This window comes from Primulina huaijiensis, chromosome 4 (genome assembly GCF_012295235.1).
Source record: "Primulina huaijiensis isolate GDHJ02 chromosome 4, ASM1229523v2, whole genome shotgun sequence".
Lineage (NCBI taxonomy): Eukaryota > Viridiplantae > Streptophyta > Magnoliopsida > Lamiales > Gesneriaceae > Primulina > Primulina huaijiensis.
This window is the reverse complement of record NC_133309.1, coordinates 1,048,540-1,119,873: the sequence shown is the minus strand read 5'-3', so window position 1 is coordinate 1,119,873 and position 71,334 is coordinate 1,048,540. Positions and strand designations below refer to the sequence as shown.

At 35.6% G+C, this 71,334-nt stretch overlaps 5 protein-coding genes and 1 long non-coding RNA gene across 16 annotated transcripts; 3 read left to right on the top strand and 3 right to left on the bottom strand.

Annotated features, from left to right (window-relative positions):
- Positions 1-6,762: 6,762 nt before the first annotated feature.
- Positions 6,763-12,512, top strand: LOC140975101 (uncharacterized). Of its 3 annotated transcripts, none has more exons than XR_012174907.1 (5): positions 6,763-9,046; positions 9,348-9,562; positions 10,094-10,317; positions 11,081-12,006; positions 12,269-12,512. XR_012174907.1 is itself a non-coding variant. In XM_073438633.1 (4 exons), exons 1-4 carry the CDS (start codon positions 7,369-7,371, stop codon positions 11,877-11,879), a joined length of 2,916 nt encoding a protein of 971 aa, XP_073294734.1. In that variant the 5' UTR covers positions 6,763-7,368; the 3' UTR covers positions 11,880-12,512. The 3 variants fall into 3 exon arrangements, 1 of the variants encoding a protein (XP_073294734.1); XR_012174906.1 differs by having other exon boundaries at positions 12,249-12,512; XM_073438633.1 differs by having other exon boundaries at positions 11,081-12,512.
- Positions 12,513-13,744: 1,232 nt separating this feature from the next.
- Positions 13,745-18,336, top strand: LOC140975102 (protein disulfide-isomerase). The gene is made up of 11 exons (XM_073438634.1): positions 13,745-14,049; positions 14,823-14,853; positions 14,956-15,243; positions 15,311-15,499; positions 15,618-15,743; positions 16,006-16,143; positions 16,223-16,342; positions 16,597-16,714; positions 17,090-17,202; positions 17,467-17,660; positions 17,965-18,336. Exons 1-10 carry the CDS (start codon positions 13,847-13,849, stop codon positions 17,653-17,655), a joined length of 1,515 nt encoding a protein of 504 aa, XP_073294735.1. The 5' UTR covers positions 13,745-13,846; the 3' UTR covers positions 17,656-17,660; positions 17,965-18,336.
- A 20,866-nt stretch (positions 18,337-39,202) lies between these two features.
- LOC140975099 (protein PSK SIMULATOR 1-like) lies at positions 39,203-44,731 on the bottom strand. Of its 6 annotated transcripts, XM_073438629.1 has the most exons (13): positions 44,379-44,731; positions 43,912-44,203; positions 43,707-43,799; positions 43,531-43,618; positions 43,021-43,099; positions 42,225-42,322; positions 42,021-42,090; positions 41,114-41,208; positions 40,705-40,821; positions 40,498-40,574; positions 40,056-40,100; positions 39,802-39,984; positions 39,203-39,738 (listed from the first exon to the last, which is right to left on the bottom strand). In XM_073438629.1, exons 1-13 carry the CDS (start codon positions 44,698-44,700, stop codon positions 39,414-39,416), a joined length of 1,884 nt encoding a protein of 627 aa, XP_073294730.1. In that variant the 5' UTR covers positions 44,701-44,731; the 3' UTR covers positions 39,203-39,413. The 6 variants fall into 6 exon arrangements, with proteins under 6 accessions (XP_073294730.1, XP_073294728.1, XP_073294729.1 ...); XM_073438627.1 differs by having other exon boundaries at positions 39,203-39,984; XM_073438628.1 differs by having other exon boundaries at positions 39,203-39,984; positions 42,225-42,307.
- Positions 44,732-46,582: 1,851 nt separating this feature from the next.
- LOC140975098 (putative receptor-like protein kinase At5g39000) lies at positions 46,583-54,434 on the bottom strand. 4 transcript variants are annotated; one of them, XM_073438625.1, is made up of 13 exons: positions 51,759-54,434; positions 51,292-51,583; positions 51,087-51,179; positions 50,911-50,998; positions 50,401-50,479; positions 49,605-49,702; positions 49,401-49,470; positions 48,494-48,588; positions 48,085-48,201; positions 47,878-47,954; positions 47,436-47,480; positions 47,182-47,364; positions 46,583-47,118 (listed from the first exon to the last, which is right to left on the bottom strand). In XM_073438625.1, exons 1-13 carry the CDS (start codon positions 54,280-54,282, stop codon positions 46,794-46,796), a joined length of 4,086 nt encoding a protein of 1,361 aa, XP_073294726.1. In that variant the 5' UTR covers positions 54,283-54,434; the 3' UTR covers positions 46,583-46,793. The 4 variants fall into 4 exon arrangements, with proteins under 4 accessions (XP_073294726.1, XP_073294727.1, XP_073294724.1 ...); XM_073438626.1 differs by having other exon boundaries at positions 46,583-47,364; positions 51,292-51,506; positions 51,760-54,433; XM_073438623.1 differs by having other exon boundaries at positions 46,583-47,364; positions 51,759-54,432.
- A 7,185-nt stretch (positions 54,435-61,619) lies between these two features.
- On the top strand, positions 61,620-63,297 carry LOC140975097 (uncharacterized). The gene is made up of 3 exons (XR_012174905.1): positions 61,620-62,369; positions 62,576-62,672; positions 63,165-63,297. It is a non-coding gene; the product is annotated as an uncharacterized lncRNA (long non-coding RNA).
- Positions 63,040-66,364, bottom strand: LOC140975096 (IAA-amino acid hydrolase ILR1-like 6). The gene is made up of 5 exons (XM_073438621.1): positions 65,719-66,364; positions 65,268-65,393; positions 63,886-64,200; positions 63,650-63,778; positions 63,040-63,560 (listed from the first exon to the last, which is right to left on the bottom strand). The coding sequence occupies exons 1-5, from the start codon at positions 66,214-66,216 to the stop codon at positions 63,183-63,185; spliced, it is 1,446 nt and encodes a 481-aa protein (XP_073294722.1). The 5' UTR covers positions 66,217-66,364; the 3' UTR covers positions 63,040-63,182.
- Between the last annotated feature and the right edge of the window lie 4,970 nt (positions 66,365-71,334).

The window sequence follows — 71,334 nt, the reverse complement described above, 5'->3', positions numbered from 1 at the left end:
AGCGAGGACGAATACGAAGTAGTTGCTATACGGGCCCATTGTGCAGTCACGCAGGGGCGGGCCCGTGCTCGGGGCGTGACAGAATGGTATCAGATCCGGTCACCAGCAAAGAACACCGAGAAATAAGTGCTATGCGGGGCAAAGTGCTACGTGCATGGGAGCCACCTCTTGAACTTGCGGGGCAAAGTACTACATGATGGTAGCCATCTCTTGAACCTGTAGGAGCCACCTCTAAATTCTCGGCGCTGATGGATAGAGGGGTCAGGCCGCGACGAGGATGTCGCTTTCTGAAGGAGCGGTGATTGTGATACCCCTTGTCCTACATCTTAAAAACTAAATATTTAAAATGAGTTTATAATAGGCTTACAATAGACTTCTATAGCAACTTGGGTTAATCATTTTCGTAAAACGTGTACGAATACGAAGTAGTTGCTATAGGAGCCCATTGTGCAGTCACGCAGGCGTGGGCTCGGGCTCGAGGCATGACAGAATGGTATCAGAGCCGGTCACCAGCAAAGAACACCAATATCAGGGCCCGGGCTCGGGACATGACAGAATGGTATCAGAGCCGGTCACCAGCAAAGAACACCGAGATCATGGCCCGGGCTCGGGGCGTGACAAAGTACAAATTGATCCCCAATGATATGATATAATACTTAAGCGTGTGATAAGAAATCTTGAAAGCAGTTGGGTTCTTGAAAGCTTGAACACTTGAATTTATACAATGATTCCAGATAGTCTAATTGATTAATAAGTTCTCTATTTACATACTTGGATTCAAGGGTCAGTAAAATCAAATATTATATCCGTTCAAAATATGGTAGTCGTTAATCACGTCTTTTCCCACATCATTGTCTGTTATAAAAATCGTACACTGTAGATAGTACTCGCGGATTTCTGATAAATCAGAGACCATTGGTACAAAAGACTTTATCTAATAATTCAACTTTGTAACTATGAGTAGTCTGACTGATTCTTTATGCTTGTTTACTTAACTATCTTTTAATCTCATTGGTCTTCAGCTATCAGTTCGGTAAACTTCAATATAGATTAAACTCAATCAGATTTTGTCTTGTAATACTTTCAATTTATCTCATTTTCAATTCAGTCTAGTTTTTTTTTGTTAAATCACTAAAACTTAATTGATATAACAAAATCCAATGATTTGGAGTTCTATTCCAGTTTTCCGGTTTGGTTACTAGATATTGTATCTAAGCACTGATTAATGAATCGGTTGATTCTCAAAAAAAAAAAAAGTTGAATTAGTGAAAATGTTTATTTTTTCAAGCCGATTATCATAAATTAAGAATGTATTTTAAAATGATAATATATGACTCGTTTGAATGTCGATAGATGCTTAATGTGTTTTTCTTTCTTCTTCTTTTTTTGCACTTCTTGAAATAAAAATATTATATATATATACTTTGACTATGCAACTACGATTAAAAATATATGTTTTGATCCGACTAGCCGTCAGATACATACAAAGAAAAAATGAAGCTATAAAAAAAAAAAAGAAGAAGTGATGGGACAGAAATTCACACTTTTTCTTTGGTACGTGAATCTTCTTCTAATTTTCGTGGGATTCAAATATTTTGTTCGTGAGGATTTTAATTATAAAAATAAGATTAATATGCATATGTTTTAAACTCGTAAGTATATACTATATTAATTATAAAAAATATCATAAAAAAATTATTTTAAAAATACGAACTACACATTAAAGAATTGAAATATAAAAAGTATACCATACAAGAAATATAATCAAATATTTAATGAATTAAAATAAAAATGTCCAAACAATTCAGATCGTAGTAGCTGGAATTTCTTTTCCGGTGGGAATTCTTTGCGTGTGAGTCTGTGATTAGTTCCTAATTATATTTTTGTAATATAAATGAAATCTCTCGTGGTATGGTAAACATAAATTAGTCCAACCAAACATTAGAATAATTGGATCAAATCCCAACAAATTTTCTATTTTCAACTTTAGAATTTTTCAAACATCATCTAGAAAACGAATTTTCAAAAAGTTTAATATTAAAAACATTAAATCCAAACAATTATATTAATAAATAAAAGTCTCAAAAGAGATGTTCGAGTTTGTGGAGTAGATGAACGTTTGACCAATGGTCAGAAGTTTGATTTTTAATACCAACATCTTATTTTATGACTCTAGCGCACACGACTTGCTCAACGTGATTTAATTGACTAGTGTGGTTTGTAGACATGCTACTACTTTTTTAGTTTGAAAGTTTAGTTAGTGCGCATCGAAGGTAGCTGCCTTGGATTCCGACCTAATAAATAAAATAAAATAAAACATAAACATTAATTGTTAGGCATGAGAGAGAAATTCAGACTTCTTTGGAATGTGAATCTTCTTCAATTTTTTTTTTGTTGAATTCAAATATTTTGTTCGTGACTATTTGAATATAAAAATGAGTAAGTCTATTGTGAGACGATATCATGAATCTATATCTGTGAGACGCGTCAACCCTACCGATATTCACAATAAAAAATAATACTCTTAACATAAAAAATATTATTTTTTCATGGATGACCCAAATAAGAGATTCGACCCACGAAATTGATCTATGAGACCGTCTAACAAAAATTTTTGTGTCTAAATATAAGACTAATATGTATGTGTTTTAAATTCTTGGGCAGATACATTTATATTACATTGAATACGAATTACACACTAAAGAAATGAAATATAAAGATTATAACATACAAAAAATATCATCAAATAGTTAATAAATTAAACTAAAAATATCCAAACAATTCAGATCGTAGCAGCTGGATATTCTATTCCAGGGGGAATTCTTTGCGAGTGACTAGTTCCTAAAAATTGCACCTTATAATTTTGTAATCTTACTATCTTATTATAGTACAAAAACGTCACTTTCGTATTTTTTTTTATTTTACCATTTTTTTCTTCTTAACGAAAAACGAATTGTACAAACACACAATGTATATATCCGAAATACTAGTTGAACTGAAATATATGGTTGTATGGAAAAACATAAACTTGTCCAAACAAACACTATAATAATTGGATAAAATCCTAACAAATTTTCTATTTTAAACCTTAGAATTTGTCGAACATCATGTAGAAAACGGAATTTTTAAAATATGATATTAAAAACATTAAATCAAACAATTATACTAACTAGTGCACCCACACAGTGGTGCGTGTACAGTTTTTTCTAATTAATTTGATTTATATTAAAATAAAAGTCATATTATAATTGTAGAAACTAGTGAGCTGTCTTATTGCAAATTTGATAGGAGCAAGATCAAGATGTGCAAATATGCCAAAAAAATATGAGAGACACTGATTTAACTCTATAAAGACAATGATCAAACAAAAAATAACAAATTATCTGTCGCAATACAAAAATTTGATAACATCAAAATGAAGTCTGGTGAGTCTACGTCAAACTTTGATAAAAAGAAAAAAAAAAGTCAGTAACATTATGATTGAAGTAAGTGCATAAAAATTATACAACAATTAAAAAATTGTATTGAAAGTGATGAAATGACTTCCAAATGAATGAAATATCAAAACTTATATTTTTAATCATAGTTGAGTAGTCAAAGTAAAAAAAAATCATATAATAATTTTATTCTTGTCATACAGAGGATTTATCTCATACATTAACAATTCACAAAGAAAAACCATCAAACATCTATCGACATTCAAACAAGTCATAAATTGTCATTTTAATATACATTCTTAATTGATGATAATCGACTTGAAAAAATAAACATTTCACTAATTCTACTTTTTTTTTTTTAGAATCAACCAATTCATTAATCAGTTCTTAGCATTCCAAATCATTGGATTATGTTGAATCAATTAAGTTTTAGTAATTTAACAAAAAAACTAAACTGAAATGCAAAAAATTAAACTGAAAATACTACTAAACTGAAAGTATTACAAGACAAAATCTTATTGAGCTTAACTGATATTGAGGTCCACCCAACTGGACTAAAGATGGGTTTGACATTTCCGTATCAATAGTTTCTGATTTTTCAGAAATCCGCTAGAACTATCTACATTGTATTATTTTTAGAAATGAGAGTGACGTGGAAAAAAAACAGGATTTAAATTTAGGTGTTCGCTTAAATTTCTAGGACGTCATATATCTGCTATCTGATCCATTAAAAAATATTATTTTTTATGTCAAATGTCCAAAAAATAATTATTTTTCGATTCAGATATGGATCGGCTCGACTTGTCTCATGGATATAGATCTGTGATATCGTTTCACATGAGACCATGAATTTACTAAATGTAACAAAATCATAATTTATCAATTCATTAATTTTTTTTTTATTAATAGAGTTTAAATGATCCCAAATTTATTAAATTATAGAGGGTATACCACTTAATTTTTTGTTCTCTTTTTTTCTAAGAAAAAAATGAAAATGTCTAACCACTTAAATTTGGTTGCCTAAAATTGCTAAAAATTTCGACTTAAATTAGATTGCCTAAATTAACTAAATTGGTTACACCAAACACGACTCTCAACACATATTACCAAACGAATGTGGGCATAATAAAATGAGAGCAATAAGGATGCGAATGATAAAACATTAATTAATTATACATCTTTATTTCATTTAAGTTTGATTTAAATTGTATAAGTTATTAAAATTATAAATATTTATGTTATGTAAATATATGAATTTATTATTCAATCGTTTATAATCTCATCTCACAAGTCAAATAATACTTTAATGTACTAAATTATACTCTCACCTTACAACACAATTATTACTAAATTCCAAATTTCCGCGGCAAATATTCTAAAATGGTTATAATGGTACTCAAATTATAATTAGTAGATTTCTTGTGAGACGATTTCACAGACATACTTGAAGTGAAAACTATAACTTTTGACATAAAATTTTTTTTTTCATTAGTTTAGTCGAGTCGGATAGGAAATCCGTTTCATAAAATTGATTCGTGAGATAATCTTATAAGAATTTTTGTGAATTATAATTTCATACCTTATTTTTTAATGATTTTTGGGCATGGATTGGAAGTTTATGCTTTTTTAGTTCTGCTTTTGTTCTACTTTGTCACGAATACAACAAGGCGAACGAATGATTGGGCCAAGAAAAGACCTGGGCTTTACCACAACAAGTGGGCCTGAAGTTGGACCCAATAATCCAGCCTAGGAAACTTTATTAGTACTTAAGCCCAAAAAGTAAAAGGGGAAACAATTGGAGAAAATCATACAAAATTAAGAAAAACAATCATAGATAGCACAATCCGGAAACCTTACAAGCTTCATATAATTGTTTTTCGAAACTCTAAAGTTGTATTTGAATTGATAGATTTGATACGATGAATTTAAAAAATTATTGATCTCAAATTATGCAACTGACTCGAAAAGAAAAATTTTGAATTGAATTTGAAATCAACATCGTATCAAATTACAGTATTTACATCTTCCAAATGTTTTCGTCAGATCAAACGACATGAGAATATGAGACACCCTCACTTAATATGGATTTTGTTATTGTCCACCTCATATTTCAAGAATTTAATAGTCTATATTTTATGAGACTATTTTCACCTGATGTAACATAGCAAACATAAAAACTCTTGTGAGACGGTCTCACGGATCAAATTTTTTGAAACATATATTTTATATTGGTCATTCACGAAAGAATATTATTTTTTACGTCAAATATATTAATGTTTATTGTAATATAGACATGATTCATTCGTCTCAGGAATAAAAATCCGTGAGAACATTTTATGGAGGACCTACTACATAGAAAAACAATAAATTGGTCAATATAAAATGATAGCCACTTATGGATCACACAAGTTGTACGGAATATGTCCCCATCCCACTTAAAATGAACATATTAATAAGATTTGACCTAGTTGGTATTTTATTTAATATCAAATTGGTGATGAGATTCATATATATAGTTTTAAAAGGATGACATCTATTTATATAAAATAAATATATGTTTAAATAGTTTTTTTGAGTTATATTTATTTAAATTGTTTTTTTTATCTTTTACTTTTAAAGATTATGGTCATACGAATCTTCGACTTAATATTATATATATATATATGAGTCGAATCAATATGTCTCACAAATGATTTACTATTAATAAATATCTAAAATAAATGTTTCTATATTTAATTTAACTTGAGTATTTTTTTAATATAAGATGTTACGCCACAAAGTTTCAATTTCAACATGATTTTCTCACTTGAACGAATTTTTATGACAAATTATATATATAACATCCCATTAATCTTATTAAAAAAAATCAAGAAATATATACTTGGAGTCTTGGACTAGCAGGAGTATGTGTTAAAATCGAACTAATTTTTTTGAAAAATATATTAAAAATTCAAATATCAATTAAAAATTATAATATAAAAAGTTGAATTAATAAAAAATAAGTTTTTTTCGTGATTGATTCAAATAAAATATTTGTCACATGAAATTGACCCGCGATGAAACCGAATTTTCAAAAGAAATTGGGCAAAAACTTGTGTGAGACGGTCTCACTGGTCGTATTTTGTGAGAAAGATCTCTTATTTGAGTCATCTATGAAAAAGTATACTTTTTATAGTAAGAGTATTACTTTTTATTGTAAATATCGATAAAATTGATCCGTCTTACAGATAAAAATTCATGAGATGATCTCATAAAAAAACCTACCCAAGAAAATGATTATCTATTTCGGTCGACTGTGATTTTACAAAACACAAAATGTACATATGAAGTAAATGCAAAGCAAGAAAACGAACCCCACAAATCCCAAAAGAGCACAACAGAAATGGAGTTTTTGACAAAAGTACCTTGTCTTTCTGCTGCTTAGTTCGTACAAATCCAGCGCACTCGCACATATCTCGAAGCGCATTCCATCCTTTCTTTATTCATACCATTTTTCAAGCACAATTTTCAACGCCGTGAAACCCACGCTGGTCTGAAGAAGGGAGGATAATAATCAAAGCACCATTTCCAATGGCTGCAATTTCTATGGTGGGATTTGGATTTTTTTATCCGAATTTCGCAAACCCATATCGCTTTCATGGTTTCTTTACCAGATTTGTTCATTTATTTTTACTGTACTGGGTTTTGTTCTCACACCTGATCCGAAGTAAATGCATCGTGATTTGAAGTACTTACGACTTCCTTGTAGCTGGGTATTTTCCCTCCCATTGTGTGTGATCCTCCTGGGAAGTTTGCCAATTACCTTATTTTGGTTGCCTCGAAAGATTTGTTGAAGTGTTTCTTGATTTTTTCCCCACGTTCAGTAGTTTTCTTCTTCGATGGGATTTCACTGAAATCATTGTCAAAACTGTTTCTGTGGCTCTGTTTTGACATGGGTTGTAGTGGGTCCAAGACGGAGGACTTGCCGCTGGTGGTGCGCTGCCGTGAGAGGCGGGAGCTTATACGCGCCGCTGCTAACCACCGCTACACCCTCGCCGCGGCGCATGTTTCCTATTTCCGGTCGCTTAAAGACGTCGGCGATGCCCTCCGTAAGTTTGTGGATGAGGAGCTTATTACTTATACTCGTTCTTCTTCCTCCTCTACTCCTGTTTCCTCACCTTCTTTGATTCTGCCCCCGAATTCAAAGAAAAAGATTGACGATGATTCGGACGAATCCCATTTGCACGACGAGGATGATTCACATTTGCAAATTTCGAGTTCCTCTGATGATGAGGAGGATGGCGATAATGATTTCGAGCCTTCAGGCCGCAAGCAACGTAGAAGTCTGCACAAGGACAAGGAAAATTGTAATGGTGAATCAAGCCATTCAAACGAAGGGATAAATTCTGAATATCCTCGTTGGAACTTTGATGGGGATGGATTCGGGGGTGGGATGCAGTATCCATACCCGCAGTCGCCTCGTTCGTATGCAGAACCTTACCCGGATCAGTACAATTGGGGGGTCCATGGACAAAATCCGTGGGACTATTCTAGTTACTCAAATGTTAATTACATGAAAAAACAGGTCTCAGAGATGAGAACAGTGGTTCAGGAGCCAGCAGCCGAGCCGTCCAGTGGGTATTCGGATTCATTTTGGAACATCCCCGCGGCTTATGGTAGGAATTATGGGTATTTTCCTACGAGCTCACCTGTGAGAGTGAGCGATGAAAGTGCCAAAGCCAGTCGACCTGAAGAGACTCCGCCTCCACCACCACCACCACCACCACCACCAGTTGCCTCAGCATGGGATTTCTTCAACCCATTTGATGTGTTTGATAATGGGTACCCAAGTTATTACTCTAGTGGGACGTACGGGCATTTGTCGAATTCTAGCAGTCCGGATTCAAATGAAGTGAGGGAGAGGGAGGGTATACCTGATTTGGAGGAAGAAACAGAGAGTGAAGTGTATAAGGAGGTTCTTAGGGAAAAGAAAACAGATGCTGAAGCAAAAAAGAGATCAGGCCAGAGAAATTTTAGTTCAAAGGGAATAAATAATGCTGAATCAAGAAAAAAATCTGGAGAAAGCAGTCCTCCCTCTAGAACGATACCAAGTCGAAAAAATAGCGAGAGTAGCTCAAAGTCTGTGCCTTGGGATAAAAATGAGAATAGTTCAGCATCGGTACCATTGCACAAAAGCGAGAGTAGTTCTAATAGTGAGGAAACTGAAAAAACATCAATGCCATCACAGTATAGTGACCGAAGTGTAAAACCATCAATATCACCACCCCACAGTAAAGGTACATCGTGGGTTGATCGATCACCTAGTAGAGGAATGACCGGTTCGATAAATTTTACTGATGAGAAAAGCAGCACAAGTACTACTGTGTCGAAGAATGTGGATGAGGATTCAATGAGGAGGAGGAGAGGGGTGACGTTCGATGTGGAGGAGATATCAAAACAGACTGATTCTTCAAATAGCTTCACTACATTGTCACCTCATGCCACTCGAGATCTACGAGATGCTGTCGGGGAAATCAGGGATGAATTTGAGTATGCTTCTGGTTGTGGAAAAGAGGTGGCTTTGATACTCGAGGTTGGCAAAATGCCTTTTCAGCCTGGCCTTCTTAGAGGTCTGTTTTTTCCACACTCTTTTATACGTTTGGGATACTTAATAGTTTGTAGTGAAGATGGTTTGCATACTTTTGTTCTGAATCTGAAGTTGTTTGTTTGGCTCGCTGAGTTCTTTATTATCGGTCTGGAGTTTAAGTAATCCGTTTTTCTGTAGTAGGAACTATAATTAGTTTGATAAAAGAATGCACTGGATATCAAGTGATTTTCCCTTTGTGAATTTTAATTATCTTCTGGAACACCGTGATAAATATTTTTTAGATTTCCTTTTTTATTTGTTTGGACTAAAATGTGTTTTTACAGTAACAATCGCTAGGATACTGCACTTGATAGCTCCATCATTGTCATCTCCAGATCTTTTATCAAGGAAATCTGTGAAATTAGCTTCTAGAACAGTGAAGATGGCAAAATCGTACTTTGAAGATGTTGGGAATGATGTAAATGTGAAGGCTTGTAACCTTTCGTCCACCTTGGACAAGCTTTATGCCTGGGAAAAGAAGTTATACAAAGAAGTGAAGGTAACTGATTTTACTTAAACATAGCTATAGGTTTGATTCAATTCCCTTGTTCTTCTTTCTTTTGCTCCATCGCATGTTCAAACCTGACCTTGAACTTTGAAATTCAAGTTAAGAGATGCTCTTTGATTGATTCTGGCTATCCAATTATCAAGCTGAATTTTGTTGATGGTTGATACATCAGTGTATCTTTATAGGTAAATTGATGTTTGAAGCAGTAAATCTCTAACGTAGATTCAAAAGTATGAGGGAAGAAACCCACATAATTTATTTTGTAAACAAATTTGTGGGACAAATAACTTTTATTTAGGCCCATTGTGCCTGGGATCTATATCTTTAGGCTTCTGACTGTGCATGTGTTTGTAAGGTTCGAATGACACTATGAACTGATTCTTAGACTGCAAAATGATTTTTGTGCATGTGTTCGAGTCATGAATTTCTTTAATAATATTGCCATCCATACATTGAGATTCTTGGTCAGTACCATCTTGCATTCAATCTTGCTCAATTTTGGTAGGTGGTTACTTTTATTAGGAAGAAGAAAGACTTCGTTTAATGTATGAAAAGCAGCGTAAGAGGCTACAACTCTTAGATGATAATGGGGCAGAGTCTACCAAGATCTATGCTGCTCAAGATTATATCAGAAGGTTACTGACCAAACTCGATGTCAGTATTAAAGCAATTGATGCTATTTCAACGAGGATACAGAAGCTGAGGGATGAAGAATTGAAACCCCAAATTGCCATATTGATTCTCGGGTATGATCATACTGGATGCCACACCTTTTTCTTGCATGCCCTGTAATTGATCACATGGAGATGGTATTTGAATTTTGTTTGAAATCTCAGTTGATTCAGCTTTAGTTAAATCATACTGAATTTTTCTTGCATGCCACATTAAAGTATATTATTCTATTGATCGCATGCCACCCATGAGCTAAAGGTTTTGATAGAAGTGGCATAAGTCTTGGAATCAGAGGCACAATATTAGATTTTAAAAATCCCTGGTTCACAATTACGTTTAAATTTTATTAAATTTGTTTTCAGTATGATCAACATAAAAGTGCATCTCTGGGATATTAGTTCGGGCTTATATTGACATGCATTAAGGATTAAAGCTGTTGTTTTACCCACCTATTTTGAATTCAAACTTTTGGCATATGTGGTCTCTCAAGATGTCTACACCCTTCACAATCCAAATGTTCACAAGTTTCTGACATGTTTCCCTTGGCATCATTTTGTTTACATCGAGAGACATGGAGTTAGGTACTCATAATTTTGTACTTTTGGGTTTCTTCTCTGAACCAAATGCTCAATCTTATTTTTGATATTTATTTTTGCTATATTATTATTTAGCTCCGTTGTTGAATATGCTTGTATCTAAACATGTTTGATGTTTATTTGTGAAACAAAGTTTATTGTGCTCTCTTCCTTTCTTCTTGTCCTACCACTTCAAAAGTCTCTGAAATATGGAATAATCAGCTTTTGGTATTAAATTGATGGTCTTATGAACAATATTTAGGCTGATCAGAATGTGGAAAGCAATGCTCAAGTGCCACCGAAAGCAGTTTCATGCCATCATGGAGAGTAAAATGCGAAAACTAAAAGCCAACACTGGTTTCCAAACAGATTCGAGCTCGAGGGCCACAGCTGATCTTGAAAGGGAGCTTCATTCTTGGTGTAGGCATTTTAAAGATTGGATTTCCTTTCAAAAATCTTATGTCGAGTCCTTGAATGGGTGGCTTCTCCAGTGCCTTCGATATGAACCTGAAGAAACCCCTGATGGACCGACACCCTACTCCCCAGGAAGACTTCAAGCTCCACCAATTTTCATAATTTGTAATGACTGGCATCAAGCAATGGAGAACATCACCGAGGCGAAGGTGGCAAATGCTATGAATGCATTCGCCACAACCTTGCACCAGCTATGGGAAAAGCAAGATGAGGAGATGCGGCAAAGGATCATAGCTGAATCACTCATGAAGGAATATCGAGAAAACCTTAAAACAACACAGCTTATGGATAAAGGAAAATTGAACCGTAACTCAGATGTGATGTCCGATAAAACAGGTTTGCCTGTAGTTCCATCAGATAGTGGAGTGTTGCCGTTGGAAGTTCTAAAAGTGGACTTGGAATCCATGAGGCATAAATTGGCCGAAGAACGGATAAAGCACAAAGGCGCCATGAAATTGTTGCATGATGCTGCTTCAAGTAGTTTACAAGGAGGCTTGGTTCCAATTTTTAGGTCGTTGGACAGCTTCACTTCAGAAGCTCTGAAAGCACACGAACATGTTCGGTTACAACGTACTGATCTTAACTAATAGGTTATGTTAGCTGCACCATTCTTCTTGACTTATAGGTTTTGTTAGCTGCAACTGCAACATTCCTTGGATGTTGACCATTCAATCTGTCCGGAAAGGATCTCTGGGGAATCAAAGCAACCACAGGGTATGTAAATCAACTAATCATTTCATTGCATAAGATAGAAGAATTATACCGCCAAACAGAGCATCTTAGGTTAGCTTAGACCTTGACAATCGAAATGAAGTCGAGCCCACTTGAAGGTTCATATCTTCTGAGATTCTCCTCAAAAAGGGCCGTCAAAAATCGTGTAGCAACGAAAAAAAGAGTGGTAGATTTTGTATCTATTTTGTCACCATGATAATATGATACATATGAGATTTCTGTAGAATTTTCTGGTTTGCAATAGCGCAAGGGGATGCCTACCGGCATTTTGACGCCGCAGATTGATGCCTTTGCAAGATTTCCAACGAAAATAATAGGCAAGCACACATTGAAGCAAAGAGTTAGCATTTTGTAGACAGTTCCATTCATTTCTTGATATGTTGATGGATTAATGCATGATTTTATTTAAAGGTTTACTTGTATCCAATATGAACATTGGTTTGTTCAAAGAATGAAGAATCCCAGTCTGCCCATCTTTCTTTCTTGGACCTGTCTCATAAAACATATTATAAATCTTTTATATTTATAATTGTATCTTATCTGTACTTGTATTCACTTCCAATTTTTTTTAAAATTTAAGAAAGTATTCATTAATCATTATCTTTATTTAAAATTTTTATATGATTATATCACTCGTCGTAAAAAAAAAATGAAAAAAAAAATCATTAATTTGAAAAAAATAAAAATAAAATAAAAAATCCAACTATATAAACATGAACGCCAACAAAGGAAAAGTTTAAGGATTCAGATAATTGAGTTTAGAATTTTGATATCACGATTTGTTGTTTCTCTATAGATAAAATTTTATAAAGTATTTGATAATTTAGAAACTCAATTATGAATTTATGATAAGGAAAAATTAGACTAATAATGATTCTTTCAACCCCTTCATTTAATTTGTTTGCTAATTTAAGTCCTTCAAGTACGGTAAGTTGTCTCAATCACGTCTCACGTTAATTTTTCCGTCCATATTTAATGTAATGAACCTATTTATGAAAAATAGGTCTCTTGTTAGACGGTCTTACGAATTTTTATCTGTGAGACGAGTCAACCCTATCGATATTCACAATAAAAAGTAATACTCTTAGGTACTGTTTGGTTCAAGTACTTCTAAGTACTAATATAAATAGTCCTATCATATCACTTGTTTTGTACAAGTATTATTTATCTCGATCAATCAAATTATTAATTATTTATTTCACAACAATCAAATTCGTAATAATTTATCTCACATCAATCAAATCAATAATATAAAATTACGATATTATTTTGTCATTATTGAATAATATTCTATTAATATTTTCAACAATGACAAAATGGTAATATCATATTATCTCAAATTTAATCAATCAAATCAATTAAATCAAACACTATGTTAACTATAATTTTCTATGTATTTTATTATTACAAAATATTATTTATCTTCATACTATATATCTCATACCATGAACCAAACGGTACCTTAACATAAAAAGTAATATTTTTTCATGGATGATCCAAATAAGATATTCGTCTCACAAAATACGACCCGCGAGATCTTCTCACACAAGTTTTTGTCATTTATGAATGCTAGATTAATCGAGAAGATAGCTAAATTATAAGACGATTTTATGTATTATTTGGATATTTTAATTTAGACGATGTGACTCTAATGTGTAGAGTGCATTAAATTTTGACCTGAAAATTAAGATAGGGGATGTGACCACAAAAATGAGTCGAGTGAATAGCGTGCCAATAGCAAATTAATGTTGATGCGGCCACCTCGTACCCTAACCAAACCCTATATAAGCCGCGGCCCGCGACGAGATAATCTCAGATAAAAATGGCGATCTCCAAGATTTCCATGTGCTTATGCTTAGCGTTCGTGATCCTAGCCGGATCCCGCTTCGATTACATTTCAGCCACGGAGAGTAGTTCGGCGGAAGAATCCGAATCTAGAGAGTTCGTGGTGACGTTGGACCACTCCAATTTCACTGATTTCGTCGCCAAGCACAAGTTCATCGTCGTTGAATTCTATGCCCCTTGGTATCTCTTTGGTTTTGGTGATTGTTTTTCCTGTTTTGAAGTATTATTTACGTGCTTATCTGCTGGGATTTGTTTTTGTGTGTGTGTGTGTGTGCGCGCGCTCTTTTTACCGAGGTTTTAGGTTGGTATTTGGTTGTCCGCTTCTTGGTTTGTTAATTGGATTTTCTGGGGTACTATTTTTATGCGTGCTTGTGTGTTTTTTCCAGCTGCTGCATCTTTTTTGTTTTTGTGTGGATTTTGATTTTTTTGGGTTCGAAGTGTCGATCTTTGTATGTAAAAACTAGGATATTCTGTTGCTTTGTCAATGTGGAGAATCTTTTCTTCTGCTGAGAAATTGAGAGACTTAAAGTTTAAATGATGGAAGATCTGTAAACGAAAAAAGGGCATATATGAAGAGATCCGTAAAACTGAAAAAGAGCGCATATTTTTTAAGCAAACTGTCTTTGACATTATGATCTGAGAGTCTATTTCCTATATAAGTCTATTCATTGAAAATGCATCAGAAATGATGAACATTTATTAGCTAACAGTTTCATTGAATCATGCTATCAGTGTAAGTTAGTATTATTATTATCTCTCTTTTTGACACCAATTTATTATGTGATAAAATACAATGATTCTACTACGTTTCAGAGAAAAAAACTGAACTGTTATAACTGTTATGGAATTTTTTTCGCAATGAAGTTTCCATTTTTACTTCCTTAACAACTGAATATGTAAGATTTTCTCATCCAATAGTACAAGCCTGTTTTAATGTTCATATGTTATAACAGGTGTGGCCACTGTAAGAAACTTGCTCCGGAGGTACTGTTATAGTTTTTCTTAATGGAATTTGCATTACATTCTTTTTGGAAATATTCAGAGAATTCTTTTGATCTCTTCTAAGTATCTTCTATGAATTTTCAGTATGAAAAGGCTGCATCTATTTTGAGTAAGACTGATCCTCAAGTTGTCTTGGCAAAAGTAGATGCTAATGATCAGAATAATAAACCCCTAGCTAATGAGTACGAGATTCGAGGTTTCCCCACTCTCAAAATACTAAGATATGGTGGTAGTGCTGTTCAAGAATACAAAGGACCCCGGGATGCTGATGGTATAGTCAGTTATCTGAAAAAGCAAAGCGGTCCTGCTTCGGTTGAACTTAAATCACATGAAGAAGTTACTTCTATAATTGAAAGCAATAAGATTCTTGTTGTAAGTCCGCTCTTTCTTTTTCATAAACCTGTGTATTAGGTTTGACACCCTCTTTTAAAATGTATAGGTTGGAGTGTTCCCAGAATTATCTGGAGAAAGTTTCGAGAATTTTACAACTTTAGCTGACAGATTGCGTGATGACTGTGAATTCGGTCATACTGTGGATGCCAAACTTCTCCCACATGGGGATATATCATCTGGAGGGCCTTTTGTTAGGTTGTTTAAGCCTTTTGATGAACTTGTCGTCAATTTCCAGGTATAAAAGTTATGAGGTCTCATGTTACAATATCTTTTTTCAAAATTATATCTGTTTTGTTCTCCTCAGAAAAAAAATATTGTAAAACTAACCTGGTAACTGATATTCTTGCTTGCAGGAATTTGATGTGGATGCTTTAGTGAAATTTGTTGAAGAAACAAGTATTCCTACTCTAACTATATTCGACAAAGATCCAAAGCACCATCCTTTTGTTATTAAATACTTCAACAGCCCCAATGCCAAGGTGAGCTGCTTTTACTATTTCTTTCTAAAAGCGCGTCAGTAACTGGTAGTCTGGTAAATTTATAATGTAAATAAAAGAATTTGTTTATAGATTCTAAACGTGCATTACCTTGGACTGGTTTCTTGATGAGAAACTTTTGGTTGATAACAAATGTTGTTTTCTACTTCGTCAACTTCTTTTTGTTATCTATGGATGTAATATATCTTAGTTTTTTTATTCTTTTCCAAGGTTAGTTACTGGATAAAAACCTTTTTGTTGGCAGGCAATGTTGTTTCTAAACTTCACAAATGGGCAGTTTGATGCATTTGAATCAAAATATCGTAATGTGGCTCTGCAGCATAAGGGCCAGGGTTTAAGCTTTCTAATCGGTGATGTTGAAGCTAGCCAAGGTGCCTTCCAGGTAGTATATCATCACCTTGTTGTTGAGCCATATTACTGAATATCGTTACTGACTTGCCATCGCTGCCTGAAATGAACAGTATTTTGGGATCAAGGAAGACCAGGTTCCACTCATCATTATCCAGAAGACTGACGGAGAGAAATATCTCAAGCCAAACGTTGAGCCCGATCAGATTGAATCATGGGTAAAGGACTTTAAGGTACTGGTTTCTTCATTTATATAACCTTCTATTTAGATTTATCACTTTTGAAGTTTCACCTACCGTCTCTTCATTTTATGATCAGAAAACTTCAATTATTTCCTTAATAGGCAAGTTAGGGAATAGTTCATCTCAAAAACTTGCATCTTATTCTCGTAATTGATTAAGAATCTTAAATGTTTTTCTCCAGCATGTGCTGTTTGCGAACTGCTTCTTTACAGTAACTAACTAGCATCTTATAATAACACATGAAGGACGGCATTGTGCAACCGTACAAAAAGTCAGAGCCTATACCTGATACCAACGACGAACCTGTTAAGGTGGTGGTGGCTGACAGTCTGCAGGAAATGGTTTTAAGTTCTGCAAAAAATGGTCAGTTATCATTCATGTTCTTTATTAAATTTTCTTCATCTTGAAACTTCTATTCGTTTGGGTCTGAAATTTAAATTTGTTTTTTTGTTGAACTCACTTCTGATTCCATACCTTGTTGCACCATTTAATAAAACTTTTGTTTTTGTTTTTTTACCAGCTTATACTTGATTCTGTACCTTGTTGCACCATTTATATAACTCTGCTTGAATTTTTTTTTTTGTGGTTTCACATGTTTGGTGTTGCATGCACCCTGATCAAGTTTACGTAATCTGATTGACAAGAAAGAGATTTCCAATTTAAGTTATTTCGTTTTAGTGGATTCATGTTTTATTCTCTGCATTACACCCTCACATATGGGCAAAAACTGTTGTGCAGCTTTGTTAGAGTTTTATGCACCATGGTGTGGACACTGCAAAAAGTTGGCTCCCATCTTGGGTGAGGTTGCTGTTTCATTTGAGAATGATCCAGATGTTATCATTGCAAAAATCGTAAGCTTTGCTCACCTATACCATTGGGTTTCACATTCTCGGTTTAAAATCTCATAAGGGAAGAAAATGGCTTTACAAATCTCTCCTTTTACTTGACATTTAAATGGCATTGTTCCGTGTGATGGGATGCAAGGGCCATACATAGCAGGATCTATGGCCGCTAATTTTCAGATATTTGATGGTTTTTGCTTCAGTTTTACTTTTTCTGACACCTGAAGTTTCGAACGTCTTTTTTTACACAAGTATTTATTTGGTATTTTGTAGGATGCTACTGCAAATGATATTCCACGTGAGACATTCGACGTGAAAGGTTATCCAACGTTGTATTTCAAATCATCTAGTGGAAATGTCGTGCAGTACAATGGAGATAGAACTAAAGAAGATATGATAGATTTCATTCAGAAGCACCGAGATACAGTTGCAAAACATGGAAGCAGAAAAGAGGAGTTGTAAAGAAGGTATTGAAAGTTCCTACATTTACGCCCCTTCTTGCACATTACGGGTTAGTGTGTGGTCATTTACTGTCGAGTGCAATGGTTGGACATACGATCTTACACCCTCTTGTAAAAGAAGTTTGACATCCACCCTATTCCTAATGCTGCCGTCAGACGTACTCACCATCCATGGAAAGAAATTGTCTAGAAAAGAAGAAATGGAGAATCGAGCTGGTTGGATTTACAATGCTCCTCCAAGGCGTCTTGAGCCCATGACCAATGAGATGATAAGCTAAATATTTAACCTAGTCTCATTTCTGTTTTGCAGGTGGATCATCATCGTTTTCACTTCAAAACATATATTCTGACTAGATAGGTGGCCTTTGATCTTGAAATTCTTCCTTGGTGAACTTTTCAAGTACAAAGTAAAACAAAATCCTTCAATCGCTTCCAAGTATCATCCTGCTCCTTAGAACTCCGCTTCTCCCGTCTTCCGAGTGCATCTGCTGTTCTTTCCATCTTCAATCTAAGAGTAAGCTTTTCGATTAGCAAGTCGACTTTTTATACCAGACTGTTTTGTTATTAGTTAGAGATTGCATAGCTCATATAGTAAGTAACTTATTAACTGTTCTCTCTCAAGAGTGTATTTATTTCAGGAATCTTGGTTTCTTGTTGAATAATGTCATTTTGCAGATTTCAATTTGATGTGTTATTTATTTATTTAATTTTTTTTGGTCATATACTACCTGAAAATAAAATTATATTATATAATTGCAAAATAATATATCTTACAGTGTAGCTAGACTTTTCTCTCATCTTTTGCTCCAAGAAATGAAATATATGTGTATATTATCATAATATTTTTTTGTTTTTCCCCCATCCTCACAATTTCTATTTCTAATATATTCAAAGCAAACGTAATTTAAATTGGATATATAACTCAGTTGCATAAATACAAATTAATTGAAGAGTAAAAATAATTTAATTCATATGATTACATTAATACATAGTTGAAATAGAAAATTACAAGTTTGTACGTAAATTATAGATTTATTTGTGAACAACCAAATATATTATATTTAATATTTGATTGGAAATAAATTATTCAGGAGCATTTATATAATTTATTCTTATATAAATTATTGTTACAGTACTTCTGAATGTTTCAAATTTATCTTCTTTGGTGAAAACTACATATTCTGAGAGATATATTACATTATTTGCAGCAACAGCAGCTAATTACCAAAAACTCAAACTTAAAAACATACATACATATGCTCATTAGCAGTGACAGAGTCAGAAATATGGCTCTACCTGAGCTACAAATTTAAACTCTAGATTTTTTTAATATTTTAAATTGATTTAACCGGATTAATCCAAAATTAAAAAAAATTTACATATAAATTTTTTTTAAAAAAATTAACCGGCCGGGTATCCGCCACTGCTCATTAGTCATTAGTGATGATCATCGAATCCAGAACTTGGGCCGGGGTGACTGACATACGACTATTTTCCGTCCAACATGTCGAGCACCTCCGACACTGTTGGTGCCATTCTTCTCCCTGGCATAAAATACCGACTTGGATGCATCGTTGTGTTTCGTCCATAGCGACATCCTGAATCGATTCATCCACCAAATCTATTATTTTCCCATCAACCCTCAGTATTCGTTAGTAAGAATGTTCATCGGTCGGTTCGATTCGGTTTTCGGTTTTTTATTTCGGTTTTCGGTTTTAGAAATATATAATCCGATATCCGAACCATTTTTCTTCGGTTCGGTTTTCTACCAAAACGGTTCGGTTATTTCGGTTTTGGTATAATTATTTAAATTAATAATATAAATATATTGTAAAATATAATATGTTAATTTTCTACATGTTTTCTTAGTAAAATATTTAAATATAAGGTCTAAATTAATTAAACAAACAACAATCAACTAAAATTTGTTCAAAATAGTTTTTCATTCACTAAATATCATATCAAAATATATAATATAAATAAAAAAATAAAAAAATTATTAATTTAATGAAATTTCGGTTTGTTCGGTTTGTTCGGTTTTGACATATATAATCCGAAACCGAACCAAATAAACTTCGGTTTTAACATTTATATCCGAATTACAAAATTCGACTTTCGGTTTGGTTCGGTGTTCGGTTTTTTCGTTTTGGATTTTCGATTTTTTCGGTTTTATCCGAAGTTTGAATACCCCTATTCGTTAGGGGTGTTTATTGGTCGGTTCGGTTCGGTTTTCGGTTTTTTATTTCGATTTTTTCGATTTTCGGTTTTAGAAATATATAATCCGATATCCGGACCATTTTTCTTCGGTTCGGTTCGATTTTCTACCAAAATGGTTTGGTTATTTCGGTCGGTTAATTCGGTTTTGGTATAATTATTTAAATTAATAATATAAATATATTGTAAAATATAATATGTTAACTTTCTATATGTTTTTTTAGAAAAATATCTAAATATAAGGTCTAAATTAATTAAACAAACAATAATCAACTAAAAATTGTTCAAAATAGTTTTTCATCCACTAAATATCATATCAAAATATATAGTATAAATAAAAATATAAAAAAATTTATTAATTTAATGGAATTTCGGTTTGTTCGGTTTTGACATATTTAATCCGAAACCGAACCAAATAAACTTCGGTTTTAACATTTATATCCGAATTACAAAATTCGGCTTTCGGTTTGGTTCGGTGTTCGGTTTTTTCGGTTTTTTCCGAAGTTTGAACACCCCTAGTATTCGTGTTTGGACAGCACGGCAAAAAAGTGTCGATTACAAAATGAAAAAGATCTATTTCAGATCTGGTTTGAAGCACCGAGTTTGATGATGATCATGCATGCCCGTAATTATCTTCTTAGGTAAAATTAAATAATGCTTATTTTGATAACCATAGCAGCAGAATAATGCTTTTGGATATTGTGTGACTATGCGTATGTAAAACTGTTAGAAGTTGGAAAACGTTTAAAATAATCTCTTACAAACACTACATAAATAAGAAGCATTTAAAATAAACTCTTATAAACTCTATATAAATTTCGGGATTTCTGACACCTGGATTATGGATTCAGGAGCGACGTGGCACATGACGTCTCGGAGAGAATGTGAAAGAATCGAGTGTGCTAGTGCCTTCGAAGACACTTCAAACACTATATTCTCCAATGAACTGCAATAGCTCGTGTTCTAAAAATATTCTCCAATGAACTGCAATAGCTCGTATTGGAAAACTTTTAAGCTTATGTAAACTGACTAACCGAAAGAACACAAATTAGTTTTTGCATTCTTGTATTCAGTTATGGTGACAACTGAACAATTGAACACTCTAACTGATCGAAACAATTTGAAAACAATAGTTAATCAGTTGAATACACAAGATATGTTTATGGATGTTCAGAGACTTCAACTACTCCTACGTCACCCCTTCTACCTTCACGGGTAGGTTCTACTAGAAGACTTTGATTTATACAAAACATTTGTACAAACCCACTCATCTAGGACTTACACTATTGCCTAAACTGAACTCCTAGCTACGACTGAAGGCAGCACCTTCCAGCCAACACTTCTTTAACGTCTATGTGTTAAAGACTACATACACAAGTTTAATGTCTTTGTGCGGGACGGTATTTTGAGTGATTTGAGAGTGAATGTATGTGTGAGAAATGAACAATAATGTTCTCACACACTGAGGGACAATGACTTCTAATCTAAGCTGATACAACGATGAAAAGATCCCTCTGGGTTAAGTGCTTCTGAAAGCTGATATGCAACTGATCGTGCCCTTGCTGTTTTTAAACTCTCTTTTCTTTTGTAGTCTCTCTTATTCTTGTTTGAGTCTTCACTGATCTCCTCTTTATATAGACGGGAGAAACTGATCGTACAGTGAGACTCAATTATTGTATCCGTTGTATTTTGAATCGGCTTCTTGGACTTTGTGTCTAGTCTTTTCGTCTGTCCTTTTGAAGCGTTTTGTCTTTAATGCTCTGATGCAACGTCCATTATTGTCCTTTGATTGGACAAAGGCTTTGTACCTTCACGCACAGCTGGAATCCATTTACAGTAAGCTTGTCTTGATTTGCAACTGAAAGATTCTGACTGATGCTTTCGAACTGGTCAGTTGAACTGATCTTCAGTTGGGCTAGCGAAATCAGTTGACTCGTCAGTTGAACTGATTTCACTCCTTTAGTTGAACTGGTTAGCTGGGTTCATCGTCAGTTGGATACGTCATCGGCTGGCCAGGCTTTTGATTTTCTTCCTGCTGAATCACCTGTCAGTTTAGACAACCAACTGAACTGCTTGCTTGAGGAACCAGTTGGACTGATTTTGTCTCAGCGATCAGTTGGTTCGATCAGTTGGTATCTCCGATAGCTTTAGTTATGGCTTCGTAAACTGATTAGTTCGGCTTAAGCTGTCTGCGCACTAAGGTAGATTATTAGTAACAAAATAATGAGTTTTGTTATAATCAAAATCAAGATTGCGAACTAGAGAAGTTCCAACCGAATGATTTGATCATTATGAACCAGTCTCAGGAGGATCCATATTCATGAGAAATGATCATGTTTTGAAAATCGATGGGGTCGGTACTATCAAAATAAAAATGTTTGATGGCACCGTTCGCACCGTACATGAGGTACGACATGTGAAGGGACTGACGAAAAATCTTTTGTCCTTGGCGCAATTGGATGATATAGGGTGTAAAATCCGTATCGAGAATGAGATCATGAAAATTGTGAATAGTGCACTTGGGGTTACGAAAGCAGAAAAAGTTACTGCAAATCTGTATGTGCTTTTGAGAGAAACACACAAAGAGACGGAACTATCTGTTGCATCAATTGATTCATGAAAAGAATTTACAGTGTTATGGTATATAAAGTTCGGGCATATGTCAGAACGAGGGTTTAAAACTCTCTTAAAACGAAAGCTGCTGCCGGGACTTACAAAAGTGTCATTACCTTTTTGTGAGCATTATGTTACCAGTAAACAATACAAATTAAAGTTTGACACTTCTACTGCTAGAAGCAAAATCATATTGGAGCTGATTTATTCTGGATGTTTGGCAAGCACTGGTTGTGTCCCTAGGAAAAGTGAGATATTTTGTCTCGTTCATTTATGATTTCTCTAGGTGATGTTAGGTGTATCTAATCAAGAAAAAATCAGACGTTTTTCAGATCTTCAAAGATTTCAAAGCGCGTGTTGAACTTGATTCAGAAAAGAAAATCAAGTGTTTGAGGACTGACAATGAAGGAGAATATACCAGTAATGATTTTGATGCATTTTGCCAACATGAGGGCATCAAAATACAGTTCACGACGGCTTACACATCTCAACAGAATGGGGTGGCAGAGCGGATGAACAGAACTTTGTTGGATAGAACAAAAGTTATGTTGAGGACTGCGGGTCTAGACAATTCATTTTGGACGGAAGCAGTCAAAACCGCTTGTTATATTATCAATCGTGCTCCTTCAGTGGCGATTGGTCTGAAGACTCCAATGGAGATATGGACCGGAAAGCCGACAAATTATTCTCATTTGCATACATTTGGAAGTCCTATGTACGTTCTGTACAATGAGCAAGAAAGATCGAGGTTGGATTCGAAATCCCGAAAATCTATAATGTGTGCCAAATCTTATTGATCCAAATCCAAGATTCAAAAGTTACAATTCAACGAATTGAAAGATTACAGTACGAAGAATTAACAGAGCTTAACTTTTTTCCTCTTCAATCCCTTTTCAATCATTGAATCTCGATCAAACTTGAATTCCTTGGATTTTATTGAGCGCAGAGATATTGCTTTGTGTAGTGAGTGCTAACTTCGAAGCCTCGAGGATGAATTTTATTCCCTACTGCTAACTTGATATTGTGCTTATTTTTTCATTAGACATTTTTTTTACATAATCCTAGGCCATTGAATTAATACAAAAGTCCTGCCCACTAAGCCTTCTCCGTCCTTCGATTATGGTGGGTTTAGGGTTTTACCTCCATTCCCCATTATTTGGTCGATGTGGTATTTTGCCTAAGGGACATCGCCCCCCTTTCGGGACTCAACGTCCTCGCTTAGGTTTGCCCCACCATCCCAAACTCAGGCGGAATCGCTCTGATACCAAATGTCACGACTCAGCCCACTTATGATATTGTCTGCTTTAGCCTGAGGCCTCATGGCTTTAAAACATGTCACAAGAGGTTTCTACAAGCTCATTTAAATGCCCAGCATCTCTCCCGTGGTTTAGCGGTGTAGGATTTTGCCTAAGGCCTTCACCCCCCCTTTAGGGACTCAGCGTCCTCGCTGTGGTTTGCCCCATCATCCCAAACTCACGTGGAGACTCTCTTATATCAAATGTCACGGCACAACCCACTTGTGATATTATCCGGTATGGCCCGAGGCCTGACGGTTCTAAAAATCGTCACAAGGGGTTGCTACACGCTCATTTAAATTCCCAGCATCTATCCCGTGGTTTAGCGATGTGAGATTTTGCCTAAGGACCTTCACCCCCCTTTCGGGACTCAGCGTCCTCGTTGAAGTTTGCCCTACCATCTCAAACTCACGCGGAGTCGCTTTGATATCAAATGTCATGGTGAGCCCACTTGTGATATTGTCTGCTTTGGCCCGAGGCCTCACGGCCTTAAAACACATCACAACGTGCGACATCCACACACTGGCTCTGATACCAAACGTCACGGCCCAGTCCATTTGTGATATTGTCCGCTTTGGCTGAGGCCTCACGGCTTTAAAATGTGTCGCAAGGGGTTGCTATACGCTCATATAAACGCCCAGCATCTCTCCCGTGGTTTAGCGATGCGAGATTTCACCTAAGGGCCTTCAACCCCCCTTTCATGACTCAGCGTCCTCGCTGAGGTTTGCCCCACCATCCCAAACTCACACGGAGTCGTTCTGATACCAAATGTCATAGCCCAGCCCACTTGTGATATTGTCCGCTTTCGACTGGGACCTCACGGCTATAAAATGCTTCACAAGAGGTTGCTACACGATCATTTAATGCCCAGCATATCTCTCGTGGGTTAGCGATGTGAGATTTCGCCTAAGGGACTTCACACCCCCTTTCGGGACTTGACGTCCTCATTAAGGTTTGCCCCACCATCCCAAACTCATGCGGAGTCGCTCTGATACCAAATGACAAGGCCCATATCACTTGTGATATTGTCTACTTTTTCCCGAGGCCTCACAGATTTAAAACGCGTCATAAGGGGTTGATACACGCTCATTTAAATGCCCAGCATCTCTTCTGTGGTTTAGCGATGTGGGATTTCGCCTAAGGGCTTTCATACCTCCTTTCGGAACTCAACGTCCTCGCTGATATTTGCCCTACCATCCCAAACTCACGCGGAATCGCTCTGATACCAAATGTTACAGACCAGCCCACTTGTGCGATTGTCTTCTTTAGACCAAGGCCACACAGCTTTAAAACGAATCACAATGGGTTGCTACACGCTCATTTAAATGCTCAGCATCTCTCTCGTAGTTTAGCGATGTGAGATTTCTCCTAAGAGACTTCACACCCCCTTTCGGGACTCGGCGTCCTCGCTGAGGTTTGCCCCACCATCCCAAACTCACGCGGAGTCGCTCTGATACCAAATGTTAAGGCCCAACCCACTTGTGATATTGTCCGCTTTGTCCCGAGGCCTCATGGCTTTAAAACAAGTCACAAGGGGTTGCTACAAGCTTATTTAAATTCCCAGCATCTCTTCTGTGTTTTAGCGATGTGTGATTTCGCCTAGGGGCATTAACCCCCATCCTTTCGGGACTCGGCGTCCTCGCTGTGGTTTGCCCCACCATCCTAAACTCACGCGGAGTCACTCTAATACCAAATGTCACGGCCCAGCCCACTTGCGATATTATCCGCTTTGACCTGAGGCCTCACGGTTTTAAAACGTGTAACAAGGGGTTGCTACACACTCATTTAAATGCCCGGCATCTCTCCCATGGTTTAGCGATGTGGGATTTCTCCTAAGGGCCTTAATGTCATGGCTCATCCCACTTGTGATATTGTTCGTTTTGGCCCAATGCCTCACGACTTTAAAACGAATCACAAGAGGTTGCTACATGCTCATTTAGACTAGGAAATTAGCCAAGCACGGCTCGGTTTACAATCTCCATAAAAATAAATAAAGGAATAGTACTAGAATTGTGGAGAAAATTGGAGAGAAAATCCTTGGCTCAAGGATTGCGATCAACATTTTGCTCTTTAATCGCCTTTGTACAGTGACTTCTCAGCCAGATCTTTTTTTGACTGGTGGGCTTCGTACAGTTGCCAGATACCAGATTAGCTTCATTTTGACAGATTGGATTCTCCAGGGTGATGGCTCAAGGATGAGCGATTCTCCATGGCTTCTACGCTCCTCTCGCAGCTTTCATTTTGTTTTGCATACCACGTTGTTCTCAGCGCTGCTCGTCTTTGATTGATTTTGGCCCACTCTAGTAGTATTCTAGGGTTAGTTTTGCTATTGTATTTACTTCCCTAGTTTGCAATGTTTTTGTGTCTCTACTGCTATAGCCTTTTGGGGAGGTCTTGGTCTTGTTCCCCTACTTTTTTAGGTTTTCTTTGTATTATTACTGTTTGTGTTTGTGGATATATACAGCTAGGGGTCTACCTAACTCCACCGCCCTCCCCCCAACCCCCGCTACCGCCAGTGTTTTTTTTTTAAAAAAGAAAAAGCAAAGAAAAAACCCTAAACACTAGAAATCCAGGTCCAGCATAGCCCTCGATCAGCAACCCCACATAATTTCTACCAATCCAAGGGCTGTTGGTCAACCGGGTGTGTCCAACTTACTCCCACGCTTACGAATAATAAGTAGAAAAAAGAGCAAAAAATTGCACCATAGTGTTCTCTGATCTCCTTCTCAGTCTCATTCAGAGCAAGATTTATGGATACTCAAAGTTGGAAACTGAAAATGAAAGTCGCCGTGAGATTGAGGCCTCCACGCGAGGAATCAGACGAAAATTTGAAATTTGAAAATAATCGCGTACTGCATGGAATTCATACATTTGATTTTGGTGAGTTAAAGTTTTTGAGTTGGATATGTACAAAGGTTGCTTATTTTTATTCTTATTTTTTGTGTGTAGATAATGTATTCGACAAGGATTGCAGTAATGGTACAGTTTATGAGCTTCTGATTAAGAAAATGATCCTCGGTGCCCTGGAAGGATTCCATGGTAATAAAGTTTCAGAATTATATTTTTTGTTTTTCCAAATTAGATGCCAAATTGCTTAAGGAATACGATATGTTAAATTTATTTTGAAGCATTTTATTTATATGCGAGTTAAACCATTTTGTTAAGATCTCAATCTACAGTCTCAAGAACAAAATTCTTCAACACCTACCCCGCAATCACAAATGAGTAGAAAATAAATGACACAAGAATTACGTGGTTAGGCAATGTGTGCCAAATCTTATCGATCCAAACCCAAGATTCAAAAGTTACAATTCAACGAATTGAAAGATTACAGTACGAAGAATTAACAGAGCTTAACTTTATTCCTCTTCAATCCACTTACAGTCATTGAATCTCGATCAAACTTGAATTCTTTGGATTTTATTGAGCGCAGAGATATTGCTTTGTGTAGTGAGTGCTAACTTCGAAGCCTCGAGGATGAATTTTATTGCCTACTGCTAAGTTGATATTGGGCTTATTTTTACGTTGGATCTTTCTTTTTTGTACATAAGCCTGGGCCATTGAATTAATACAAAAGTCCTGCCCACTAAGCCTTCTTCGTCCTTCGATTATGGTGGGTTTAGGGTTTTACCTCCATTCTCCATTATCTGCCGGTCGATGTGGTATTTTGCCTAAGGGACATCACCCCCTTTTTGGGACTCGGCGTCCTCGCTGAGGTTTGCCCCACCATCCCAAACTCACGCGGAATCGCTCTGATGCCAAATGTCACGGCTCAGCCTACTTATGATATTGTCTGCTTTGGCCCGAGGCCAATGACTTTTAAACGTGTCATAAGAAGTTGCTACAAGCTCATTTAAATGTCCAGCATCTCTCCCGTGGTTTAGCGATGTAGGATTTGGCCTAAGGGCCTTCACCTCCCACTTTTCGGGACTCAACGTCCTCGCTGTGGTTTGTCCCATCATCCCAAACTCACGCGGAGTCGCTCTGATACCAAATTTCATGGCACAACCCACTTGTGATATTATCTTATAACGTCCGAAAAACCAACCTACGTAGACAACACGCATTCAAAATTATTTTAATTACTTAATTGCTTTATTTAATTGTTTTTAAATGCTTGCATGATATTTATTATATGATTAAATGTATAATTGAATGATTAAATGATTATATGACATGATTACATGAAATTAAAGATTTTTACCGAATATTCGATAATAGGCAGGGAAAAGGAGACCAGAGACGACCAAGACAAGAATATGTATTTTTATTTAAATAATAGCAAGGCTTCCTGATATGATTAAAATCATTTAATTTTTCTAAAAATGTTGCAGTTCGAATTATTTTACGAGTCGAGCTCGATTTTTCTCGGGAAGCCGGTTTTGGGCAAACAAGGAGTTTTAAAAGATCAAATATATTATTTTTGAGAAACTTATTTTATAAAATTTTATTATTTAATTAATTAAGTGTTATTGGGTCTTCAAACCCTCACAAAATTCACACCCATCAGCCGTGAAACACACACCCCACACAATTCATAATTTTCGAAATTTAAGAGAGGAGAAAAGCTTGTGTTCTTCGTCTTCCGGTCGTCTAACGTCGCACCCTCGCCGAAGATCGTATATTCGAGCGTTATAAACGTAAATACATGTTTCCTAAACTCTTTTAACATCATACAAATCATAATATATGTTTTTTAATTGTTTATGCTTGAATAAAATAGGTATTTGATAATTTTTACGGTAGAACGTTTATACAAAGTTTTTGTGAAAAAAAACATTTTTCAATCCAACAATACGCTGCCAAGGTAGGATGTTATATGATTGGAACTTGATCAAAACATGATAAAATTAAAAGAAACCAAAGATGAAACCGTGGGCAATAATCCAGAAAGAAGGGCCGTGAGTTTTTTTTTTAAAAAAAGTAGTGGTCGTTACAGTTGGTATCAGAGCCAACCTCTCCTAGTACGATGTGGTTTGGGGACAAACCAAGCGGAAGCTGGTGGGCATGTGAGGCCTAGGGCTGAAGAGGGCGGGGGTGATCGCTGATGCCATGAGGTTGCACAGACAATGAGCGGCTCCTGGCAGGCTTCTAGACGGAGGGAACATGAATGAACCGATCTTACACCGGAAGGAGAGAGATTTCGAAACTGTTCAGGTATGAGACTGTGCAGTTGAGGAGGGCTTAAAAAAGATTTGATTGGTACTACTCATATCAAAAAAATGCACCTTCTTTTCGGTAGCTCATCACATAAGAACTTTAAAATTAAGTGTGCTTAACTTAGGGCAATTTTGGGATGGTGACCCCCTGGGAAGTCTCCTAGGGTGCGTGTGAGTGAGGACATAAGCACGCTGGAAAAGACTCGTCTTGGTACAATGGGGACAGTCGTCGAATCTGTGGAGTTACATATCCGCTTTGGCCCGAGGCCTCACGGTTTTAAAACTCGTCACAAGGGGTTGCTATACGCTCATTTAAATGCCCAGCATTTCTCCCGTGGTTTACCAATGTGAGATTTTACCTAAGGACCTTCACTCTCCTTTTGGGACTCAGCGTCCTCGTTGAGGTTTGCCCCACCATCCCAAACTCACGCGGAGTCGCTCTGATACCAAATGTCAAGGCGAGCCCACTTGTGATATTGTCTGGTTTGGTCTGAGGACTCACGGCTTTAAAACACGTCACAACGCGTGACGTCCACACACTGGCTCTGATACCAAACGTCACGACCCAGCTCACTTGTGATATTGTTCGCTTTGGCTGAGGTCTCATGGCTTTGAAATGTGTCACAAGGGGTTGCTACAAGCTCATATAAATGCACATCATCTCTCCCGTGATTTAGCGATGTGATATTTCGCCTAAGGACCTTCACTCCTCCTTTCAAGATTCAGCGTCCTCGCTGAGGTTTGCCCTACCATCCAAAACTCACACGGAGTCGCTCTGATACAAAATGTCACGGCTTAGTCCACTTGTGATATTGTTCGCTTTGGCCTGAGACCTCACGACTATAAAACGAGTCACAAGAGGTTGCTACACGCTCATTTAAATGCCTAGCATATCTCTCGTGGTTTAACGATGTGATATTTCGCCTAAGGACCATTACAACCCCTTTCGGGACTCAGCATCCTCGTTGAGGTTTTTCCCACCATCCCAAACTCACGCGGAGTCGCTCTGATACCAAATGACAAGGCCCAGCCCACTTGTGATATTGTCCACTTTGGCCCGAGGCCTCATAGCTTTAAAACGAGTCACAAGGGGTTGCTACACGCTCATTTAAATGCACAACATCTCTCCCGTGGTTTAGCGGTATGGGATTTTGTCTAAGGGCCTTCACCCCTCCTTTCGGAACTCAACGTCCTCGCTGAGATTTGCCCCACCATCCCAAACTCACGCGGAGTCGCTCTGATACCAAATGTCACGGCCCAGCCCACTTGTGATATTGTTCGTTTGGCCTGAGACCTTACAGCTATAAAATGCGTCACAAGAGGTTGCTACACACTCATTTAAATGCCTAGTATATCTCCTGTGGTTTAGCGATGTGAGGTTTCACCTAAGGACCTTCACAACCCATTTCGGGACTCAGCGTCCTCGTTGAGGTTTTTCCCACTATCCCAAACTCACGCGGAGTCGCTTTGATACCAAATGACACGGCCCAGCCCACTTATCATACTGTCCGCTTTGGCCCGAGGCCTCACAGCTTTAAAAAACGTCAAAAGGGGTTGCCACACTCTCGTTTAAATGCACAACATATCTCCCGTGGTTTAGCGATATGAGATTTCGTCTAAGGACCTTCACCCCTCATTTAGGAACTTAACGTCCTCGCTGAGATTTGCCCCACCATCCCAAACTCACGCAGAGTCGCTCCGATACCAAATGTCACGGATCAGCCCACTTGTAATATTGTCTGCTTTGGACCAAGGCCACACGACTTTAAAATGAATCACAAAGGGTTGTTACACGCTCATTTAAATGCCTAGCATCTCTCTCGTGGTTTAGCGATGTGAGATTTTGCCTAAGGAATTTCGCCTTTGTACGGTGACTTCTAGGCCAGATTTTTTTTAACTGGTGGGCTTCGTATAGTTGCCAGATACCAGATTGGCTTCATATTTACAGATTGGATTCTCCAGGGTGATGGCTCAAGGATGAGCGTTTCTCCATGGCTTCTACGCTCCTTTCGCAGCTTTTATTTTGTTTTGCATAGCATGTTGTTCTTAGCACTGCTCGTCTTTGATTGATTTTGGCCCACTCTGGTAGTATTCTAGGGTTAGTTTTGCTATTGTATTTACTTCCCTAGTTTGCAATGTTTTTGTGTCTCTACTGCTATAGCCTTTTGGGGAGGTCTTGGTCTTGTTCCCCTACTTTTTTAGGTTTTCTTTGTATTATTACTGTTTGTGTTTGTGGATATATACAGCTAGGGGTCTACCTAACTCCACCGCCCTCCCCCCAACCCCCGCTACCGCCAGTGTTTTTTTTTTAAAAAAGAAAAAGCAAAGAAAAAACCCTAAACACTAGAAATCCAGGTCCAGCATAGCCCTCGATCAGCAACCCCACATAATTTCTACCAATCCAAGGGCTGTTGGTCAACCGGGTGTGTCCAACTTACTCCCACGCTTACGAATAATAAGTAGAAAAAAGAGCAAAAAATTGCACCATAGTGTTCTCTGATCTCCTTCTCAGTCTCATTCAGAGCAAGATTTATGGATACTCAAAGTTGGAAACTGAAAATGAAAGTCGCCGTGAGATCGAGGCCTCCACGCGAGGAATCAGACGAAAATTCGAAAGTTGAAAATAATCGCGTGCTGCATGGAATTCATGCATTTGATTTTGGTGAGTTAAAGTTTTTGAGTTGGATATGTACAAATGTTGCTTAGTTTTATTCTTATTTTTTGTGTGTAGATAATGTATTCGACAAAGATTGCAGTAATGGTACAGTTTATGAGCTTCTGATTAAGAAAATGATCCTCGGTGCCCCGGAAGGATTCCATGGTAATTAAGTTTCAGTATTATATTTTTTGTTTTTCCAAATTAGATGTCAAATTGCTTAAGGAATACGATATGTTAAATTTATTTTGAAGCATTTTATTTATATGCGAGTTAAACCATTTTGTTAATATTTTAATCTACAGTCTCAAGAACAAAATTCTTCAACACCTACCCCGCAATCACAAATGAGCAGAAAATAAATGACACAAGAATTACGTGGTTAGGCAATGTGTGCCAAATCTTATCGATCCAAACCCAAGATTCAAAAGTTACAATTCAACGAATTGAAAGATTACAGTACGAAGAATTAACAGAGCTTAACTTTATTCCTCTTCAATCCACTTTCAGTCATTGAATCTCGATCAAACTTGAATTCTTTGGATTTTATTGAGCGCAGAGATATTGCTTTGTGTAGTGAGTGCTAACTTCGAAGCCTCGAGGATGAATTTTATTGCCTACTGCTAAGTTGATATTGGGCTTATTTTTACGTTGGATCTTTCTTTTTTGTACATAATCCTGGGCCATTGAATTAATACAAAAGTGCTGCCCACTAAGCCTTCTTCGTCCTTCGATTATGGTGGGTTTAGGGTTTTACCTCCATTCTCCATTATCTGCCGGTCGATGTGGTATTTTGCCTAAGGGACATCACCCCCTTTTCAGGACTCGGCGTCCTCACTGAGGTTTGCCCCACCATCCCAAACTCACGCGAAATCGCTCTGATACCAAATGTCACGGCTCAGCCTACTTATGATATTGTCTGCTTTGGTCCGAGGCCTCATGGCTTTAAAACGTGTCACAAGGGGTTTCTCCAAGCTGGAGTAAAGGGGTTTCACTTGTGGGTTACTACTGTCCACAAACTTATCATCAAAAGAGATGTTATCTTCGAGGAGGATAAATTAAAAGGAGACAAAGGCACGCTGAATTCAGAAACTACTATATTTCAGGTTGAAAATAAGACAGACGAATGTCAAATTTTTTGTGAAGTAGTACCAAAGCACGAAGAACAAGAACATGTTGAGTCTGAGGTTTCCAATGTGAGGCAGTCAACTCGAGACAGAAGACCACCAGGTTTGCTTTCAGATTATGTCATTGAAAGAAATATTGCATATTGTCTATTATTAGAGATGGTGAGCTATCGAGTTTCCACGAGACTACTCAAAGCTCGGATGTATCTTTGTGAGTGATAGCAATGCAAGAAGAATTGGAGGCATTAGACAAGAATAAAACTTGAGTTCTTGTTACACTACCACGAGAGAGAAAAGCATTGGTAACATTTGAGTCTATAAGATCAAGCGTGATGGCAAGAACCAAGTGGAGATGTATCGTGTTAAATTGGTGGTAAAAAGATATGCTCAGGAAGAAGGCATTGACTTCAATGAGATATTTTCTCATATGGTTCGGCTTACAACAATTAGAGTAGTGTTGGCATTGTGTTCAGTGTTTGACCTACATCTAGAATATCTAGATGTGAAAACGGAATTTTTTCATGGAGATCTTGAAGAAGAAATCTATATGCTCTAGCCAGAAGGTTTTGCGAAAAAAAGACAAAGAGAACTTGGTTTACATGTTGAACAAATTTTGTACGGTCTCAAATAGGCTCCTAGGTGTTGGTACAAGAGATTTAATTCCTATATCATGAGCATTGGATACAATAGACTGAGTGCAGACCCTTGTATATATATCAAGAGGTCTGGTGATGATTATATCATTTTACTGTTGTATGTGGACGACATGTTAGTAGCATGCTCCAACAAAGATCAGGTCCAAGGATTGAAGGCACAGTTGGCTACGAAATTTGATATGAAGGACCTGAGATCAGTAAATAAGATTCTAGGGATGCAAGTTTACCGAGACAGAAGTAACATAAATATTTGTCTTTCTCAGAAAAATTATTTGAAGAAAGTCTTGCAACGCTTCAACTTGCAAGATAGTAAACCAATATCGACCCCTCTTCCTGTTACTTCAAGTCATCCTCCGAGATGTGTCCTAGTAGTGAAAAAGATAGGATGAAGATGTCTCGAGTACCATATACATCAGCGGTGAGAAGTTTGATGTTCGCCATGATTTGTACAAGACCTTGCTCAAGTAGTGGGAGCAGTTAGTCTATATATGGCGAATCCTGGACGAGAGTATTGGAGGACTGTTAAGAGGATCTTTAGATACATTAAGGGTATCTCAAAAGCTGCATTATGTTATGGGGGATCGAATTTTACACTCAGAGGCTATGTCGATTCAAATTATGCAGGTGATCCTGATAAGAGAAAATCTATTATTGGTTATGTGTTTACACTTGCAGGAGAGCAGTAAGTTGTGTTTCAAAATTGCAAACAATTGTGACATTATTTACAACAAAGGCAGAATACATGGTAGCTACTCAAGCTGCAATATTGATTAAAAAGTTATTGAAGGAGATCGAGCATAAACAAGAAAATGTTCCTTTGTTTTGTGACAGTCAAAGTGCCTTGCACATCGCAAGAAATCCAATATTTCATTCAAGGACTAAACACATTGGAGTCCAATTTCACTTTGTGCAAGAAGTAGTAGAGGAAGGAAGTGTGGATATACAGAAAATCCATACAAAGAATAACATAGCTGATTTTTTGACCATGTCAGTGAAAATTGATAAGTTTGAGTGGTGTAGGTCCTCAAGTAACCTAGCAGAAATGTAAGCAGCAGAGAATGACAAGATTTAAAAGATGTGTGGAGATGTGTTTGATTCTCAATAAAATCTCCAATCTCCAAGTGGAAGATATGTCGGCAAAGAAATAGATTGACACCGGAAATGAATTAAATGCAATGATTGGATGCTATCATTGAAAGCTTTGTGAGTTGTCAAATTTGACAACAGAAACATTCAGACGGAAAACACATTTTTATACGTGTTTTCTCATGGACGATGAGCTCTATAAATAGAGCACCCTCCTCTCATTCAGAAATCATACCTTCATTGAATTCTTTCTCATCTTATAGCATTTGAGTGCTTAGTTCTATAATATTTGTGAGGTAATTGTTCTCCTGTATTAAGAGAGTGTGTGTTCTCTTTGGAAACACAGTATGTGGTTGTACACCATAAAACTATTATAGTGAAATTTTTTTCATCTTACCCGTAGTTTTCGCCATAATAATTTTTAGAGGTTTTTCACGTAAATATCGGTGTCCAGTTCATATTTATTATCTCAAATTACCGTACGTTAAACCAACATTTTGTACACTATATTAAGATATTTCAACAACTTGTACTAATGTTTTCAAGCTATCTCTAAAGCTTGAAGCTACAATTAGATCGAATGCTCCTTTACTAATTTTGTCTCTAGCCGACTTTGTTAGCATCTGCTCATCCATTGAAACACTTTGATCTAATGCCGGTCTCCCACGGATACTTGCAACACCACGTTTTTAGGTTGTGTCTATTTTCATGTTTGACAAAGCCAAAATCTGAAACCTGAGCCATGAAGTTTCGTCCGGCGAGATATTTGAAACCTTGACATGCATGGCTGTGTATGATTGCATTCCCTGTGTGAAGACAATCTAGTCCTCGACCAGCTCCAATGCAGGTATCAAGACGTTGCATCCATGCAAGAGAGGAAGAACAACTGGTGCCATTGTAGAGGTGGTCCTCTAAAGTTCTGTTGGGCATATATTCATAAATTAGAACAATATCATGTGCTCATTGCAGTATCCAATCAAAGAAACCAGTTTAACATGTCAGAGCTCGGAAAATATTTCAATCTCTGTCAAAAACTTATATGCCCCTTGCTTGGAGTTTGATTTTAATCGCTTTATGGCAAATGTCTCGCGCCAGTTATCGATTAGACATTTGTAGATTTCACCAAATCCAGCTTTTCCAATTAAATGTGTATCACTGAAATTTCGGGTGGTACCTTAAATAATGAAAAACGACCACAAATATGTTCCTGAATCCCACATCTACAGGTCACATCAGTCTTCTTTTCTTTCGGAACTATTTCCCTCACCCCAAATATGCCGCTGAAATCATCACTCGATGGAAGGCACGGGCGGAGCCATGTGTTGCTCCTCCCAGGCGGTAGCCTAGGTGGTTAGTTTTTTTTTTCCTATATTTTAGCCCAAGAACTCCATTTTCTAATACTAGGAATGTACACGTGCGATGCACGTAGGTGACTAATAATGAAAAATATAATCACGAGAATTAGATAATGTTTAAAGTCGTTTGAATAACATCATTTTATAAGTATTTATCAATATAAATATATCAAAAAATAATACATAAAAATACATGATGACAATAAATCATATATATTCACTTATTTATATGAGATTTTCAATCCGCGTGCGACATAATACAAATCTCTTAAATGATAAATCAGCAAAAATATTTTTCATTCAAATATCATTCAAAATGAAAAAAACAATAAAAATAAAATTAACAGAAAGGTAAATTTTACCAAAATCGAAACTAAAATTTACTTAAATAGAGTACAATAGACAATCGTCAAATAAAATTCTCTTAAGTTACAAAATTATCATAATAATGTTAAAATAAAATCATTAAACTTGTTATTAAGGTAAATATAACTTTTGCTTTTGCTAACTTTTAACACATTGCGAATTTTATTTAATTTCAATGTTTTTTTAGAATACATATTATAGATAATTAATTTTATATCAGAATCAATCATTTATAAATTAATATTGGTGATTAATAATTTAAGAGAAATAAAATTTTAACATAATACCACTCAAATAAATATAAATAGTAAAAAACAAATATAAATAAAATAATATGTAATACTCAGTTAAAAATTTTATATGTAAAATTGTAATATATAACAAATGATAATAAACTATCAATAGAATTCATATTTATTATAAGGATTATATTGGTTAAATTTTTTTTAAAGATTATATCATAAATTTAGTTTAAAATTTAGAAAGAAAAAAAAAAGAAAAATGTGTATTAAAGAGAAATAAAATTTTAATATAATACCACTCAAATAAATATATATAGTAAAAAACATATATAAATAAAATAATATGTAATACTCAGTTAAAAATTTTATATGTAAAATTGTAATATATAACAAATGATAATAAACTATCAATATAATTCATATTTATTATAAGGGTTATATTGATTAAATTTTTTTTAAAGATTAGATCATAAATTTTGTTTAAAATTTAGAGGAAAAAAAAGAAAAATATGTATTAATGTCTAAATATATCTAAGATGGACATGAATCACAAAAATTGACTAAGAAACATAAATAAATAATTTTTTTNCTTAAGATAATCTAATAATTTAATTGGTCAACTTAAATGAACAAGGACATATAAAGAAATTCACAATTGAAGTGGTATATTTATATGTATGTTAGATTAGCTCAACCTTAACTTAGAATCTAGTCTGCCACCGATGGGAGGGGCAATATCTCATATGACCTTTTCTTGGTAAACCATCACTAATGCAGTGCCATTATCAATGTAGAACAGCTGAGACTCATGTACAATCACTCGTGCTCCCATACACGCACCATGATAGCAAGAATGACCCAAAGTCACCGAGACTATCTCAATCCCATTAATGAAAGCGTAAGCATATGTCGTGATTGACCAGTTGCAAGGGAGAAAATAATGCTCAGGAGTTGATTTTCTTCTACGTTTAAACATTACTCCTTGGTAAATAACTCAACCCAAGAGCATTAGCCGTCAGGCACTAAAGTTACAAAGTAAGGTGAAAGGTCCTGCTACAACATTGAACTGGGTTTTGTTCATGCTACTTACATGGGTAGTGCGGATAAATCTCTTACATGGATTCAGTAGAATGTGTAAGAGAAACTGAACTAGAGATTATGGCGGTGTTATAGGGAACCTGGTAATCAGAAATGGAGTCGGCACGACTAATAATCTATACGCCTACGAAAATAGAAAGTTCGGGCTGCAAATGAAATTTGTACCTGTAAAAAAAATGAACATGTATCAAATCAACTTGTTCATGAATTTCATCAACTTGCGAAACCTCTGAGTCGGCGTCAGCAAATAAACTTCTTAAGGGTTTCTGATAGATTTTTCTAACTTCGAACTCGAAATTCCTAAAGATTTTAAGAGCAATTGCATGTGTATATGTAGAATAACATGCAACATTCTCTTCACAGCGTTACAAAACTCGTTTTTTTTTTATGAAAAGTTATTTCTTGATTAGCCATGAAAGGTGAATTAATTGTTCCAAATTTTTTTAGTGATTGATTATGATTGAGATCCAAGCAGGTGATTTTGGCTTGATACCCATTGTGATTCTTGTTTTATCAAGACCTATAATCGATGAAAATGGTGTAACTCAAAACTAAAATTGTACTGCAATCCAACCATCCAAGTCACATTTCGATTGTTTTATCAACATGGAAAATTATTATAAACCCAATAATTTTAAATTAAACAAATAGGAAAGCACCTGCGATGTATTGGGTAATGAAGACATAATTTTTCACAAATTATTCAATAACAAATATTATTTCACAGCTTATATATCATTTCAAATAGTTTAATTTCTCCAATCTTTTCTTTGTTTGATTTTTGAATCATGCAATATCTTTTTCATATTTTTTCTATTTTTCCTACTTCTTTGTCGATTAAATTCAGCAATCTCACCATCATATCTTATTTCCATGTTTTTTCCATCATCGAATTTGATAATGATAATCTCTTTGTTGCTTGCCTTTTTTTCTTACGGCCTTCTGATTTTGTTTATTTGAGTCGATTACAGTTCGGGTCTTACTCCATTTTATTTTCTCTTGTTTTTTTGAAGTCTCACTTGATTTCTCTACATTTTTCACCACCATTGACAACACATAATTGGTCTTAGTAACTAATTGATCTATTTTGAAATGAAACTTGTGATGTTTCTTGTTTTATTATCTAAGATTCTCTTTATATTTAGACATATATTTTTCCTGTCAATGAACTAAACTCATACTTAAATAAGTTTTCATCTCTCTCATTTGGACACATACAGACAATTTACAATCATAAAAAAATTTTCAGTCCAATATTACACTCACATTGTTCTCATTTATTTGATGTCCCAACTTATTTATGTATTCAACCAAAAAATATGTTATTTTCAGATTATTTTTCTTTAACAAGACAAATGAAGAACACTACAACCTCAAAACTAGTCTATGTTGTCTTATATTTTAAGTTATGCATCACTCTAAATCAAATAATGGTAATTTAAGTTTTTCATTCAAATGTGTTGGATAGTTATGTCTCAAAATAATAAAAATTTCAATGAATAAATAATAAATCATTACAAACGAAATACACAAATAAATTATTTAAAATTAGAGATTAGAAGTCTATTTTATCATGTCTAAATATAAATTATAAAATATGAATTAAAATTTTAATTTGTATAGTTTTTATTTTTAAAAATGACCTTCAACAAATAAATATGCTAATAAAGATGAAAATTAATTTGTTAAAATCTTTATAGATAAAAAGAAATAATATTTCAATCTAAAAGTTATAATTGATATAATATGTAAGAAAAATGCTAGATTTACACGTACATCTTGCCTTACATAAACTTTTATTTTCCTTAACAAATACAAAGAAAATATATGGCATACTCCGTACACTAAACAGAAGATCACAGCTGAAAAATGAGTGCTGTAAACTATCATTTTTATGCTTCATCCATGCTATGCTCTAAATCATACCATTCTGTGTTCACTCTATCAATCACATCCAACGCTTTGATTCGGTCAATATCGAAGTCTATGATAGGGATGGAAGATGGCCGCCGTTTTACAGGGAAAGGATCCTCCTTATTTTCGAATGTTAGCGAATGGCTTCTACTCTTAGTTAGCCTATGTTGCTTGTACAACCTCTTAGTTGTCATGTCGAATTCCTGACTCTTGCTAATTCCAGGCGTCAGTTTCCTTTTACTCACATCCTGAAGCATTTCTTGATCTTCAACTGTTAATTCCAAGTTTGACTTGTTAGTTTTACTCACATGGTAAAGCAGTTCTTGATCTTCTGCTGTTAATGGCCAGTATGGCTTGTGGGTTAACTGGATGAATCTTTGATTGTTTGAGGATCCGACTCGAGTTGCAGCCATTGGTTGGGTGATTAGATGATGAAGCCATACCACCAGATCAAGAATGTAAGCTTCGGTTTTCTTCTTATTAGCGTGATGAAGTGTTTCAATGCGAAGTAGATCAGTTTGACCGGTAGAATTCCGGTTCAGTTCAGACCTAATGAGACCAAATAGTTTGGTAAAAAGCAACAAAAGAGGGGGTAAAAAACACAAGAAAATCAGACTCACCGAGTATTCGCCCATTCTCCAACCCAACCAAAGCGAAGGTGTGCCCTGTTTAAGAACCCCAGAATAGAAAAGTGATGAATGACATTTATATAAGAAATCACAAAGGGGAGAGAAGGAACAAGAACATTAAAAGTTTTCATGTGCTATTTACTTAAAACGTTAACTTCAGTCTTTCTCAACCCATCCAAAGCTATGGTATTGTTGGAAATCCATGAATATACTCTGAAATCAGTGTCAATATTAGAATGCATGTTTGTTATGATTTTGGTTAAGGAGGGATGATTGTATTCTAAATTCAGAGAAATGAATAGAGATTTAGCTCCTCTTCGGGCATGGTGTCATGAATATTAACATAGCAATGAGTTGCCTCCAAGGAATCTGGGACTGAGAAAAAGGTAAGATATGTTAAAGAGCTACTGTTTACAGAAGAAAAACAGTTTACTTTTTTGTGTTGGTGGCCATGGGGACAAGCCACTGCAAAATTTTCTCCATTTCTGCTTTGATCTGTGTTACTGTTAACTGAAGAAACATCATCAAGGAGAATTAGTAATTACCATGCAGATGGATAAAGATCAATTAAACAGCTTACAGGCAATAAACAAAAGCAAGTGATGGGGAAAAAATAGGTTCATTAGAATGATGAAAGTACCTCTTCCTCGAGATGAAACCATTGTATTCTGGAGCGTAGAACTGATTTTATAGCGGGAGGGAGCCCCTGATATAGAGCATCTCTTATATCTGCTGGCAACGAATGTGGTCTGCTCACCTGATTGAAATTGGAAAATTTTATTATCATCCTTTACATCCTTGAACTCAAAGCAAACAAAAGGCAGATAAATCATCGGTAGTTTGTGTTACGAGCCTTTCTCTACTGAGAATATGGTAGTTCAGTATAATTCCATTTAACTTCACCCATTTTGTTCACCCATCACTTCTAGTTGTATACGGTTGCAATCAACTCAAAAATATAGAAAATCTATTGATTGGCGCATGTTCAAGAAACATCTTTAGGGCTCAAGGCGAGAACTTAATACAGAAAATAAAGGCGAAGCACTCACAAGAGTATCTATCTGTGTAATGATATTAGCATAATGCAGTGCAAGTCCAGCGGATCCCAGCTTCTGGTGGCTGTTTTTTAACGGCTCATCCCAATCTATAATAATAATCCCATTATAAAACGGTCTGTTATATATAATTTGAGAAATGACAGAGATATTAACTTGAACTAAGATAACAAACTGTGGATCTCTAAAGAACATGCACAAGTAAAAAAATATGACCGAAGTGTACACCAACTGCATCATTACACAGAGATCATTGATCACATGACAAGAAAATCATTTTGCCAACAACAAAACACGAGTAGTAGAATCTCGTGTTGTAACATGATAGTCTATTCAAAAAGTACCGCGGAACATCCCCATTCTGCCAGTGCTAAACTAAACTACTTGCGTTTAGAAAATGCAATGAAATAACTAATGGAACATTCAATTTTCGATTCAATATTGTAAATAGACATTACTTCTCTAATGGATTTAAAACACTTAAAATCAAAAGAGATATTTTTCATTATTCAGCGCCAGGGAAAAGTACATTGTTTCAAACAAACCATTCTAAGGTCACATCAGAATCATTAGCAATTTAGCATTCCATGTCCTCAAACTTTATTTATTCAGCTCTCTCAGATCTATAGACCGTTTTAAGCTTGTTGAAAACAAAAACAAATTAACTGGTGTAATTGTTTTAACAGCCGAAAAGTCATGATCCAAATTTACAAGGCTACTACCAAATTAATGCATGATCGAGTGTTAAATCCTTTCTCCGGTAACATAAAAATAGGTAGAATCTTCCAAAAGTGCTGGTAAATAAGAGTTTAGATCATTATGATCAGCTTCCAAAAGTTATATTTAACAAGACAAAACATTGAAATAGTTGCAAAGGTGTTGAAGTTTCTTAGCACATTACCATGTCTTCCAAATACAGAATGGATCTCCAGATGGAGAAAATGAACAGTGTCAACAAGCTTCTCCATTACCTTAAAATTAATATAAAATATACATGTTATTAAATTGTGTGGGAGTTTTTTTACTACAGTCACAAGTTAATAGTTGTTTTCTGGCTGAAAAGCCCAGCAAACATTCAATGAAAACAAAATCACTGAGATGCTACCTCCTCCAAGGTTTTATACCACAGTGACTTCTTTTTCAAACCTTGTACATGTTTCCATCGTCTTTTCAATTCCGGTCGTAAATCTGAAAGGGTCTCTCCTTCAGAAAACAAAAGCAGGTACTAAAAAAATGGTATGAGAAAATGACAACTATGAACAAAAATGTATGTATTATAAAACAGCAATTTATAGCAGACTCCATTAGAAATGTTCGACAATGAAACATAAAGCATGTGAAAGGTTCATTTAAGCAGAGTAATACCTCTCTGGCAGTCTATTAACAGAATGAAACAAGACAAGCGCATGAAGTAGGAAGGTGACTAATATGGAAAGGATCGACTTCTATGCTGAAAATATCATTGAAAACTTTGCAGCTGCTAGGATCAAACATTCACAAGACATCTTTTCCCAAAATCCAAATATCTAAATTGATCATACTCATATAGGCCATTATGCAGGGGAAAGATATATACTGAGTCCAACAATGCTATAGAAGATCAGTAACTACGTAAAGAAAAAGTCCAGATTCCACATGCTGGACAATATGAATGCTAAATAAGCCCGATAAACAAATTAAAACTCGTAGATCTTTTAGCAAACAGGAAAAATCTGATCTCTTATGTGAGCGGGCCAAAACTATTTGTGGTCCAGGAAAACAGTGTTAAATATACTCACACACTCCTAAGATTTCCACTTGACTCAACTCATTCAACCACCATTTTGAAGCTAAAATATGGTGATTCCAATGTAATTAAGCTTATACTAACTGAAAAAACAAATCAATATGACAATAATAACCTCTCTGTCCACTATTGGAGAAATCCTTGAACCCAGGGTCTTCTAATCGGCACAGCACATTGAGTTCGTGATATAATTCCTGCAACCTAATAATATTAAGCATCCTTTCAAAACTAAAAGAATACAGCAAAATAGTTGTCACCGAACCTATCCTTTTTCATCAATACACCAAACTGAGCTTAAATTCAAGTGTTAAATTGCTTCCAAACTTGAAATAAATATGCATCCAGAAAACCAAAAACAAAAAGTACAAATCCAACATAATATTAGGCAGTTGCTTCCTCTCTTATTGGTATTCTTGAGGGATTTTTAATTGACATCATGAAAGACTTTCAAACAGTTAGTTTTCAATAACTAGCCGTCCCATGCTCCATGTGTAGCAAGTAAGAACTTTTATTCCACATACAACGTTCAATTAGAATACTGACACACTGAACTTCTATAAAGAAAACACACATTTTAAACAATAACAGAAAAATAGAATCAAATTGGTAATAACTGAAAACATACAGCAGTGTACTGAACCGCAGTCATCAATGGCTGAATCTCAGTTCCCACCTTTTCTTTCAAGCGTTTTAGAGGTGGGGTTGTCGCCATCCTAGTATCAGATAGACGAACTAAGGATCATACTGGAAATTAGGAACAAGCATGTAACGTGCTAACTGAGGAAATGATATTGAAATTACATCTTAAAGCGACGGTCCAAGTTGTGCCACCGGGGATCCCAGCTGAGATTTCCGAAACGAGCAACCCCGTCAAAAAAGACTTTCAATTCATCCCTGAGACATTAATGCACACGAACAAGCCACAATACCAAAAAAAGTATCAAATCAAATTGCGCAGATGCTAAAGGGGAATTTGTAACAAATAAAACCATTTCTAACATGATACCTCTTGTCATATGCAACAATTCTCAGGAGCTCATCCATATCTTTTGCAATTAATTGATTCACGCCTTCAGATTGGAGAACCACTTCTTTCAAATGTTTGATATTCTCCTCTGAAATGGAGTGCATTAAATTAGCACCTTTGTCTATGGTGTTCGCTACTTCAAAAGCCAGAACAGCGATTTGATTTCTTTTTATTCTCATCCTGGCTGCAGGACCGCCACCTGGTTTCAAATTAGTCATGTTACTACCAAGTTTATCCAATGCATCTACTGCTTTTCTGAGCCCAGCAGTACCTGCTCTGCCCAAAAGTGAACTAACTTCTGAGCTCAACCTTGAGATCATTTAAAGTGATTTTCATATATTAGACATTATGGAAAAAATTCTTCAATTACCAGAATGTTAGCGAAACATGAAATCAAACATGACCATTTTTTCATTTTGAATTTATTATCTCGTATCAAAGTATACCTGGTATTGTCAATTCATTTTTCTTCCCAAACTTAAATCTGTTCCAAGTTGCATTCCATGGCCACCAAGATGGTTTATATGCTGAGGCTTTCCTCTGGTTTTCTCCAGATGAAGGATAAGCACTATCCATGTTACCCTTAGATTGTCCTTTAGGAGATGCAACTGTTTGGCCATATGTAGGAGATATTGATAATTGCTCACTACCTATAAAGTTAGTGTCATCAACACGTGGAGAAACACTTGTAATCTCATTTGCTACCGAACATATTGCGGTCTTCTGCTGCTCAAGTGCACACTCAAGTTGGAGCACAACTTGAGCCATTGTTGGCCGCTTCTTTGGCTCATCATCCAAGNATTTTTTGGCGTAAAATTTAGGAAATAAAGAGGAATGTGTATTAATGTCCAAATTCATTTAAGATTGATAATGAATTACAAAAAAAAAAACCATTAAGATAACCTAATAATTTAATTGGCCAACTTAAATGAACAAAGACATATAAGAAAATTCACAATTGAAGTGATATATTTATATGTATGTTAGATATAAAAGAATAATTTTATTGTAATGAACCACAAACTATATTGCTGAAGTCTGTTGATTTTTGCATTCATTTGTCCTATATGATTAGTTTGATTCAAATTCAGTTGTACTAATAAAAACTATGTCCACACAATGGATGAAATTGTTGAAAAATTATTTAAAAATATGTTAAATATTTGTGTTGAAAATGTGAATGTTGAATGTTGAAAATTAGGTAAAATTAGGTGTTGAATATTGAAAATTAGTGTGTGATGATGTAGGTAATGATGTATTTTATTTTTGGATTATTTGTAAAAATTTTCTATAAATAGATCTCTCATTTGTGAAGAAAATCACAATTGAGTTGAGAGAAAAATATTATAAAGTGTGTAGTGTGATAATTTTGAGAGTTTGAGATTTTTACTTTTTTACCGTAAATTTTTACTTTTTCACAACACGTTATCAGCACGAAGCTCTAAAAGTCCTCCATATTTTTCCAAGCTCCGAACAGAAGAAAAAGGTAACAAAAGTAATAATATTTATTTTACTGTTATTTATTTATTGTTTATATATGTAATATATAATATAATGTTATTGTTAGAAATAATAAAAATAATTTTTTCAAAAACTTGTTATAAATCCTGGGAGGATGTTAAGACGACATCCCACACTCCCGGTAAGGGATACGACAAGTATAAAAGCCTATAAGGTTTTTNATATTATTTCACAGCTTATATATCATTTCAAATAGTTTAATTTCTCCAATCTTTTCTTTGTTTGATTTTTGAATCATGCAATATCTTTTTCATATTTTTTCTATTTTTCCTACTTCTTTGTCGATTAAATTCAGCAATCTCACCATCATATCTTATTTCCATGTTTTTTCCATCATCGAATTTGATAATGATAATCTCTTTGTTGCTTGCCTTTTTTTCTTACGGCCTTCTGATTTTGTTTATTTGAGTCGATTACAGTTCGGGTCTTACTCCATTTTATTTTCTCTTGTTTTTTTGAAGTCTCACTTGATTTCTCTACATTTTTCACCACCATTGACAACACATAATTGGTCTTAGTAACTAATTGATCTATTTTGAAATGAAACTTGTGATGTTTCTTGTTTTATTATCTAAGATTCTCTTTATATTTAGACATATATTTTTCCTGTCAATGAACTAAACTCATACTTAAATAAGTTTTCATCTCTCTCATTTGGACACATACAGACAATTTACAATCATAAAAAAATTTTCAGTCCAATATTACACTCACATTGTTCTCATTTATTTGATGTCCCAACTTATTTATGTATTCAACCAAAAAATATGTTATTTTCAGATTATTTTTCTTTAACAAGACAAATGAAGAACACTACAACCTCAAAACTAGTCTATGTTGTCTTATATTTTAAGTTATGCATCACTCTAAATCAAATAATGGTAATTTAAGTTTTTCATTCAAATGTGTTGGATAGTTATGTCTCAAAATAATAAAAATTTCAATGAATAAATAATAAATCATTACAAACGAAATACACAAATAAATTATTTAAAATTAGAGATTAGAAGTCTATTTTATCATGTCTAAATATAAATTATAAAATATGAATTAAAATTTTAATTTGTATAGTTTTTATTTTTAAAAATGACCTTCAACAAATAAATATGCTAATAAAGATGAAAATTAATTTGTTAAAATCTTTATAGATAAAAAGAAATAATATTTCAATCTAAAAGTTATAATTGATATAATATGTAAGAAAAATGCTAGATTTACACGTACATCTTGCCTTACATAAACTTTTATTTTCCTTAACAAATACAAAGAAAATATATGGCATACTCCGTACACTAAACAGAAGATCACAGCTGAAAAATGAGTGCTGTAAACTATCATTTTTATGCTTCATCCATGCTATGCTCTAAATCATACCATTCTGTGTTCACTCTATCAATCACATCCAACGCTTTGATTCGGTCAATATCGAAGTCTATGATAGGGATGGAAGATGGCCGCCGTTTTACAGGGAAAGGATCCTCCTTATTTTCGAATGTTAGCGAATGGCTTCTACTCTTAGTTAGCCTATGTTGCTTGTACAACCTCTTAGTTGTCATGTCGAATTCCTGACTCTTGCTAATTCCAGGCGTCAGTTTCCTTTTACTCACATCCTGAAGCATTTCTTGATCTTCAACTGTTAATTCCAAGTTTGACTTGTTAGTTTTACTCACATGGTAAAGCAGTTCTTGATCTTCTGCTGTTAATGGCCAGTATGGCTTGTGGGTTAACTGGATGAATCTTTGATTGTTTGAGGATCCGACTCGAGTTGCAGCCATTGGTTGGGTGATTAGATGATGAAGCCATACCACCAGATCAAGAATGTAAGCTTCGGTTTTCTTCTTATTAGCGTGATGAAGTGTTTCAATGCGAAGTAGATCAGTTTGACCGGTAGAATTCCGGTTCAGTTCAGACCTAATGAGACCAAATAGTTTGGTAAAAAGCAACAAAAGAGGGGGTAAAAAACACAAGAAAATCAGACTCACCGAGTATTCGCCCATTCTCCAACCCAACCAAAGCGAAGGTGTGCCCTGTTTAAGAACCCCAGAATAGAAAAGTGATGAATGACATTTATATAAGAAATCACAAAGGGGAGAGAAGGAACAAGAACATTAAAAGTTTTCATGTGCTATTTACTTAAAACGTTAACTTCAGTCTTTCTCAACCCATCCAAAGCTATGGTATTGTTGGAAATCCATGAATATACTCTGAAATCAGTGTCAATATTAGAATGCATGTTTGTTATGATTTTGGTTAAGGAGGGATGATTGTATTCTAAATTCAGAGAAATGAATAGAGATTTAGCTCCTCTTCGGGCATGGTGTCATGAATATTAACATAGCAATGAGTTGCCTCCAAGGAATCTGGGACTGAGAAAAAGGTAAGATATGTTAAAGAGCTACTGTTTACAGAAGAAAAACAGTTTACTTTTTTGTGTTGGTGGCCATGGGGACAAGCCACTGCAAAATTTTCTCCATTTCTGCTTTGATCTGTGTTACTGTTAACTGAAGAAACATCATCAAGGAGAATTAGTAATTACCATGCAGATGGATAAAGATCAATTAAACAGCTTACAGGCAATAAACAAAAGCAAGTGATGGGGAAAAAATAGGTTCATTAGAATGATGAAAGTACCTCTTCCTCGAGATGAAACCATTGTATTCTGGAGCGTAGAACTGATTTTATAGCGGGAGGGAGCCCCTGATATAGAGCATCTCTTATATCTGCTGGCAACGAATGTGGTCTGCTCACCTGATTGAAATTGGAAAATTTTATTATCATCCTTTACATCCTTGAACTCAAAGCAAACAAAAGGCAGATAAATCATCGGTAGTTTGTGTTACGAGCCTTTCTCTACTGAGAATATGGTAGTTCAGTATAATTCCATTTAACTTCACCCATTTTGTTCACCCATCACTTCTAGTTGTATACGGTTGCAATCAACTCAAAAATATAGAAAATCTATTGATTGGCGCATGTTCAAGAAACATCTTTAGGGCTCAAGGCGAGAACTTAATACAGAAAATAAAGGCGAAGCACTCACAAGAGTATCTATCTGTGTAATGATATTAGCATAATGCAGTGCAAGTCCAGCGGATCCCAGCTTCTGGTGGCTGTTTTTTAACGGCTCATCCCAATCTATAATAATAATCCCATTATAAAACGGTCTGTTATATATAATTTGAGAAATGACAGAGATATTAACTTGAACTAAGATAACAAACTGTGGATCTCTAAAGAACATGCACAAGTAAAAAAATATGACCGAAGTGTACACCAACTGCATCATTACACAGAGATCATTGATCACATGACAAGAAAATCATTTTGCCAACAACAAAACACGAGTAGTAGAATCTCGTGTTGTAACATGATAGTCTATTCAAAAAGTACCGCGGAACATCCCCATTCTGCCAGTGCTAAACTAAACTACTTGCGTTTAGAAAATGCAATGAAATAACTAATGGAACATTCAATTTTCGATTCAATATTGTAAATAGACATTACTTCTCTAATGGATTTAAAACACTTAAAATCAAAAGAGATATTTTTCATTATTCAGCGCCAGGGAAAAGTACATTGTTTCAAACAAACCATTCTAAGGTCACATCAGAATCATTAGCAATTTAGCATTCCATGTCCTCAAACTTTATTTATTCAGCTCTCTCAGATCTATAGACCGTTTTAAGCTTGTTGAAAACAAAAACAAATTAACTGGTGTAATTGTTTTAACAGCCGAAAAGTCATGATCCAAATTTACAAGGCTACTACCAAATTAATGCATGATCGAGTGTTAAATCCTTTCTCCGGTAACATAAAAATAGGTAGAATCTTCCAAAAGTGCTGGTAAATAAGAGTTTAGATCATTATGATCAGCTTCCAAAAGTTATATTTAACAAGACAAAACATTGAAATAGTTGCAAAGGTGTTGAAGTTTCTTAGCACATTACCATGTCTTCCAAATACAGAATGGATCTCCAGATGGAGAAAATGAACAGTGTCAACAAGCTTCTCCATTACCTTAAAATTAATATAAAATATACATGTTATTAAATTGTGTGGGAGTTTTTTTACTACAGTCACAAGTTAATAGTTGTTTTCTGGCTGAAAAGCCCAGCAAACATTCAATGAAAACAAAATCACTGAGATGCTACCTCCTCCAAGGTTTTATACCACAGTGACTTCTTTTTCAAACCTTGTACATGTTTCCATCGTCTTTTCAATTCCGGTCGTAAATCTGAAAGGGTCTCTCCTTCAGAAAACAAAAGCAGGTACTAAAAAAATGGTATGAGAAAATGACAACTATGAACAAAAATGTATGTATTATAAAACAGCAATTTATAGCAGACTCCATTAGAAATGTTCGACAATGAAACATAAAGCATGTGAAAGGTTCATTTAAGCAGAGTAATACCTCTCTGGCAGTCTATTAACAGAATGAAACAAGACAAGCGCATGAAGTAGGAAGGTGACTAATATGGAAAGGATCGACTTCTATGCTGAAAATATCATTGAAAACTTTGCAGCTGCTAGGATCAAACATTCACAAGACATCTTTTCCCAAAATCCAAATATCTAAATTGATCATACTCATATAGGCCATTATGCAGGGGAAAGATATATACTGAGTCCAACAATGCTATAGAAGATCAGTAACTACGTAAAGAAAAAGTCCAGATTCCACATGCTGGACAATATGAATGCTAAATAAGCCCGATAAACAAATTAAAACTCGTAGATCTTTTAGCAAACAGGAAAAATCTGATCTCTTATGTGAGCGGGCCAAAACTATTTGTGGTCCAGGAAAACAGTGTTAAATATACTCACACACTCCTAAGATTTCCACTTGACTCAACTCATTCAACCACCATTTTGAAGCTAAAATATGGTGATTCCAATGTAATTAAGCTTATACTAACTGAAAAAACAAATCAATATGACAATAATAACCTCTCTGTCCACTATTGGAGAAATCCTTGAACCCAGGGTCTTCTAATCGGCACAGCACATTGAGTTCGTGATATAATTCCTGCAACCTAATAATATTAAGCATCCTTTCAAAACTAAAAGAATACAGCAAAATAGTTGTCACCGAACCTATCCTTTTTCATCAATACACCAAACTGAGCTTAAATTCAAGTGTTAAATTGCTTCCAAACTTGAAATAAATATGCATCCAGAAAACCAAAAACAAAAAGTACAAATCCAACATAATATTAGGCAGTTGCTTCCTCTCTTATTGGTATTCTTGAGGGATTTTTAATTGACATCATGAAAGACTTTCAAACAGTTAGTTTTCAATAACTAGCCGTCCCATGCTCCATGTGTAGCAAGTAAGAACTTTTATTCCACATACAACGTTCAATTAGAATACTGACACACTGAACTTCTATAAAGAAAACACACATTTTAAACAATAACAGAAAAATAGAATCAAATTGGTAATAACTGAAAACATACAGCAGTGTACTGAACCGCAGTCATCAATGGCTGAATCTCAGTTCCCACCTTTTCTTTCAAGCGTTTTAGAGGTGGGGTTGTCGCCATCCTAGTATCAGATAGACGAACTAAGGATCATACTGGAAATTAGGAACAAGCATGTAACGTGCTAACTGAGGAAATGATATTGAAATTACATCTTAAAGCGACGGTCCAAGTTGTGCCACCGGGGATCCCAGCTGAGATTTCCGAAACGAGCAACCCCGTCAAAAAAGACTTTCAATTCATCCCTGAGACATTAATGCACACGAACAAGCCACAATACCAAAAAAAGTATCAAATCAAATTGCGCAGATGCTAAAGGGGAATTTGTAACAAATAAAACCATTTCTAACATGATACCTCTTGTCATATGCAACAATTCTCAGGAGCTCATCCATATCTTTTGCAATTAATTGATTCACGCCTTCAGATTGGAGAACCACTTCTTTCAAATGTTTGATATTCTCCTCTGAAATGGAGTGCATTAAATTAGCACCTTTGTCTATGGTGTTCGCTACTTCAAAAGCCAGAACAGCGATTTGATTTCTTTTTATTCTCATCCTGGCTGCAGGACCGCCACCTGGTTTCAAATTAGTCATGTTACTACCAAGTTTATCCAATGCATCTACTGCTTTTCTGAGCCCAGCAGTACCTGCTCTGCCCAAAAGTGAACTAACTTCTGAGCTCAACCTTGAGATCATTTAAAGTGATTTTCATATATTAGACATTATGGAAAAAATTCTTCAATTACCAGAATGTTAGCGAAACATGAAATCAAACATGACCATTTTTTCATTTTGAATTTATTATCTCGTATCAAAGTATACCTGGTATTGTCAATTCATTTTTCTTCCCAAACTTAAATCTGTTCCAAGTTGCATTCCATGGCCACCAAGATGGTTTATATGCTGAGGCTTTCCTCTGGTTTTCTCCAGATGAAGGATAAGCACTATCCATGTTACCCTTAGATTGTCCTTTAGGAGATGCAACTGTTTGGCCATATGTAGGAGATATTGATAATTGCTCACTACCTATAAAGTTAGTGTCATCAACACGTGGAGAAACACTTGTAATCTCATTTGCTACCGAACATATTGCGGTCTTCTGCTGCTCAAGTGCACACTCAAGTTGGAGCACAACTTGAGCCATTGTTGGCCGCTTCTTTGGCTCATCATCCAAGCATCTTTCAACGAGCTGTACAAATGTTTTCAAGCTATCCGGTAAAATTTCCCCTCTCAGGCTCGAAGCTACAATCAGATCAACTTGTCCTTTACTAATTTTATCTCCAGCCCACTTTGTTAGGATCCGCTCATCCATCAAAACACATTGATCTAAGGCCGGTCTCCCACACAATACTTCCAACATCACCACACCAAAGGCATATACATCACTTTTCCTGGTCAGTTTACCCGTGCTGAAATAGTTCGGGTCAAAATACCCAAACGTTCCCCTAACTTTTGTGCTGACATGGCTTTGTGGGTTGCTTCGGTTTTCATGTTTGACCAAGCCAAAATCTGAAATCTTAGCCATGAAATTTTCATCCAGCAAGATGTTTGAAACCTTGACATCCCGATGTATGACTGCATTCCCAGTGTGAAGATAATCTAGTCCTCGACCAGCTCCAATACAGATATCAAGACGTTGCTTCCATGTGAGAGAAGAACAACTGGGGCCATTTCTCTCAAGTTTGTAGAGGTGGTCCGCTAAAGTTCCATTTGGCATATATTCGTAAACTAGAATCATTTCGTTGTGCTCGTTGCAGTAGCCAATCAATGCAACTAGGTTAATATGTCGGAGATCGGAAAGCGCTTCAATCTCCGCCAAAAACTCACGTGCCCCTTGCCTTGAATTTGGTTTTAATCGTTTTACGGCGACAGTCTCATTCCAATTATCGATTAGACACTTGTAGACTTTACCAAATCCACCTTTTCCAATTAAATGTGCATCACTGAAATTTCCAGTGCCTAATTGTATATCAGATAATGAAAAGCGACGGCAAAATCGTTCTGCTCTGGCTGATGGCCTGTTTTCCTCTTCTGTATTCTTAGATTCCAGAATTCCTCTAAGCTTATGAACAAGGATATTGACCACAGAAACTATAAATACCGTGACAGTTGCGATAATATTTCTACGAGTGATAATTGAGAGTAAAGACTGGATATTCCAGGATGGTGAGTCCAGTGTAGAAGGCAAGGGATTAGGGAAGGCGAGACTATTGTCAAAGTTGCTGAGTTTGAATATTTCAAATTCCGTAAAGGGTACACGCCCATCGTTGAATTCATCACATGATCGAAGGGAGAGTGGACGTTTACCTTCTTCTTTCCGTCCTCTCATTATAACTAAAAAGTCTATATGGTCATGCTTGAGGAAGACAATGTTATCCATTTCTTGGAAGATGTCAATATTCGTAAAAGCAACTACTTCATTGATGAGCACTTTGAGAATAGGTAGTCCATACTCCATCATCTTGTATCCTCGGTTGGAGAATTGAAGCCTGACCAAGTACCTGAATCCCACATCTACAGGTATTTTCCAGGTCATAACACTCGCCTTTTCTTTTAGAACTGTTTCCCTACTCCCAAATATGCCAATGAAATCATCACCCGATGGGGCGGAATCCCGTCTGACTTTTTCTCGGTGAACCTTTTCTATCGCAGTGTCATTATCAATGTAGAACAACTGAGACTCATGTCCAATCACTCGTGCTCCAGTACCCCCATCATTGAAACAAGAATGACCCAAAGTCACAGGGTTTATCTCAATCCCATTAATGAAAGCATAAACATCTCTTGATTGACTAGTTGCAGGGGAGAAAATAATGCTTAGAAGTTGGTTCTCTTCTACGTTTAAACAGTACTCCTTAGTAAAATAACTCAACCCAAGAGCATCGACAGTCAGCGAAGCACTAAAGTTACCGAGTAAGGTATAGGGTCCGGCTACAACATTGAACAGATCCTTCCGTCTTTTGAACCCTTCATATGCAGTGGGATTAAAGTGAAGACGGATAAATTTCTGACCTGGGCTCAGTAGAAACGTGTAGGAGAAAGCTGAACAAGAGATTCTGGCGGTTTTATATGGGATATGGTAATCAGAATTGGAGTCGACACGAATGACACTCGAGATGGTTGAAGTGCCATTTAGCTGTAGCGAAGAGCTGAACTTCGGGTGCTTATCTCCAATCCATTTCCTGCCACTATGAGCCGCAGAAACCGCAGCTGAGCCACAGTTAATTGAAACATCACCAGTGATGTAAGCAGCGGGATCATCAATACAATCTGTGAAAGCGATGAAGAAGCGCATAAACAGCAGCAGAGCAATTGAATAAGCACCTGGTAAAGAGCAGTCCTTCATATTTCGAGTTAAGCTTATAATTCGGAAATCATGAGAATCTTGGAATGAAATACGATTGATTATCGATGACTGTCATAGTCAACGCATGTAAAATACTAATAATTTTATTTGTTTGAATATTTGTAAAGCTTTTCAGCCAACAGCTCGAAGTTTTCAACTTTCTTGGTGTGTAACAAATGCACAGGATGTAGCGTTTTGGTTATTTAACAATTAATAACAAGTCTAGAAGTACATCAAATTATAAAAAAAGTGAGTTTATTGCATAAATGAAATTATCTTTATAATGCGAAAGCGATAACATAAAAAAAATCAACTTTAAAACAATTTCAGAAATTCTTCTTGTCTCGAAACTTCATCATCAGCCCCAAAATATGCCTTGTTTATCCTGTCTACTTCATCTTTGTTCTTATCAAGGTAGGGAAGCAAAACATAAGTGTTTGGGGAAACACTCAGTACGTGGGCATGTTCGTACTCCTGAATAACATAAATTAAATATATATATATATATATATAATTGCGGATGTGACATGTCGCATAACGGGACATGAGTCAAGACAAAATATAGACAGAATTCGAAACGATATCTTAAATCATAATAGAAAGGAAGTATGAACATATACATATAGTACTGGAATTTATCTCACCGTCCACAACAGAAACATACATATTAACATAATTATGAAAAGAACATATCGCAAAATGTGTTATGACATTGATCAAGACATGACATAATGGAAACGAAGCATTGAAACATATTATAAACAAAATGTGAACCTATATAAGACACTGAAATTTCATATCATCATTCACAGTCATTTTTTTGTCTCATATATGTTACTCATCTAGAGGCAATGCCATTATATCAGTTTTATACCCACCGAAAAAGGCCACAAGTACAATTTTATACCACTATAGAGGGCTATAAGTGCAGTTTTATACCCATCATATTGGGCCATATCTTTTCATATAACTGTCCACTTCAAAATGAAATGATAACATCGCATTTTCAAAATTTCAAGTGTGTCGAACGAATCAAAGTAAGTGAATGAAATATATACAAATCAGAGGACATGAAACACATAATGTACAATCGAATTTTTAAAACAGAAACATCATTGTTTAAAACATAGATAAGCCTACTTATGAAAAATATATCTATTACAAAAGCTCACCCACAGATCTTGAATCGAAAACGGGATAGAATCTTTGACGCTCTAAAGTTCCTTGCTTCTTGATGATCGATTAGTTGTGCTTCTTGATTTCAGACTGTAGCTCGAACTTGTGCAAATTTTCTGCTTACAATTGGGCAGAGTGAAACCTTAGAATTCTCAAAAATCTGCAGGGACTCAAAATTTGAGAAAATTTGCTTATGAATTGCGGTGTGTTTCCTTCAACATAGAACATGTATTTATAGGGCTGAGGGAGACGAATATGCAGATTTTTCAAGACTCAAATCATCCTTAATTTAAGCTATTAGGTGCTGGAAAATATTCTGCATGCTTTGCACCGAATTTGAATTGAGTCTTGCCCCTACAATTTAGTCATTACCTGAAAAATTCTTTCTAATTGATCAGTTTCCAATCTCAGTTGATTTAGCTCTTTAATTTAGGTCACTACAAGGCTTAAATATTGAAGTAATGCGCTTGATTTTCCATCCAAAATTATGATATTCTTTGGGATGCAATTTTCAAAAATTTGGGTTCTCACATTCCTCACTTCTTATTGGAAGTTTTGTCCTCGAAACTCAAGTTTACTTGATCTTCAAAGAGGTAGGTGTATTGCTTGCGCATATTCTCTTTGAGTTCCCAAGTAGCTTCCTTTTCAGTGTGATTGGACTATTGCATTTTAACGTATGAGATAGTTCGTCGTCTAAGCACTTGGTCCTTATCTAAGATTTATTTGGACTTTCTCATACCTCAATTTTTCAGTTAATTCCCATCAATTATAAGTGGTTCGGCTTCAAAAACATGGTTTGGATCTTGGGACATAATTTCTCAGTTGTAAGACATGGAAGACATTATGAATCATTGACATACTTGGCAGTGCCAATCTGTAGGCAAGTGTTCTCACTTTTTCCAAAATTTCAAAGTCCTATATGACAGGGGTTTAGTTTTACCGCTTTACATAATTGGAAAACCCCCTTTCATTGGTAAGACCTTTATATAATCTTTCTCACCAACTGTGAAATCCACTAATATTCTCTTCATGTTCGCCCAACACTTTTGCCGATCTTGTGTAGCCTTGAGTCTGTCTTTGATGATAACTACTTTTTCCACTATCGCTTGGACTAGTTCTGGTCCAATTATAAATTTTTCTCTCACTTCATCTTAATACAGGGGTGATTGGCATTTTCATCCGTATAAGGCTACATATGGTGTCATCAAATTGTTGTCGTGGTAACTATTATTGTAATATAACTAAATTAAATGTAGATATTCACTCCAACTACCACTGAAATCTACGGCACAAGCCCTTGGCATATATTCTAGTGTTTGGATCGTTCTTTCTGTTTGGCTATCAGTTTTAGGATGATAACTTGTACTAAGGGTAACATTCGTTTCCATTTCTTCTTGAAAGCTCTTCCAAAAACGTTTCACAAATCTTGGATCTCTGTCTGACAAGATGCTTGTTGCCACTCCATGTAGCCGAAAAATATTATTCATGTATAGCATAGCCAACTTGTTAAGATTGTAATTAATGTTCACAGGTAAAAAGTGCACAGATTTTGTGAGTCTATCCATGATTACTCATGTTACATCACAACTTTGTCTAAACTTTGGCGAACCCACTATGAAATCCATGAAAATATGTTCACATTTCCATTTTGGATTCTAAAGGTTGAAGTATTACTCCATGTCTTTGGTGCTCCGTTTTGACCTTTTGGCATACTCGACACCTAGAGATGAATTCTGATACATCTATCTTCATACCATTCCATCAGAAGTTCTTCTTTAAATCCCTATACATTTTTGTACTGCTGAGGTGTACTAAAAATTTTGATTTATATGCTTCAGACATTAGTTCTTGAAGAAGATTATCAATGTCTGGTAAACAATCATTCTTTCATCCAAAGGACTCCTTTATCGTCTGTCTGAAGATTGTGCAACTTCCATTCATTGACTTGTTCCTTGAGTTTCATCAGTAGGAGGTCTCGATCATGGTTCAGTTTGACTGTCTCTCGAAGACATGGTTGGGCAAAAAGTGAAACTAAGGTCACCTTGTCCATATTCTTTCGTTTTAAGGCAACGGCCACCATATTCGCCTTGCCTGGATGGTTGTTTGTGATCAAGTTGTAATCCTTCAAGAGTTCAATCAATCTCCTTTGTCTCGTGTTCATTTTTTTTTTTGCGTGAACAAATAAATATTTGAGATTTTGATAGTACGCGAATATCTCGCACTTGGCACCATATAGTTAGTGTCTCCAAATTTTTAGTGAGAAGAATATGGAATCTAGTTAGAGATCATGAGTCGGGTATTTCTTCTCATATGATTTTAATTTACTTGAAGCATAAGTAATTATTATTCCATCTTGCATGAACACACATCATAAATCTCCTTTAGGCACATCACCGTAAATGGTGAAGTTCTTGTCTTCTTTTGGTAGCACTAACACTAGTGTGGATGCAAGTTTCTTCTTCAGTTTTTCAAAACTCTTCTCACATTTTTCACTCCAATTAAATTTAAAGTTCTTTTGTGTGAGTTTGGTGAGGGTAGAGCTATCGAAGATAATCCTTCAATAAACTTTCGACAGTAGCTTGCTAATCCCAAAAAACTTCAAATTTTAGTCACTTTCTTTGGTCTGGAGCAATCAGAGATTGCTTCTGTTTTCTTGGGGTCTATAGAGATTCCCATTTTTGAGATGATATGACCTAAAAATATGAATCTACTTAGCCATAATTCACATTTCTTGAATTTGGCATACAAATCTCTTTCCCTTGGTGTCTGAAGAATAAAACGTAGATGTTCTTTGTGGTCTCCTTCAATAGGGGAATACATGAGGATATCGTCAAAAACACCACCACAAATTTATCGAGAGACGATTTGAATTCTCTATTCATGAGATTCATTAATGCCACTGGAGCATTTGTCAACCCAAAATGCATTACCATGAACTAGTAGTATACATACCTTGTTCTGAAGGTTGTCTTTGGGATGTCATCAGCTTTGACCTTCAACCCAAAATATCATACTCCCATCTTTTTCCTTCACAAACAAACTGGAGCTCCCCACGGAGATGGGCTTGGTCAGATTTGTTTCTTATCCAACAGTTCTTGCAGTTGTTCCTTTAACTCTTTGATATCAGTGGGGACATTCGATATAGTGCTTTTGAAATTGACGAAGTACCAATATACCAAATTAATCTCAAACTCCACCTCACAATCTGGAATGGTTCCAGGTAAACTTTCTTTTGATGTCCTCATGTTGATAAAATACATCAAATTCATCACTTGCATATTCTCCTTCATTGTCAGTCCTCAAACACTTGATTTTCTTTTCAGAATCTAGTTCAACCCGTTCTTTGAAATCTTTGAAGACAAAAAACATATGATTTCTTCTTGATTGAATATACCCAACATCTCCTAGAGAAATCATTAATGAACGAGACAAAGTATCTCGCTCATCCTAGAGATATAGCTAGTGCTTGCCAAACATCCGAATGAATCGGCTCTAATATGCTTTTTCTTTTGCCAGAAGAATTGTCAAACTTTAATATGTATTATTTACTAGTAACACAATACTCACAAAAGGGTAGTCACACATTTGTAAGCCCCGGCAACAGCTTCCATTTTGAGATAATTTTCAACCTTCGTTCTGACATATGTCTGAGCTTTCTACACCATAACACTATTAATTCTTCTCCTGAACAAATTGATGCAACTACTAGTTCTGGCTCTTTTGTGTTTCTCCTAAAAGCACATACAAATTTGCAGTAAGATATAAATATGAAAATAAATAATAAAATTGGCCTCCGAGATTTACGTGAAAAACCTCTAAAAATTATTAGGATAAAACCACGGGCAAGATGAAAATAATTTCACTATAATATTTTATGGTGTAGAACCGCTCATTGTGTTTTCAAAGAGAACACACACTCTCATAATACAGAAGAAAACAACCTCACAAATATTATAGAAATAATAAGATAAAGAAGAAAACTCAAGAATACGATGAATTGCTTGAGAATGAGATGATCTGCAGTGCAAAATGAAGCACATATTTATATGTGCAAGACTCTGTGTGAACGAAGTAAAATTTTGCATTTTTCTCTTCAATTAATAGGTAGCAAAATTTGACATTCCAACTTTCACCAACCTAATAATTAATGAATTTTCATTTTGTCTTAGCAACTTGCTTATTCTTGTTTGATATTTTTTAGCGATATCGGGATTTCACATGGGTAATGTATACAACTACCCTTTTTAAATAATATAGGGAAAATTGGAAAAATAAACATAGATTTTGCGACCCGATCGAACTCATGAATATGTATAATTTTTATGTCAAAAGTATTATATTTTATATAGATCAAATAACACGTTTTGTTGGGATCGATTAGGGGGTAATTGTTGAGCTTCAATAGCTCGGTTCTTGAAATATTGAACACCGATGAACTAAATCGAGTTTGATATGAAATCAAGCGAAAAACACTCGAAATAATCCTTCGTAGAAACCGATTAAATATTTTGTAAAGCACTTAAAATATATGCAAGTTGAATGAGTTAAAATATTTTAGTTGAAGCATTTTATCAAATACTTGGTATGCAATATTTTGATATTTGAATAACACATAAAATGCTTCAACAATGCATCTTTACAACTTTGAAAATGATAAGTAAATGCAATAAAAAAATAGACACGAATTTGTTTATGCATGTTCGGAGACTTCAAATGCTCTTACGTCACCCCTTCTATCACAAAGATAAGATATTCACTAGAAAACTTTGATTTATACAACTATTTGTACAAACTCATTCAGCTAGGACTTACCCACTGCTTAAACTGACTCCTATCACTCAAGATTGTAGGCAGCATCTCACAATCAGCATATTGTTTAATGTCTCATATGCAAAAACTACATACACAAGTTTTACGTCTTTGTACAAGACTCACTCAACTAATCTTTGAAGTTCAACTCTCTTGTATATATGTGAGTGATTGTGTGTGTGAGAAATTTATCCTTTACAGTGTACATCTCAAATGTATCCTCACACAAGGGTTTGTGCTCTCAACTAGCTGATATATTTATGCTAACTGCACATGCTTTGAATCTCCTTCAAAAGCTCTTGTTTGATCTTCAAGATGATGTATTTATAAGCTCCAACAATGATATATATACGTTAGACACAAGAATATGATCGTTTGGAAAGTTTCTGTACTGTTTCTTGAATTGCAACGGTCAAATTAGCCTTGCTAGACATTTTTCCGACTGGTCAACTCAGCTGGTTATTCAGTTCAACTGGTCGTTCAGTTCAACTGGTTCAGTTCAGCTGGTCAGCTGCTGTTCAACTGGTCTTTAGCTAGTTTGGTTCAGTTCAACTGGTCTGGTTCAGTTCAACTGCTTCGGTTCGGTTCAGTTTCAGCTGGTGTGCTGAAATCAGCTTAGCTGGTTTCAGTTTGTGCAGAACCAGTAGCTTCATCGTCATTTATCAGCATATTAAGTTTCGATTCAAACTTTGACTTGTGAAGATGATTTGTAGATCATTGTCTTGCCAGAAATTTAGTTTGTGCAGAATTCAGTTTCGGTTTGCTTCTTGTGTTTGCAACTTCACACGTAAGTAAATATGTTAGAAACACAATAACAAGTTTTATTAACATCAAAATCAAGAAATGTTCTAACAAGTTTCATAAATATATATTTCATGAGATTGTCTATTAAGAAACATGGTCTTTATATATAGCTTATAATATATGCTATAATAGGATTCTTCTTGGAATTGAGCGATTGATGCTGGATTATTCGTCTACAATAGATCGAAAATGGTTACAAGAATCAAATCAATACCTAATTTTGACTTATTGATTTTGACGTGTAAAATGATTAAAAGCTTGACATTTGATCGTCAATGTTATATTTTTAAATTATGAAATCTTTCTTATATTTAGAGATTTTGAAAGATTTATCGAATTTTTACAAATTAATTCTCAGTAATTTTACTATTTTAAAAAGTATAGCTTCACCTGATCAGACCATAATATGGAAAAAGCAAAACAAAACCAAATCGAAATAAAATAGTTTGATTTTCATTTTTTAGGTATTTAAAAAAAAATAAACTCAAAAAGTCAAACAAATATTTCAATAAATCAGTAAAATGGATTCCCACAATGGGATTGGATTTCTTCGGCTGTTCAAGCAAGAATTCCACATATATAAATGTTGGTTCTTCCTGATTTTCGAGGATAATTTTTTGGGCTAGGCTTAATTGTCTAAAAAATTCGATCTTTCTTTTCCCCCACATTTCTGTCTATGTTTTTTTGCCATCTTTCGTAAATCGCAGATCATTGAGTCCGAATTTGCTCATTTAGGGAGTTAGATTTGTGATAAATATCTTTACCTTAGCTATTCATGTATAATGCTACGGTTTATTCATTTTCTTGAATCGCTAATAAGTTATTCCTCCTCCAAGCTTCAAGCATTCACCTTTTATATTAAATCCCACGAGTTTGTTTTCTTGGTTTTAAAGAAAGCTATTAATCGTTCTGGTACTCTTAAGATCTTTACAGGACTGCGGTTATGGTTTCGACAATTTTATGTTCAGGGAATTGTGGAGTTAGTCGAGCAGCCCAAGTTTGATTATGTTGGTCTGAAGCCAGCCATTGTAGGTGCATTGCATTGGAATGTCCTGTGTGTGTGGCCTCGTTCGACCAAAATGATGCTGGCAGTGAAGGCCTGTGACAAAAGAAATATGGGCTATTGAGATGGGATTTGGTAATGATGAGTTTGAGGCTGCTGATGTGGTTGCGGGGAATATCCCGGAACCGTCTCCAGTGCCCCCCGAAACCAGCTGCACCACCTGGGAGTCTGGTGGTGCCGCCCTCTCTCGTGTCTCCCACGAGACAACTCGTCTTTTCCCATTGCTGTATATCAGGTACTTATTGTCACACTTGTAGTTGGATAGTGTCTCAAGTAAATTTAAAAATGGTATTTGGAAAGCAACAAATTTCTACTTTGCTTCTTCCCTGTTATGCTTGGTCTTAAGAATCTTGTGTGCGTATGTATGAAACACTGCTTGTATTCTGATTTTCGTTCGGGTTTGTAACATTTGGGTGATTGAGTTGAAATATTTTATTTCAGGTCTCTGGTGAATACTCCATGATAAAGTCTAAGGTGGTGTTAAAATGATTGATGAGGAGAAAGTGATGATGGCGTCTGATGTATCTTCCCAGATCAGGTGGAGATATCATTCTTACTTATTTTGCTTTATAAGCTGCTATATGCCGGTATGTTGAGGAGGAGATACATTCGTTTTGAATCGAAGTTCCATTAGAATTTAGACTGTTGGACTTCAAATCGGTTAGTTCAAATGAGATGTATATGATTTAATACTGGTCAATGTATTGAAAACAATTTCAAAGTGGTGATATTATCATTCAAATCTTTGAATAGCGATTTGATCGTCCCATTTCGATTGTTTTGCTGTAAAGGCAAGTGTACAGGTGAATAGAGACCACTGTTGCTCCTTCCCAACATAAACATAACATGTTATTTGCTCCATAGACTTCTCTTTGATGGCATGAATCCACATGAAGAGGAAGAAACAATCAACAAATGCTCTGATGCGTCTCATTCATTCTCGTAGAACATAGATGAACTAATGTTCATTTTTCTGTATAGAACACTTTTACAACAAAAGGAAGATTTATTTACTTGCACCCATTTACAGTTCTGCAGATTTCCTTTGTCATGATGAAGAGACTATTCGCTCGTGTAGATATCTCTCAGCAATGGCAGCATGAGTTGCTGCACCTATAGGAAGTGCGTCTTCATCTATAGAAAAATGAGGCGAGTGGACAGAGTGTACTGATCCTAGAGTTTCATTCTTGATTCCGATGAAGAAGAAGGCTGCAGGAATCACTTCCGAGAAAAATGAGAAGTCCTCTGCCCCCATCATCTGCTCGACGACTTGGAAATTCGTGGGTCCTACTAGATCATCGACAACTTTCTTCAAGTGTTTGTACATTTTGCCATCATTTACCATAGGTGGGTAAATCAAGTTTGAGTTCTTGAAGAAGTCAACCGTTGCTGAGCATCTGAAAACCAAAGCTTGAGCTACGATAATCTGTTTAAAATGTTTAAGGTATTTCATTGCTCCTGCTGGCTTAGTTTAAGATAGCAGAGGTAGATATAATGAGTAATGAAATGTCTAACCTCTTCTATTCTTGTAAGAAGTTGGCTGAAGCTTATATTAGAAAAAGCCCTCAAAGTGCCCCCAAATTCAACACGGTTCGGCATCGGATCAAGATCATCGCCTCCTTTGAAGAAAGTTACAGTGACCACCTAAGATGGGAAATAAAATTACTCGATAGATAATTTTAAACGATGTTTCTCGAAAATGGAAGCTGATTTGGACGTAATGTGAGTGAAACTCTTGAGTTTGTTCCTACGTGTGAGTCCAATGGATTCATCTCTTGGGACACGATGCCCTGTAGGCTGATCACTGCAGCGGAGGCAGCTAAGATGGGGTTGACTGAGTCGTAGACGCTCCCTGAAGTGGCTTTTTCACTGGTAACAACGGCCTTGAAGAAGCCACAACCTGCCAGAAAAGGGCCAGGTCTCGACCCGATGACAGAGGTCGGGAGCTGATGTGATACGTGCGCTGCAAATATGGCCTCAACGTCTTTAAGGGCTTCCTCTTGAATCATTCTTTTTGCTCCATTCCCAGCTTCCTCTGCCGGCTGAAACAGCAACACTACAGTCCCCTGCAAGTTGAATCAATTTTGTAGTGATGATAAGAAGAAGGAACCAAGAAAATTTACATCTTCAGGTATCTGAATCTGCAACATTATTCACTATTGCTTTAGCCTCATGTAAGCATTAGCATTATAAAGCTAATTTCTCATCGACATTTCACTCTAAAAGTGCAGCAATAGCCTTTCTTTGAATACATGACAAGTCACTCGGTACACATGAATAGGCCCGACTGGGATCCACTTGATCCAACTGGACAAGAATTCGAGTCTCTATTCCTTCATTTCGGTTCTCTTTATGAATTCGAGTCTCAATTTCCTTCATCCACCTAAATTGTGGATATGCCCAACGATGGAGGTTTCATAAAGGAATCTTTCAAGAAAGCCAAAGGTTTTCGGTTTCCATTTATTATCGGGCATGCAATCAAATCAACTTTTGAAAGGGCTCGTTGATACGCTTTCATCTCCTTAGCAGATTAGGTGTCTTTATAACAACTTTCTCGTAACAGAAACTAGAATGACATCCTGAGAGAGACTCCAAAAGTAAATCCTATGTTAAGGTATGCATCTGAAGTAAGTGGTCCTTGCCAGCTGTTGGCTGTTATTTTCACAAGAGTTAAGAATTCGTCTACTGCTGTTCCTACCATCCCTTAGGTAGAGACTATGATACCACGGCTATGCAAACAAACTATAAGCAATCGGCTCTACCCCACCATTAATTAACATCTCTGCTGGGGTGCAAAGGAACAAAATCGAGCCGAATACGAAGAAAAAATTATTTAGCTCGATTTCAAGTTCGCCTTGAAATATTCGAATGTATTTGTGAACTAAATGTTGCTAATAGTCGAAATTTTGTCATATATTTATTTAATATATAGATATACTATACTCATAAAATAGTATAGCTCATGAACTATTGAACTAAATGATCAAGAATTTGATGGTTAATCTTTGTTACTCGATTCTGTTTTCCGGTGTGAAGTAAAATCAAGAATTCTACCAGAGAATCGGATATGGAATTTGCTCTACCCAAAACTATAGTTTCTGTGTGCATAATGGAAAGATGAAACAAAACAAACCTTCAATTGGTCTTCCCTTGTCTTCAAGATCTTAGCTGCGCCCATTAGCATCGCCACATGAGCGTCGTGGCCGCACGCGTGCATCTTGCCTACGTTCTTACTCATGTGCTCCCATTCAACTTCTTCCTGAGAACACATTAATGTAAAGTGAGTTCCCCTGATTTTGCAGCCATCCAAACTACCATTTTGCAACGAAACAAATCGGTTTCCTCTGCACTTAGAAAAGGTCTGGAAGTAAATGTTCACTTATTCCTACATGGGCCCCTTCTGGTCTTCTACTTATGTGAGGCTACATATCATCAAAGTCAATACAAAAAGAACTGAAAAATACACCGCATGCGACAAAAACACGACGAAAAAAGGCCAACCAGACAGCAAAAAGAAAGTGAGAATCAACAAGTTTTCGTGAAATTTCTATGTTGATGGACCAATACCACCTAAAGGGATAAACCTGAATGGGCAAAGCGTCCATATCCGCCCTGATGGCCACGAAAGGCTGCCCGCCGGTGCCAACCGCGGCCCTGATCCCGGTCTTTGCCACCGGAAACTGGTAACTCACGCCCATTTCATCGAGTTCCTGGCGGATAAGCCGGCTGGTCTCGACTTCCTCGTAGGCAAGTTCAGGGTTTTCATGGATCCTCCGCCGGATCGACTTTATCCATTTCACGTTTCCCTGTTTCTTCGCGATTCCCAGGATCTCTTCCGAACAAGCCCTGCTCCAAACGCTGCAATCCGTGCGATCAACATCCGGGGACGAGGATTCCTTCTCCTGCCCCGGAGAAGCTGACAGATTCTTGGAACTTACAGGGGGGGTTTTGGGGCTCGCCTGCACGAGTTCGAAGCGCGAAACAGCATCGTGATCGGCGGATTTTTGCTGGGTTTTGCCTGATATCATGCAAGAAAGCAGAAGAAGAACGAAAATGGGAAGGTTTTCACCAGGAATCTTCATCTTTTCCTCTTGTGCATGGAGAAAAAACAAGGAAAAAAGATCGAAAATTGGGGACTATTAATTCTATGGAGATGGCTAAAGGGTTTTAATCATCAAAATTCTGGCTATGGAAGGGGAAGGGGAAGGGGAAGGGGATTACTTTAAAAACACGTGTTTAAAAAGGTTTATAAACTGTTGTACGAGGTTATATGTCACGTGTAGAATTTGATGTTTTGAGAACGAAGCAGGTGGGTGGTGGGTCTACTATTTGGGAAAGACTTTTTTTTTTTATTAAAAAATATCATTTTGTTTTTGTCATTTTATGAAATAAAATATATTTTGATTTTAGTAAAAAAAATTAATAAAATATTTAAATTTAAATTAAAAATATTTGTTACGTCAAAATTATTGAAATTCATTGCATATATAAGTCGAATCATACATGATATCTATTCATAGGTTCACACAAATTAAAAATGACAAAAACTTGTGTGAGACGGTCTTACGGATCGTATTTTGTGAGACCGATCTCTTATTTGAGCCATCCATGAAAAAATATTACTTTTTTATGCTAAGAGTACTATTCGATAGGGTTGACTCATCTCACAGATAAAGATTCGTGACACCGTCTCACAAGAGACATACTCATTAAAAATATATTGAGAAAATCAAGTTTTTTGTTTCTCTTGTTTCATGAATGTTTAATGTGATATAAAAATTTCTCAAATAAAATAATGTATTTAATGAATAAATATAGACAGCTAAAATAATAGAAAAAAATTATATTTCATCCATCCTAATTATATATGTTTCATTTCATTTTTAGACTATCTCAAACATATAATTCAAATTTTACATTTAGTAACACCTTTTTCTTATTTTGTTACTGAAATCCACTATTAATTAAGTGTTTATAATCATGTTTTGAATTAGGAGTTTCAATTTGGGTGAGTTGGGTTGAGTTGAGTAATAACAATATTCAAAAATTGTTCAACCTGAACCAACCCGAAAACTTTCAACCCGAACTCGAATCAATACAATCAACCCGATTTTGAATTTTTTAAAAATAAAATTCAAAAAAATATAATAATATTTTGATTTAAACACATAATAACAAAATCTCCATCATATATGAATTAAATTTGAAAGCCTAATTGTAGAAAAATAAATTATATTTACTAAATAAAATAAAAAATTTGTTTAAAAAATAAAAAATGTTCAAAATAAATATTAAATTATGAAAATTTATTATATAGATATACAATAAATATTTTTTCAGACATACAATATATAAAAATATAATTAATATTTATTAATTATATTTTAAAAAAATTAAAATGATCGGGTTGGGTTGGGTTCGGATCAACCACCAACCCGATCATTTTTTCGGATCAGCTATCAGGTCTAATCTCATCTTATCCGAACCGAAAAACCCCAAACACAAACATGATTTTTTTTATATTGAACCGTGTCGGATTAGTAGGTCGTATCTGATTTTGGCAATCCTTATTTTGAATGAATTCAATACGAATAAAATAAAAATATTGTTGTTTAAATTATTGTGCATTTAGTTATGCGCTGTGGATAGAGACATGTTTCATACTGTCACTAGAAGTTATCCAAGAAAAGATGGGGCTGAGAGGGGGTAGAAATTCCTAGACTTGTTAAATGAATTAAATTTCATTTAACTAAATTTTAATTCTATAATTTTAAAATATCTATACATTTTATGGCATGAGACAACAAGGACGCATGAATTGTGTATCTCGTGAAGTGGAATGTTACTAATTTTCTCTTAAGTCGGTATATTGTGCTTGCGGTGTAACGACCATGGGTCGTAGCCTAACTTAATATGAGGCTCAGCTCATACTCATGTACCACTATTGATCATAGGTTATAGGTTGGTCCAGAAAGATTCTACTAGAAGATTTTGATTTATACAATTCATTTGTACAGACTCATTTCAACTTAGTACTTATATATTGCTTGATTGAAACTCCTGACACATTCGATTGTAGATCGCAACCTCACAATTCCTATAATATTTAATATATCTTCTGACAAGATTACAAAAACAATCTTTATTGTATTTGTGCGAAGACTCACTCATCTAAACTTTGAAGATCAACTCTCATGTATATGTGTGATGAATTTTACAGTGTATGTATATATCAAATGTATTTTCACATTTGGGTTTGCTCTCATTCTAGCTAATTTCTTCGTGTAGGCCCTTCCAAAGATTGTATTTAATCTTCAATATGTTGTATATATATAGGTTCTAATAGTGATATATATGTTAGATACAAGAATATGACTGTTTGGAAATGTTTGTACGGGTTTTGACATTGTCACGGTCAAATTCACGTTTCTGACCGTTTCTGAAACTGAGCTGTTATCAGATCGTGCTGATCAAACTATGCTGATCTGATGATCTGACATAGTCTTTCATGAGCTTTAGTTGTTGTCTTGATCTGAGTTGTTCCAAGCGATCTGTTGCCAAGCTAATACATGTCAAGCTGTTGGATTTTTTTTTATTACTATAGCTCTTGATTCTTCAATATTTGAGCAAAGTGATAAACAAGAAAATTTTAACCCTTTCTCTTAGCTTTATAGAAATTAAGAATCACTAAATTCCAAGTTCGTAGGAGAAAGATATGCTTGACAGACGATGTTGTTAGCAATCTGGAACTTGTTCTTCATTCTGTGCAGAACCAACAACTTCATCGTGATTTATCATCTTCTTCTACTTCGATTCAGATTTTGACTTATAAAGATGATTTGTTGTTTCTGTTTCTGTCATCTCCATCTTACCACTAATATTTAACATAGATAACATCCAAACTAACTTAGCTGTTATGAAATATGACTTGTGGAAAATTGAGTTTTCTATTTAGCCGTTTTGACAACTTGTCATTTTTATCACCGAGCTGTGAGATATGATCAAATACTACAGCTCGCCATATTTTCAGCTTGATTGATTTCGAGTTTCAGCTGAACTAATAATTTCACACTTGAGTAAATATGTTAAAAACACAATAACAAATTTTGTTATCATCAAAATAAAGATTACTTGTGTTTTTCAACCCAACAATTATATTCTTATCTCCAAAATTTTCAAATCAATATTTTAAATTTTCTTTTCAAAATAATTTCAAAAATTAAGCCAACCAAAATAACATCTAACAAAATTTATTAATTGCTCAATATTTCTAAAATAAAACTATAGATTTATTATTCTAAGATTCCATTTTACTGTAATTACACACTTTGAAGTAAATATTAAGTGTTTTGATTAAAGAAATATTAAAAATATTAATAATAAACACAAAGAATTTTCTGGCCATGGAAACTATCGCATCAATGGTGGATGTCAATTGGTCAGACATTGTTTTCAAGATTCTTGGCCTGCATGGTGAAGAAGGAATATTAACAGTCCCCAGGGTTTGTCATCCCTCTATGCTATCTCTTGGATCGGATGAAGGTGAAGCTAGTGGATGTAGTTCATCTCCACAAAGTCAAGATAGATATTGAACTGGTCCAATGTGGAAAGATACGTACTGCAAGAAGAAAATGTCAACCGGTGCTGAGTTGTTGGTGCATGGTTAGGATAAAAAAAGAGAATTGAAGAACATGGAAAAAAGAAGAAGCAGATCGATCGTCAAGGCCAAAACATAGGCAAAAGAAACCAAGAGGAAGCTGGTCCTCTCATCTGATTCAGTGGATGCTAGAGAGAAGGTTCATGTCACGCGAGTTTTTTTTTTATTTTTATGACAAGAAGAAACGAACATAAACCCCATACTGAAAAAGATCAAATTGATCAAACATGTGTCTGAGCCGCTTCACCCCGCTACAATTTCATATGTTCCTATCTCCGCATTGAAGGACGTGAAGATAGTGGAACCAGAAAAAACTTATCATCAGTCCGATCTGCTGCTAATCGATCCAAGGCCAAGGGGAAGGTATTTTTGTAGAATAACCCAAGATTTCCTGTGTTCAATCCACCATCAATCTCGCTATGGAGCGAGTTAATCAAATAGCCTTGGAGAAGATGAGCGAGGTTGACAGTTGGATCGATTACCAGACCGTTTTCCATTTTGATGTAATAAGAAAAGAAAAGAAGGTGAAAGCATGCAGTGGTAGCAGCTGAAGAAGATGTGGTGATTTCTTGATCTGTATTTTTCCTAGGAGAAATTCAAGCTGGTGAGAAGCCATATTCTGAAAATTTTAAAGCCAAGGTTGCTAGCTAGAGACTCAGGCTGTTGAGGGAGTAGTAATGGAAGAAAAAAGTTCAAGCTGTCGAAACAGAATTAAAATCAGGCAGAATTTGTTTCAGATGCTCCTTTCTTCTTCCTTCCTCTATTGAAAATCCAAAGTGAAGATCTCCCAGAGATTCCGTTAATCTCTGTGGATGAAGTTTGTTAGATCACTCTCATATTTTGAGTTTGAGTAGTCGAAGATGGACCTTTCTTCTCTCATGCTACAAGATCAGACCGCTGAGAAATAATGAGTATATACAGAAAACATGAATTTGCAGTTGGAATCACTGCCTATATATCACTCTGAACAGTACAAAAATACAAGCTGATCCGATTATCTTTCCAGAGAATCTGACCGGTTCGGAGATGGTCATTTACAGTGCAGTCAGATCTGCTAATGCACAGATGTAATAAAAATGGTTGAACCACAGCACGCATCCAAGCCAGCCACTGAAACTAGTCCCACTGTTCCAGCCATTGAACTTTCAACCGCTCGAGAACTGTTGTTAGAGCTGCTTCTCCTCAACCTGCAAATAACTGCTACCGATTATATGTGAGAAATTCAAAAAGGATACTACAAGTCAACCGATTATCTGATAAGCATATGCCTATCAGATTACATCAGATCTTCAAAGATCACTTTGTGCTACCTCAACAAACTCAAGTCGTTCAAGCTGACCGTTAGGTTGTATTGTGTTTTTTGGTTAATCGAGGGTTCTTAAACATCCAGAATTTATTGAAGTGTATACTAAAAGTTCCAACTTAGGCAGTGAAAAATCACAGTTGAAGTGTTGTTACAAAGATTTGTATCAACCAAAGTCTTTCAGTAAAATCTTTCCTAAGAAAAAGAAGTGATAACGTAGAAGTATTATTCACTAATAAA

Excerpts from the sequence above, each read along its gene's own strand:
- LOC140975101 (XM_073438633.1), top strand. The coding sequence starts at position 7,369 with ATGGGTTGTAGTGGGTCCAAGACGGAGGACTTGCCGCTGGTGGTGCGC. Across the intron at positions 9,047-9,347 it reads TCAGCCTGGCCTTCTTAGAG|TAACAATCGCTAGGATACTG; the intron begins GTCTGTTTTTTC and ends GTGTTTTTACAG. Across the intron at positions 9,563-10,093 it reads AGTTATACAAAGAAGTGAAG|GAAGAAGAAAGACTTCGTTT; the intron begins GTAACTGATTTT and ends TACTTTTATTAG.
- LOC140975102 (XM_073438634.1), top strand. The coding sequence starts at position 13,847 with ATGGCGATCTCCAAGATTTCCATGTGCTTATGCTTAGCGTTCGTGATC. Across the intron at positions 15,500-15,617 it reads AACTTGTCGTCAATTTCCAG|GAATTTGATGTGGATGCTTT; the intron begins GTATAAAAGTTA and ends TCTTGCTTGCAG. Across the intron at positions 16,144-16,222 it reads CTAGCCAAGGTGCCTTCCAG|TATTTTGGGATCAAGGAAGA; the intron begins GTAGTATATCAT and ends TGAAATGAACAG.
- LOC140975099 (XM_073438627.1), bottom strand. The coding sequence starts at position 44,700 with ATGGCTCAAGTTGTGCTCCAACTTGAGTGTGCACTTGAGCAGCAGAAG. Across the intron at positions 44,204-44,378 it reads AAATGAATTGACAATACCAG|GTACTGCTGGGCTCAGAAAA; the intron begins GTATACTTTGAT and ends TGGGCAGAGCAG. Across the intron at positions 42,323-43,020 it reads CTCCAATAGTGGACAGAGAG|GAGAGACCCTTTCAGATTTA; the intron begins GTTATTATTGTC and ends TGTTTTCTGAAG.
- LOC140975098 (XM_073438623.1), bottom strand. The coding sequence starts at position 54,282 with ATGAAGGACTGCTCTTTACCAGGTGCTTATTCAATTGCTCTGCTGCTG. Across the intron at positions 49,471-49,604 it reads GGTATAAAACCTTGGAGGAG|GTAATGGAGAAGCTTGTTGA; the intron begins GTAGCATCTCAG and ends ATTAATTTTAAG. Across the intron at positions 47,481-47,877 it reads ATGGCCACCAACACAAAAAA|GGCACACCTTCGCTTTGGTT; the intron begins GTAAACTGTTTT and ends GTTCTTAAACAG.
- LOC140975096 (XM_073438621.1), bottom strand. The coding sequence starts at position 66,216 with ATGAAGATTCCTGGTGAAAACCTTCCCATTTTCGTTCTTCTTCTGCTT. Across the intron at positions 65,394-65,718 it reads TGGACGCTTTGCCCATTCAG|GAAGAAGTTGAATGGGAGCA; the intron begins GTTTATCCCTTT and ends ATGTGTTCTCAG. Across the intron at positions 63,779-63,885 it reads TGAATCCATTGGACTCACAC|GTGGTCACTGTAACTTTCTT; the intron begins GTAGGAACAAAC and ends TTCCCATCTTAG.